This window comes from Adiantum capillus-veneris, chromosome 20 (genome assembly GCF_014529385.1).
Source record: "Adiantum capillus-veneris isolate H3 chromosome 20, ASM1452938v2, whole genome shotgun sequence".
Lineage (NCBI taxonomy): Eukaryota > Viridiplantae > Streptophyta > Polypodiopsida > Polypodiales > Pteridaceae > Adiantum > Adiantum capillus-veneris.
In genome coordinates, this window is record NC_140950.1 from 142363961 (window position 1) to 142436049 (window position 72089).

Here is a 72089-nt window from a genome sequence, read left to right on the forward strand (position 1 = left end):
CATCAAACTTGTGTCAAGCTGCGCCATCAGTGCAAACGGTGTGTTGTCTTGTTGTTGTTGAATGATCTTTCTCACACTATCTTGACTTAGTATGCAGAGGCCAAGCTTCTTATTCGGCCGTTCAACCATCGACATGTACTTCTGTAGTACGAATTTGTTCTCGAGATTGAATGCAAGTATGCCTGCCACTTGTGATGTAGCTAGATCTTGCTTTGTGAAGGTTGTTCTATGCTCTTTACTCTATGATAGCAGAGGGTTATCCAATATTGAACGTTTGTCTAGTGTACCTCGTGCAATTGTTGTCACTGTTGAAATGGAATTGACAGATATGTCAATGACGCTCAGTAGTTGTATGTGAAGCTGATTTCCGTTCAACATTCTTCTTGTGTATTTTGGAAGTAAGGGCACACAATATCTGCGACGTGCACTTTAGTTTTCACAAGTGGAGCCCATTGCGTTTGTATTTGTGTAGCCTCTAAGCTGGATACCAATAGACTGCTAGCAAACATTGCAATCGATGTCTCGTCTGGAGCTCGAGTACAATCAAAAGAGGCACTTCTTTGGATGAAAACTACACCACAAACAAAGCATATGCTTACAGGTCTAAATATCGCTGCAAAGTCTAAACTCCATCGGTAGACTATATCGATGATATCAATCCATGATTGTGAGCACGGTAGAAATCTAGCCTTCTTCTTGATTGAAGTGAGATATCTCGCTTTTTGATCCGCTGAGGTGTATCCTACGCTTTTGGTGATGGTCCATTCAAGGCTTAAGTCGGACTCAATCTAAATGATTCAATGCGATCAGAACCTTGTGATATTTACTTACTAGTCACGTCTAAGCAATGAACAATGCAAGCGTTTGAAACAACCATGCACACGGTGCTGGATTGTGCTGTTGTGGGCTTTCAAGCTGGGAAGAGGCAAGAGATATCTAATTTTCCCGATGTCCCTTGGAAAGAATAAGTATGAAGCATTAGAAAAGTAATAGCATAATGTTGAAGGTTCTGAGAGTAATCTCATTATTTGTATGTGTTCTTTCATTCTTATGTTATAGAAAAAAAAAAAACGTGCTAGTGTCCTTGCACAGGGGAGTTTGCACAGTCCTCCCAATTCTTGCGGTGCCACAAGCAAGAGCCTGAATGGTGGATGGGGTGTTGTATCGAAGCACATGCCTCATCGTATCTTCGTCGGTTGATGTACGATTGGCGCTCTTGTAGTTGTCAATGTCAATTTGCAACAAGCTCATGTGTATATTGTTAGCCAACATAAGTGCCTGCTTTAGTTGGTACATTATGAGCTGGTATGGCTTATACAGGGTGTAAATGGAAAACAAGTCGATGCACGTATCTTTACATATATATTGAAGTTGAATTTACCATCATACTGACCTTTCCCAAAAGGAAACGGAAATGGAAACGTTGTTGTCTCTATTGTGATGTCGTTTGCAGAGCTTGATGGGGCAGGCAGGCCGTTGGGCTTAAAAGTAACTATTCTCTCAAGCAACTGTTGATGGCCACAGAGTTGCAGAGAAGCAAATTCGTAAGTATCGCTAGCGGTGAATGCTCTTCTTTTGGCTGGTTCAACGATCTTTTCGATGATACCAAACATCAAACTTGTGTCAAGCTGCGCCATCAGTGCAAACGGTGTGTTGTCTTGTTGTTGTTGAATGATCTTTCTCACACTATCTTGACTTAGTATGCAGAGGCCAAGCTTCTTATTCGGCCGTTCAACCATCGACATGTACTTCTGTAGTACGAATTTGTTCTCGAGATTGAATGCAAGTATGCCTGCCACTTGTGATGTAGCTAGATCTTGCTTTGTGAAGGTTGTTTTATGCTCTTTACTCTATGATAGCAGAGGGTTATCCAATATTGACCGTTTGTCTAGTGTACCTCGTGCAATTGTTGTCACTATTGAAATGGAATTGACAGATATGTCAATGACGCTCAGTAGTTGTATGTGAAGCTGATTTCCGTTCAATATTCTTCTTGTGTATTTTGGAAGTAAGGGCACACAATATCTGCGACGTGCACTTTAGTTTTCACAAGTGGAGCCCATTGCGTTTGTATTTGTGTAGCCTCTAAGCTGGATACCAATAGACTGCTAGCAAACATTGCATTCGATGTCTCGTCTGGAGCTCGAGTACAATCAAAAGAGGCACTTCTTTGGATGAAAACTACACCACAAACAAAGCATATGCTTAAAGGTCTAAATATCGCTGCAACGTCTAAACTCCATCGGTAGACTATATCGATGATATCAATCCATGATTGTGAGCACGGTAGAAATCTAGCCTTCTTCCTGATTGAAGTGAGATATCTCGCTTTTTGATCCGCTGAGGTGTATCCTACGCTTTTGGTGATGGTCCATTCAAGGCTTAAGTCGGACTCAATCTAAATGATTCAATGCGATCAGAACCTTGTGATATTTACTTACTAGTCACGTCTAAGCAATGAACAATGCAAGCGTTTGAAACAACCATGCACATGGTGCTGGATTGTGCTGTTGTGGGCTTTCAAGCTGGGAAGAGGCAAGAGATAGCTGATTTTCCCGATGTCCCTTGGAAAGAATAAATATGAAGCATTAGAAAATTAATAGCATAATGTTGAAGGTTCTGAGAGTAATCTCATTATTTGTATGTGTTCTTTCATTCTTATGTTATAGAAAAAAAAAACGTGCTAGTGTCCTTGCACGGGGGAGTTTGCACAGTCCTCCCAATTTTTATAATACGAGGGAACGTGCCATTCTCAAGACAGCATGCAATTTTTGGTATGTTCTTTTTACTGTGTTCTCAATTCTTACTCACCGCACGCTAGAATATGTCGTTGTTGCAAATGTAGAGGAGATGTGTCCAAGATTCTCTTGATATGTTTGCAATGAAACATGATAGAGTTAGGGTTGTCAGAGGTTTCAATGGGATGCATGAAGAACAGTGGAATAAAAAGCTGAATTACAATCTTTAGTGGACTCCAAGAGTCGAAATTTCAGGAAGAAGCTCCTCAAGCAGTTTTTTTTCTTTCTCAAGCGGACCACATTTGGTATACATATCGACCAAAGAACTGCCAAGCACAATATCTCCTCTCAGTAGCCCCTGCCTGAAAATCTCATCGCATTCCAAGCGATGGCATGCAATGAACTACTGCAAGTTGTGACGCTCTACTGCAATGATGGGAGGATTTGCAGATCATGGAAAACTCTAATGAACAGGTATAAGGTGCCAGTACAACAACTAACTGGGCATTGCCACTTCCAACACCATAGATGGGTGTTGCCACTCCCAGCACCATAGATCAGAGAATGAGTCGAAGGCAGTAGGGTCCGCGTTTGATGGTTCCATTAAGACTCTGCGTGAACAAGTACTTCTAACTTTTGTCTCCATTGCTTTCTCTTATATGACTTCATATGTGAGTAGAAGCTGCTAATTAACCTCCTAATAAGTTGCTTAAGTATAGGGTAAATGCGAGCTATTTTGGAGCACAGAAGAAAAGCATGGAAAGAGAAGGGTAATCTGTAGACCCACATCCAACAATGCTTGTTACTTCCTGCAGTACTAGCTAGAAAGAAGTCGCAGCCTCGTGTAGCAATTACTCCTGTGAGTATGTGTGTGCGAAAATTATAACTTGTTGCGATGATGGCTTTGGTTGAAAGGAGGAGCGTCAAAAGATGCTACAACCTTCACAGCCTTCTCTCTCTCTCTCTCTCTCTCTCTCTCTCTCTCTCTCTCTCTCTCTCAAATAGTGGCAAGAGACAAACCTGTAGACAAAGCTCGAAGCTGCTTCTGGCAACCTGTGAACTGCTTGTGGTTGCAACTTGCGAACTGCTTGTGGCTGCTTCTGGGAACCTGCGAACTGCTTGTGGAGAAGATCGAATTGTTGTGGCTGCAACTTGCGAACTGCTTACTTCTGGGAACCTGGGAACTGCTTGTGGAGAAGATCGAATTGCTCCTGAGAGCAATGCAGAATGCTTTTTTTATTTTATTCACTTGGTAGCTTTTGACGGCGTAGTTCTTTTTAGAGCTTTTCAACGCTGTTTTTTTTTTTTCAAAGAGGAGCCACGTTGGCGAACGACAGGCCAGGGATTTCAAATTGCCCACTACACTAACGAAGTAATCAATAAGTCATTTGTAGCATCTGCAACAAAAAAACCTTCGCTCTACTCAAAAATATACAAGGTTCTTTTTTACATTGTAAGCTTCGATATATACAGTAAAAACGTCGGCGCTTATAATGAAGACAATACAGATGGTGTGAGGTCGGTGCTAATATTGATGTTTATACCAATGATGTGGAAAATCTATAAAGAATTTTAAAGTGTCGATATGAGCAACTTTCTCAAGGCGGTCTCTTATAGTGACACTTCTACAACACAATGTTGCTAAAAATAATAACTTCTTCCTAAGCAAATAATTGACATTCCCATTGACAGCAATGCAGGTGACAGTCCAGCATTCCAATCTTCAAAGAACGACACAAAATGCCTTGAGTTGCAAGATAACGCCAAGGCAATGATTATAGAGAATATTGAATTTTTTTATTGGGAATGCAAATGGGTAGCTTGCACCATGACCAACTATGAGAATTCACAGGATCCAAGGCTACAAGCCAGTGTTAGAAAAGAACCGGGGTATAGTGTATTTTAACCATCTAAAATCATAAAATTCCGGTTAGATTTTGAGCTTGCCTTGAAGAAAACCGGCAAATTTACACAAGTTTTAGTGTAAATACCGGCAAAAGCTTCAAACTTTGACCTAAAAACCGACAGAATTTCAAGTTTGCCCTTATTTTCTTCGGTTAGGAAAAATGTATTTTTCGAGCCCTGCTACAAGCTATAATTGTTCAAATTGCATCCACAAGTGCAACCATCACACAAACATCAACGCTTAACTTCTCTCTTAACGATTATTGGTACTATAAATCAATGTTTCCTTTGGTCCTTACCTTCGCTATCAATAGATATAAGTCCCAAAGGAGCAACAGTATCATTTAAAGCACTCCTCATCTTCAAAAATGTATTTGAGTTGGGCTAAATCTATGTTATGCTATTTAGAGTGATAGTGCGATCCATAATCAGCATTCTTGGTAGTGCAACGCTAGAAATGTTTGATCCTATACCATCCTCTCTTCACCCATTTCTTTTAGTTGACATCCCGCTCGTATATAATATAAGATCTATGTTCTTAAAATAAATCAAAATATAAATATTTACATTCATTCATTGCTTCAAATGTTTCTCAAAACTTTATTTTCATCTCTCTTTGTTACTACAACATGGGAAAGTCGATTCCATGTGAATTCTTTCGACGATGCTCACAATTTGCGAATGCTATGTACATGCTACAATACTACTTGTCACCCGAGCTGCAAGAGAAGATAACCAGATACTTCATTCAAAATTGTGCAAAATTGATTCCTTGGCTTATTCAGTGCCCCACTACCTGAATGACACCAATATATATTCTGGAATTCATTCACTCAAGTCTTAATCATAGATGTCCCAGCACTAGCCACATGCCACAAAAAAACATTAATATGCATCACAAAAATGAGGCAATGCATAACTCTAAAATTCTTTAATTTCCATCGCTGCCGTCTACACTTGTCTACACATTTCATAAGTCATTATTTCCAACCAGACACTAGAGCGAAATTGCAAACCATTTTTCCATTATTTCCTTCAAAATTTGAACCACGTGCAGATCGATAGATAGTCATTTCAAATTCAACTTCAATCTAATCTTTTAATTGTTTTGTGCATGAGTGTCAAAAAAAAAAATTCTTAATAGCAAGCCAACTGTCCTTTTTAAGCGTCGATTTAACAAATCGCAGTCATGTAAATACTTCTTTCTTTGCAAATAACTACAAGTCATTCTCATGCTATTAACTTTCTTTTTGTTTGGTTCTTTCAAGCCATGTTTACATCTTCAAGTTAAAAATCGGCATACATTAGTTTACTGCCAAAAAAATTCATACCGATACAAATTCATGTTGGTTGCACAACCGATGAAAACATGTGGTTATTGAGTCGTCTTCAGTTTGGCCTACAATGTGGAGTTTGAAGAAAGCATCTCTTTGAACCATAAAGCAGACTTCCTTGGATGCCTGTCGTATTTGTCGTCCACATAAAAAATCCCAGCTCTTATCTGAAGCCCTAGGTTGAATTCGAATCCATCCAGTAAAGACCATGCATACACACCCTTCACATTGGCACCCTCCCTGAAACGTACCTCCACAAGTTATTAGATGGGGTCGTGTGTGTGTGTGTGTGTGTGTGTGTGTGTGTGTGTGTGTGTGAGAGAGAGAGAGAGAGAGAGAGAGAGAGAGAACAAGTTATTAGATGGGGTCGTGTGTGCGTGTGTGTGTGTGTGTGTGTGTGTGTGTGTGTGTGTGTGAGAGAGAGAGAGAGAGAGATTGAAACTCCTATTTGTTCTCTTCTCGCACAAGAAGATTTAGAAATTTTCTCATGTGAGTCTTTCTCAGTGTTTTTCATACAATGCATAACATCATGAGCTTCTGCTCGAGAGGCACCGCATACCTAGCTAGGTACCACCGGGCCAGCAGTCCCCTGCCCCAATCGTACCTAGCTAGGTATGCGGCGCCTCCCTCACAGAAGCTCATGATGTTGAGGTAAGTCACAATATTGTGGGAAATATTGTGAGAATTTGTCCAAAACTTCTTGTGTCGTGAAACAAGAGAGCTCACCTAATAGCTTTAATAAGCTCCATGTAGTAAGTCTCAAAGTATTTCACCCTTGAATCATCATCCAAAGTGTCTTCAAATTTAATGTACTCAACTCCCCATCCTGCACATTATATGTACAAATTACCCTCAAACTCATCCGACACTCGGAGCTGGCCATTAGTTCATGAATCCCATACTTGAAAGAAATGGCTTCAGCAAATCCCCATTACCTGTTTGTGTGATGAACATGGGAAAATTGCTGTAGCGATCCTTTATGTATTCGACGGTTTTTCTTATACACCATGGAACAGCATAGTCATGGTTTCCCTGGTAGTGCAAACCATCAACCAAACCAACAAGATTGAGATTAGCAGCATGACCAGTAGCATACCCAAAAAGTTCACTACCTTAGCAAGTTCACAAACGGTATGTCCGTGCATTTGTGCACTTGTGCCTGGTATCCATGGGCATGTGGGGTCTGAGTGAGTATGAGAGAGAGAGAGAGAGAGAGAGAGAGAGAGAGAGAGTGACTTTTGTTAAATGTGCATTTGAGCTACTAAATCTTTACCTCTCCAATAAGTACTCCATCCCGATATCCTGACAAAGAAACGGCCGCCAGTGACAGCAGTTTAATCAGTATCTTTAAATAAATCTACCCAGTTACAATAGGCAACACTACATAACATCTTTTTCGAGGATCCCAATGATCCTATGCTTTAATTTTTCGGCTGGGATGTTCAAATTCCAAATTCATCAACTACAACTTGACTACTTTTAACAAGCACCTCAGGTTCATTGATGCTGCATACCGGTAACATTGGCCTGCCAATCCAAGTAATAGCAAGTCTCATTCTGAGTGAGGTAAAAGTTTGTATCGTAGACATAGAAGGCTGTCTGGATGTTTATGCCTATAAAGTCAAGGGACCCATTGATCTTCTCTAACTGCTCAGCTGTAAAGTTGGGGAGACGAGTGCCAACCAACTCTCGCATGGAGTCAGGGTAATCCCCAAAAAAGATAGGATCCAAGAACCTGGACTCACAAATGCCAACACCGATTTATATCAGTGCCATTAATTCTTAGCAAATGCACCAATTATCCTACTAGTGCTCGTCTATCCATACACACATTATTTCATATTTGACATTAATAAGTGTCCCAATTCATTCTAAATGGAAAAAGTGTCCAAACAATGAGAAGAACGAAAATTGAGAAAGGAAATGAAGGGCTTAACAAAATTTTGAACATCGGATGAAAAACCTCAACCTGATTAGTATATGAGACGAGTACTCACATTCTGTTTTTGAGGAGTCTCTGAGATATGCACAAGCCAAATGCTAATCTTTTGAATGACATGATTCAACACAAACATGCATTACATGCCATTCTAGCTCATTGTAACGCTTGAAGTCTTTTAATAAACGCGCAAACCACAATCTTTTGAAAGTCATGATTTGATGCAAACTATGTTATATGCTTAGATCAAACTCATAACTGATTGCATCATGCAAACAAAGTGGAACGGTGCTTACCATCCAACTAGAAAATCAGTGGCCCTCTGGGCAGCCCTGATGTCTTCAGCAGATTCTGTCAAAGGCTCTGACCATCTGAACCATATTGCAAATCCAATAGAGCCATTTTGGGTAGGCTGCACGATGATAACATAACACCAAACAACTGCGTCAGAGGTTGCATGCTGCTATCCTCGCCATCTGAGAATCAACTACTTTAAAGGAATGTCAACGATCACCTGGTACTTTGTCCTATAGACATCTACAGCCTCTGCATGAGCAAGAAGCAGATGGTGACCAACAATGTATGGTTCCGTTCCGGAGTTGCCTTGAGCACATTCGCCGTAATTTATGTTCGATTGTCCTATAATGTTTGAGGTGCATCTTCCAGGTGGATTTTGCATAGTCGAGTAGCTAAGCCCTGCCCAATCATTTGGCTCATCAAAAGTAATCCAATATTTCACTCTGTCCCCAAAAGCTTCGAAACAAGTTTCCGCATACTTCACAAAATCAGATCTGCAAATTGATCAGGAAACAATAATAGAGAGATCAAATTCCAGAACATCAGTGGACAAGACATATGCTCATGCAAATGGAACACTCATCTACTACACTTCTGCAAAATTACGAAGACCTTCACAAGGAAAAATCATGACCACAGCCACAGCACAATAACATACATATTTATTTTGCTTCTTTTCACTAGCGAAAAGAGATATGGGGTATCTTTATAAGGCCTGCAAAGCTTTCAGTTGCCTCTGCTCAGTGCAAATCAGTGATCAGATGCTAGAATGGAAACTCACATGAATTGTTCATTTAAAGCTCCTCCATAGTGGTCCTCCAGTATTTGAGGATGGTCTTGAGTCCACAGGGTGACCATGGGCACCAAACCTGAGAACTCACATTCAGTAATGATTTACCCATTGACTTTATCGGCTAATCAGAACAGAAAAGAGAGTGAACACTCTTACCCTGGCTAAGAACATCATCGAGCACGTCATTGTAGTGAGCTATGGCCACTTCATTCACATCCCCACTTCCATCTGTGCAAGAAAATCATGCCATGGAGGATGATCTAAGTGAGAAGTAAACTAAGCAAACAGGAAAACTTGGAGTAGTTATAAGTATTAGGCAACTCGCTTGGGTAAATTCTTGACCAGGCTATGGAAAACCTGTAAGAATTCATTCCAATATCTGTCACGAGCCTGTGGTCTATCTGGTCAGAGAACAAAGAATCGTATTACAAAACTAGGATGTAAACCAGCTTAAAGTGATATGTTCTAGTGATGGATGAGAGGAAAATATGATATTGTAGTTTTTAAGGCAGAGCTTCATATATGTATTTGTTTAATTTTTTGTTGATAGGGTGTATGTACTTGTAGGTATATGCATGTATTAACTTCCGTCGCCGGCGTATAAATGCAATCACAGGGTCATAGTAATATGAATGCAGATGATGAATATTGCAGTACATACACCCCATCCCACATTAAGACGTAGAAGAAACAGGATTGAAGTCCAAAGACCCACTTTGTAGAATTCAAAAGAGGGCGAGGGACATTTTGGCAATGACGAGCTGGGTAGTTTACTCTGATCTGCAATCTCCTTGTTAATTAGCATGCTTATCTTTCTGTTCAATAACAACATGTGCACCTTGGCAGTAAAAAGGTCTAATTTCTTTGCTAACATATGGTAAGGCAGTAAAACCAGCATCTCCTTGGAATGATGGTGAAACATAGGCATCATAGCCTCTTACAGCAGGAGCTCTTTTGCAATATAGGAGCACTGCAGATCTTACCACCCAACTGTAAAAGTCCCAGACATATAATCTGGACTTGAGCAGACTCCAAGCATATACAAGTCAGTGATATGCCAGAGGCTACAAGCTGTCCTAGGCCCAAATGGCCTACTAGACCATCATTGGACTTCACCCCCAAGCTATGTGCACCAGCGGAGTGCATACAATCGTAGATGCTCTGCACGCTCTATCTGCACATGCCATTTGTGCTCCTTGGTCCCACTGCTATGGGTTATGTTCCAGACAGTGCCCAGGACATCAATGTAAAACCGCATGAATGCAACATTGTAGGACATGAACGCAGACACTCAATTCAGGCATTAGCAAAAAAATTGCCAAGCAGCCTCAAGAATTTCTAGCAATGCTCTTAGCATTGGTTGCAGCAACTAGAAAACATTTAACAGCCAAAAGACTTGCAGTTTCCGAAGCATGGAGTCCACATGTAATGCAGTTAAAATTGAATTTAAGTGAAAGAGACCTGGTAGAGATCATAGTTGTTTCCACACTCGCCAGGAAGCATCTGCACAATTTGCAATAAAACAGGCTGAAAATACTCACTAATGATCTAATACAATAGTGACAGTGAGAATTGGCAGCTATCAGAAGTTTTATACCATCTCTGCGAGCATAAACATCCCATATGTTCTCGGTCTTGTAATCTCTGTATTCTGCACCTTCATGCTGGCCATGGGGATACAATATAATGAGTCAAAAAGCTGCAAGAAAACTAGTGTGCGGGCTAATATAAAACTATGTGTGTGTGTGTGTGTGTGTGTGTGTGTGTGTGTGTGTGTGTGAGAGAGAGAGAGAGTGAGAGAGAGAGAAGAAGAAGAAGAAGAGAATTTTAACGTCGTAGGAAACTATCCCGAGCGCGCGCGCGCGAGAGAGAGAGAGAGAGAGAGAGAGAGAGAGGTATGAAACATCAAATGCATCTCTGCCTTTGCCCCCGAAAGGAAGATGTATGAGAAAGAGAGCAAGAATCAACGAGGAAGTACAACCTTCATAGACGACGTGATGGCGCCGAAAAGGAAGTCCTCCGGGAATTCTGCACGGGTGACGCCCGTGCCGTTGGGAAAGAGTGAGGAATTTGCAGGGAGCTGGAATATGGACTGTGCAGCAAGGCAAGAAGCAATGGATGCTGCCATGGCAGCTGCAAACAGCAGCATTGCAAAGCTGGCTACACCCATATTCCGCTCCTTCCGCTGTCTAGCCACTCTCGACGTCAAACGAGCACCTCGATGACGCAGCTGCAGGTGCTGCCCTCTCGCGCTTCTCGTGCTCCAGAGTCCAGATGAGCCATATGAAGTTGGAGACTCCGACTCCGACTCCGACAGTCGACTCCATGGGACTCGGGAGAGCCCAAAAATATTGTCCGGAATGCAGCCTTACAGAAAATTATTTTTGCAGCCGTACACATTTCCTAAGAGGTCTCCCATTCGAGTCCAAAAAAAAACAGAAAAATGTTGCAAAAGCATCAACATTCATAAGACTCGAAATTTGGGTGGGAGGGGGGAGTGGGCTGTATGGGTGAAAAATGTTGCTAACCTTGGTGATGGTGCAGATTTCCTAAAGAAGGAGAGGTTCATAGCTGGTTCCTTTCTCACTCTCAAGATAAAAGTTGAGGCGGAGCACCTGCTACCTTTGATGCAGCTGAAACTAAGACTGTTGAGAAGTATAGAAAACTCAAGTAACTAAGGGGAGAGGTTCCAATAGAGGGTCCTAAACCTAAGGGAAAATTGCAAGCATCAACATCTAAAGAGATTCCTGAGGTAACAGCGGAGGTAATTGAAAAGTTAAATGAATCTTTAAGTAGATTTTCAATCCACCTTGCACAAGCTGTAAGTCCAAAGGGACAAAAAAAGAACTCTGGAGCGCAAGATCCACGACCTAAGAGAGTCTTGAAATGTTGGAATTGTGGACAGTCTGGTCATGGGATGTATAATAGTCAATGGCCCCGTGGGGAACCAGGGAGACCTAACTTGAATTACCCAGTGATGCACACAGGTGAAGGACACGGCTTCTACAAAGGCCAAATGGAGCAAGACCACCTCCACGAGAAGTGGAAGGAGTTCCACCTTTGCCAGACCCAATTGTGCATGTGGTAGAGGTGACAAATTCCAATGAGTATAAAAGCTACAAAAAGACCTCTAAAGGTCGGTCCCTCTTCGTCAACACCTCTCTTCTTTGCTAAGCCTCTCCGTAGCTAGTGCTTCTCTCGTGCTTTCCTACGACCCTCTTCTACTATGTTTGTAGCACAAGCTTCTTTGTAGCCCTCACCTCTCCATAGCCATTGTGCCATCACCCTTTGCAAGTTGTTGGTTCTCTTTCATAGCTTTGCCATTGTATAAGTTATCCTCGATTCTCTTTCATAGCCTACTAGGAACCACCTTTGGCCGCTACAATAGCCTCTTTCTTAGTTTGGCATTGTCCCTTGCTCAGACGGTCGTCTTCCCAAAAGCGCAGACACCATTTGGGTTGGTTTCAACTATCCTTCTATGTTGAAATTCTAGTAGGAGTTGCAGCTTCTACCATACTCCTTGGTGGCTCTCATCGTCTCTCTCTCTCTCTCTCTCTCTCTCTCTCTCTCTCTCTCAATGGATGGGACCAACTTTCTTGAGGAGGAATCGTGAGAGATTCCTCATGATAAGTTCAAACAATTGCTAGTATGTGCCAACGATTTACAAAAAAAAAAGAAAAAAAGGGGTGAATCAACAGGGATTCGGTAATGAAAGAGAACAAAGACGAAGGGAAAGGCGGGAGGGAGGGTCACAAGAGTAGGAGACGCGAGAGCAAAAAGTAATTTTTTATAAAGTTAATGTTCGGTTGTGTATGCAAGTCACCGTGGCAACTCTTGTGGTTTGTAGGCAGATCTCCACTGCGCTCAGGCTCGAATCCATCATGTCTTTTGGCTGAAATGGAGGGAACCTACTTTCCCGAGGAGGAATCGTGAGAGATTCCTCATAATAAGTTGAAAGAGATGTCTTATGTACCAATGATATTCTAAAAACAATCTATCTGTGGGTATCTACACCAAATGTCAGGACAAGGGTCCTATGGGGCAAGGCCCAACCTAGGGGGTCAGGGACTTAGGCCAAGATCCTGGACTAGACCAGTGTGGACTAAGGATCCGCTCAAGGCAAGAGCTAGGAGCTAGGCTTATATAAAGAACGGTAGGAAGGACGATCCTATGTCTCAGTTCCCTACGTCTTATATTGGTATCAGAGCTCAGGGGAGGGAGGAGCTATGGAGGAGGGGGAAGCTTTGCATGTCTATTGCATGAAGCTGCACTCTCTCTCTCTCTCTCTCTCTCTCTCTCTCTCTCTCTCTCTCTCGCGACGTGGGAAAGCCATCATGCAAGGCATGGCCATGGGCAAGACCACTTGACAGGCGGAGAGGTGAAGACCTCTTGAGAGGCAGGGAGGTGAATATCAAGAAGGTTAAGAAGAACCGTGTGCAGGGCACCATGTGTAGGCGCATAGGCAAGGGATGATGAACCTGCCTGTGTGCCAGCCACCCTTATGCGAGGAGCGAGGAGCGAGGAGGAGGTCGACTGGAGAGAAATTGCATGTGGCTGGGCTTGTTAGGGTCGCGAGGCAGCGCTGGTGACTTTTTGACACAGGGCCGAGCCCCGGTTTGCAGGAGAACCTCAGCTCGCTCACCTTCTCGCCTAGCGCAGACTGCGGCCTCCATCGCTGGTGCTTGATAAAATCTGGTTTTTTTTTTCAATTTTCCAGCCGTGGGCGCCCTCACTTGGGCACCCTCCCCACCCAAGGGATGTGCCCCATGGCCAGGCTCTGCATGGTTGGCAGGTTTCGATCTACAACTTTGGGGATTTGCCATATCATTGGTGGCATGCACAGCTTGAGTCGCCAGATTCCGCAAGGGTTGTCAATTCCGGCCTAGTTTCAATATGAGGACATCATAGACGTTTGCAAAGCAAGGCGGCAAGGTCCGCATGCACGAAAGGCACCGTATGCAACACAACTTTGGCAAGTAAGCTCAGGCCGCCTTGTTGAAGAGACCCAAAGGGGAGTAGTCCCAAGATACAGTCTCACAAAACTGGCAAGGGCCGTTTCAATGATTGCTTCACAATAGTCTTTATGAGGACACGGTCCTCTGAAGGGGAATTTTTCAAAGCTTTAACTGCTATCCATAGAATATCGACAGTGCCATCACCTTAGTGTTTGGCAAGGCTATAAGCCAATATGGTGATAGATCCACAGGTTATGCACCAGAATCACGGCTTTTATCATACTTGACATCAAGCAAGACGCATTGACAACACATGATCTTAAGGTTTGAGATCCATGTCTTTTTATGCATTTTTTTAAGCTATATACGTGCTTTTCTCTTGTAGGAAATAGGTACCCTCCAGGATGATCTTAGATACTTTGCACTGTTGGCACGCCAAGGCCAATTGCTCGTTTTGAACAAGAGTATACAGATGCTCGGCATGGCCGAGCACTGGTTACAGATTGCGATGCCGATTATTTCGCCTTTTCGATTTGAATTTTTGGGTAGGGACATGGTTCCTAGGAAAGTTTGATCGTGTTTGACTCGCTCACAACAAACCTAAGCGGTCAAGGACAACAATAATCATGCAGCGCGTCAGATGTTTCTAACACGGCCATCCAGAATTCGACAACATGGTTCCACCGCTCGAAGAGGAAATTTTGCTCAGACATGGTTCCGCCGGCAATGTTAGATCCTAAGGTTCAAGCAAGGCTTGTGAACTGTTGGTACAGGCAAGGCCTGTGAATGTGATCCAACGCGTTCTCTAAAGTAATTGGCAATGACTACATGCCAAGCGCAGGGTGCAACTCACGGTTACTTTTCCTTTACTTGTCTCACGTAGCACAACGTTGGACCTCGGTATGAATTACGACTGGCCAAAGTAGGCCAACATCATCACATGATTGCGACACACAGCTTTGAATACAATAACAGAAACAAGATACCCTCTTTCAATTTTGTTTTAATCAAGTTGATTACCCTCATGATTTATGCAGGGCGGCAACGTTGCCTAGCAGTAATGGTCAATAAGCCTATGACTCCCCCGGGGGATTCACCACTTATAATAAGGACATGTCACCTGCGTGCACCAAATTCCCCTTTTTAACCCCTATATACGGGACCATCCTTTGTAAAATGCACCTTTTCTCCGCTTTATAACCCCCCTACTGTACACTCACGTGATACCATACGGTAAAACTTAGTGAATCCCCCGGGATGACTCCTATTGCCATTAGCAACTCCGTGCAAGGGTGCTCATGAGCACGGCCGGTGTAGTCCAATGTTGGTTTACTGCTTTCGTACTATTTGCAGTTTCCCCTCGGTAACACGTTCAATTTTCGGTTAGACAAGATTGGTCGGCAGGAGTGCTTAATGAGGTACGCAGTTGATTTTGGGTTTATTGTCATCTACATAACGGGTTACAACATTCTGGTCGTATCTCTACATAAGGTAATATATGCGAATGGCGTCATGCACTTACCATACATCTTTTCATCATCGACCACGAATTGATGTAACAACAGCAGGGCTGTCAATTGCTTATGAAGCATTTGACCTAGATAGAACATGCATCATCTCTATTGCATATATCTAACATGCATCAAAGGAGACATGCATGGCCTCTTACTGGACTTGAAAAAGGAACCAAGTTCCTTGGCATGGCCGACTCTTTGTCACAGTTTTTACACGCTGACAGAGGATGCTTATACAGCACTGGTTTCAGCACAAAGATATTTATGTGAAGCAAGGCTTCAATGTACGACTCTTAAATTGAGATTTTTCCCGTTTGGGGTATGCTATGAGCACACACTTTTGGGGAATTTCTCCATATGCCTGCAGGATATTTTAGGCAAACTTTCTCTCGCGCAACGAAGATGAAGATCTACATTTGAGCAAGTTTTTCTTCCCACATCTCAAGACAACTGGTTACAACAGGATGACTAGGTTAGACCATGTTCATTATTGTTTATTTTTAGTAGTGGCACACAAGATTGACAAAGTGGCAAAATAGGGAATACCACCTCACAAAATCCCTACCAGTTTAAACTATGCAAGGCACTAATGGTTTTGGCTCTCACATTTGAGACCATCACTCTCGCCAAGGGCTTCATAATCTGTATGCACGGCATGCTAACTAGGTGGCATAAATTCCACCGCTTCAAAGATTACGCTTCCGCTATCACACCAGGCACTCTGTCACAGACATACTACGTTCGGGATAGTTTAAATTTATGGTTTATTTCAACGCACCCTACCACTAAATGGAACCTAAATCTACGACATATTTCACATGCAAAGTGCCAGCTTAAGTCATTTTTCTAAAGTCATGACCCCATACATGGTAAGAAGGTCAAGCTGTGGCTTATTTTTTCTGTTCCCTCTCTCGATGAGAGTGGTATACAGGCAGACTAGAAATAGGTCAAGATGCCATTCACATTAGTTTTCATCGGTTTATCGATTGAACACTAACTATCATAAGAGCTAGGAGCCACATACAGGCTGGCTAAGAGTCATTGACAGATCTTGGGTAAGATCCAACTACTGCCATTCCTTGGGTTATTGTTCTTAGGATCGAACATATTTTCCCAGTGGAGTACACATCGAACATCTTGACATTAATGGACGAGCAAGAGTCTTGTCATTTTGGAGGATTTCTTGCTCTCTCTATAGCACTACGAGTGTCTATGGCATCACAGTTTTGGGGTATGACCCAGCGGGTGCTTACTAAATCACCCCGTACCCTTTGAGGATCACAATTTGATCTTTTATACTTTCAAGGAAAGAACTCCAAAATCTACCACGCGTTCTACAAAGGGTTTTACCAAGGCGTTTGATTACGTAGCTTCTACCCAACGGGTTTGGATTGCGAAGGCAACACCCAGGGTTTCTAGTGCAATATTGCTTGTTTTTTCACATGTGGACGCCGTGTTCCTCTATATTTGACTATGGGTAAGTGAACATTCAGTTCAATCTCCAGGTACGCATCTATTGATTTGGTGTTATTCCAGTTTTAAGTATGCATTGCTTGGTTTTTTCAAGTCTTTTAAATATGCTTGAATATTTCAGGGCCATGCCAAGGGCAGGTCAAAACAAGTATTTTGGGCCGTAGTATCCAAAGTACATTATGTTGTTACGAATCCACTTGTAGGATTCGCTTTGGCACATGTTGTCACATGGGATACAACATGGTCTAGGGATTCAGGGAGTTCGGTTTAGCCAGTGTGGAGCAATGAATAAGGGTCTTTCTCACTTTTGTCGCAGAGTGCTTAGAGTTATCTCCACATACAAGTACATCTTGTACTTGACGAATGTTCTTTTTTACACATCCTCACATGAGACATATTCCACATGTGGAGAATATGAGTCTCTGGACTGACACTGGCGCCACTATTTCCAATGTGTGTCACGACAAAGTCCCTATGTGCTGGTCAAATCTGTATTCTAGACCATTTTTAGCACGACGTATCAGGAGCAATTTCAGTGGCCAAAAATTGTCGAATACTTAGAATGACTTGTTCAACTACAAGTATTGCTAAACAACATTACAGATGGTTGTTTATACATATAGCAAGGCTCTAAGTTTTTAATGAAAAAGTTTCATTGTTTGTACGTAGAAGTGATCATTGTTTCACTTTGTCTTTACTGTGTGCTACGCACATCACATTTGCCATAAGTATTGGCAAGGATAATCAGGGATATACATGTTCGGATCTGTTTTTTGCTAAATGCACGCACACTAGGTGTTATGGGCCCTAGTGTTTAGCAAAGTCTGATTTGGAACAGCATGCATATTCCTCAAGTTGTTGCTTACGAAGCATTTTGCACTCTAAGTGCAATATCTCTATAAGATTACTTTTTAGGTCTACCAATCACCAATAGAGGTCATGGCTCGGTTTGGATGCTTGTAGATTTTTCAAGTTAACCACAAGGGTTATTCATTCCATTGTTGATTCTTCAGCAATGTGGTACGATATTATTATCCCGTTTACCAGCCATTTGGAAAGTCTGGCTATAAACCGTGGGGAAAACGCACCTCAGTACTGTCACTTATCCAAGGAGATATGCAGATTACAAAGTGTAATCTTGTGCTAAAGGATATGCAATTGCATACGTTAGCACCACGGATCCAATTAGTAAGCATTTACTGCTCTTCTTGGAGTTTACTTACTATCAATTAATGCATGTTGTGACTCGGTAGTCTCTTCATGTATAAGTCAGGTTCTCAACCTTGACGCTCGTTAGGGTGGGGTTGTTTACTGAGGAAATTTGAGAACAAGTCAAGGACTTACACTTGACTGATGATTTAGGTCAGCAAGTTACTTTCACAGAAAGTGAAAACCGGTACTCTTTCTGATATATCTTTGTCGTGATAACTTGTTTACCATGCTCATGTGCGTTCTAAATGGAGTCTACACACTAGATGGTTGCACATGGACAACAATGTGGAAAATCGAGATGTTACTCTTGGTTTCATTGAACCTCCTGCGGAACCGTGTTCCGGTCAATAACAGCTGGATCCATGAAGGATGCCACTTGAAAAAACAATGGTGTTCTTAAGAAGAACCTTCCCACTTTTGTGTTCGAGGACGAAAACTCTCCTTAAGGGGGAGTAATGTCAGGACAAGGGTCCTACGGGGCAAGGCCCAACCTAGGGGGTCAGGGACCTAGGCCAAGGGCCTGGACTAGACCAGTGTGGACTGGGGATTCGCTTAAAGCAAGAGCTAGGTGCTAGGCCTATGTAAAGGGCGGTAGGGAGGAGGATCCTATGTCTCAGTTCCCTAGGTCTTATACCAAATAGCATTTCTGATTGACGAGCTTTAAGAAGTCTAACAGGCAGCATGTGAATCTCTCGGGGTGGGATGAGAAGTAGATTGCTCAACAAGGAGAGCAAGTACGCCCCGATAGTGAAAAAATAAAAATTGAGAAGAATCTTGGAGAGATGTCAATTGGAGGCTGAACACGGGGAGCCGCTTCTCTCTCTCTCTCTCTCTCTCTCTCTCTCTCTCTCTCTCTCTCTCTCTCTCTCTCTCTCTCATCGATCAATTGGAACCAATGGTACTTGACTTTATGCAAGAAGAAGGCATCGAAGAAGTCACTATTTGCAATGCGGGAATCATGCTTTTATTGTATGCGGATGATGTAGTGCTTCTAACACACACTTTAGAAGTTGCACAAAAGCTTATGGTTGTCCTTGAGAACTTTAGCTTGCATAGTGGGCTGATTGTGAATGAATCCAAAACAAAGGTTATGCTTGTGAAAACCAACCATAAGGAGAAGCCATGTATTGTGTACAACCATGAGACACTTGAAGTTGTTGAGAGCTTTAAGTACCTTGGCCTTGAGGTTCCATCCAATCACAAGTGGAATGAATGTGCTATGCGTAGTTTGGAAGCGGGAAAGAGAACATATTATGGCATTTGAGAATATGTGTAATACGGGAAACATCAAGTGTTGGATTCTCAAGAAGTACCTTTTTGATGCATTGGCTACACCGGTTCTTCTTAATGGAGTTGAAGTGTGGGACGGGAGCATCTCAAGTCTACTTGGAAAGAGTTTGAGAATGTCCAAAAGCCTTTTCTTACAAACTTTGTCAAAGTTAAGACACAAACACCATATATGCTCCTACTTCTTGAGTCCGGATCTCTTCCAATTGAGGTTATGGGCATGGAAAGGGTTGTGGAGTACATGATAAAGATGCATCAAAACCCCTCACATCGACTTCCTACAATTGCATGGGAAGCAAACAAAAAAGTTCAAAAGACGCATAAAAGCAAGTCCTTGAGCACGGGATGGATGCAAGACATAAAGAAGTGGTTTGGGAGATGGGATGCATTGCACTTGCTACATAATGCTTCAATTGACTCCCAAGTGAATGAAGCTTTTCTACAACGCCAATATGACTTGGGAGAAATCTAGTGGGTCACGCTTCATACATTACACCACCCATATTGCCCCCAACTACAAAACCATGTTCTTTGTTGAAAGAGAAAACCGTACTCACACTTACATTCTTGAGCCTATCCCCTTGTCGGCGTCCGCGATATGCACTATCGCAGACATTCGGCTTAGCTCCCATTTCCTTCGATGCGAGAAAGGGCGTTGGAGCAATGGAGAAGAGTCAAATCGGCTGTGCACATTATGCTCACTACAAGTTCGAGAGTCTAAGTATCACACACTACCAGAGTGCTCAGCTTTTGGTCACATCCAAACTTGCTTTTCTCACATTTCAGCCATGACTTAGACCTACACACTTTCCTCTCCCAATCGTAATGTGGGCTCTCCATTGCGACTCTCATCACCACAATTTTGGAGCATCAAGAGTCACTCACCAGCATACATATACTACATCACATGTAACTTTGGTACCATAGGTCATATTTGATATTCGAGGACAATAATAAAATCTCTCTCTCTCTCTCTCTCTCTCTCTCTCTCTCTCTCTCTCTCTCTCTCTCTCTCTCTCTCTCTCCCCACCCCCCACCCCCCCGCACGAGCAGCTATGGCACAGGCGATAGTGAAGGCAAGTCAATGGGCAATGTGTGAGAGGGCATGGAAACATCACCGCTCTCTCTTATTTGTGTCACGGGGGGAGGGCGAGCAAAGGGCAATTAGTAGAGGGGGCCACGTGGCTTTTCTTAGGTGGGGGGAGGGGGGGAATCTGATCAATGTGTGAATTCAACTAAGTGTCAGTTAGTATGTTCTACGAGCCAGATAGTAGAAGGGGCAAGCACTCAAAAATGGAAATTTGAATGAATCTTTCATGATATGCACACATTTTTATGTTTTCCCATTGAAGTGAGACTATGAGAGGAGCTTGCGAATTTGCACTACAAGTCTGGTCATCGTCTCGGGACAAAGGTTGCCAGGTGTTGTGTGAGGCAACACAGGTCTGCTAGAAGGGGTGGAGGAGGAGAAGTGTAGATGATGGCAGAGTTGACCCGCAACTGTTTTTTTAAAGCTTGCAAGAAAGATCACGTGTATGCTCGGGTTGTTAGTCTAAGGCAATGACTCTAATTTGTGAAGCTTATTGGGGGTGGAGTTCAAAACCGCACTCGATGCTTTTATAATGAGTGTTGGATAGCCTCACATGGAGCATCAAGCTAGTAGGTGGGAAGAGGAATCAGCGGGATGAATGAATAAACATGAAGCTAGTGGGTGGTACCCATATCTAAAGATAAAATAAGAAAGAATATTTTAAGATGCTCAAGGAGACATGAGCAGGATTTCATGGTTTAGCAAAAGTAGCGGACTTTGCTTCACCTTGTGTGTGTAGGGTGAAGGGGCAAAGGAAGGGCGCAAAGAAGGCAGAGGCACTATTGCGCATGTGTCGTGCAAGAGCAGGGTAGCAAAGACGTACCTTTTTTTATATATGATGTTCAAGTTGCTGACCAGATTCGTGTCGCAGTCAAGTGGTGTACATCAGCACTCACAAAATAGGAATGTTGTAGACACGGATTCGAATATGATGTCCTTGTTTTGTTGAAATGGAGAGAGCCTTGCATGATTGGTTCTACCATATACATGTGGTACTGATGTGTGAACACACTTAGGACTGCCGGGGCATTTTTCCCCTCAATAGGAGGTTTCTCCCCCCCCCCCCCCCCTCGGTGCATTATATATACATCCATTATTCTAGGGCTATCTATCTTTCCATTTCACGCTAAGTAATACACTCTCTATTGTGTGCCTTGAGCTTCCTTTGCCTTCTCCAAGCTGTGTGTGTTTTCCTACAACCCTAATTCCAAAATTGGTATTAGAGCAGGTTGCGTCCTCCTGGGCTGTTAGCAGCAAGCTAACTCGAATACCATTTTTGGAGCTCTCATTGTAAAAACACTTATTATTTTTTATAAATCGGGAATATTGTAACTCCTATTTTGCGTATAAACTTTGTAATAGATGAGCAGGGGTTACAAGCTTCCAGATTGTATCAACCTGTCATTATCCATCTTTAGTTAGAGCTCCCAAATTATTAGTTTTGACCACCAAAAACCTTCGCTAAGGTATAAAAGCCAATTTTTGTAAGTTATTATTAAGTTTTGGATAATGAAATACACAGCGTGAGCTAATGGCGCTCACTTCTCTCCTTCTCGCGCTTCCTACTCTCTCTTCGGTTGTCACATTGCAACCGCATGTAAGAGCTCTACGCATTGATGTAAACACTTCACGATATTTCGTAACTTTTGGCGTCACCGAGCCGCGGCCTAATTCCATCATAAGTAGGAATTTATACTTCAAAACCAAAAACTAAGCATAGGCGGGGTACTGGGGCATCATTGCTAAGCATTTAGGTGCATTCTGGGGTCGAAAACGACTAGGTCAAAAATTCACTACTGTTAATAATTGCGATTTTGGCACCTGACTTGAAGTGGGATTTGAGGCATGTGTGCTTAGGTCTTATATACATGTCCTAGAAGTTTTGTTACGTTTGGATGCCATTTAATGCTGTAACGGATGTGATTTGTTTGTCGATGAGCGATTGGCTTTTGGCGATTTCATCACTTGAGTGTAGCTTGAGTTAGATGCGAGTTGTTTGTTGTTTTTCGAGAGATTGACAACCTCTTGTAGCCTCTATGCACTAGTCGAGACAGCTTCATCCCATGGGTTGACAATTTAATCGTGGTTCTCGCTAAATCTGCAATAAGATAGGAGTGAGGTTAGACACCCGTCCCACATTTGGTGCCGCTGGCGTGGATCGAAGAGATCTAAACTAGGGAAAACACAAGCGTCTTGTGAAGTTATCCTTTAACTTCCTCTAGGATCACCTAGAGTAGAAACTTTCTTTTAGAAATCGCATAGCTTAAGATTGTCGTCTTTTGCTGTGTAGAGGTAGATTGGAAGTAATCGTACTTGTCAAGTGCCTTTAGGATCGTAGGATAGTAGAACTAGATTAGGATTTTGAGAATGATTGATAGACAAAACAAGTCTTAATATCAAGGCTCAGAAAACCATAAAAAACAAGAAAACGAGTGTTTGTGGACACTTTCCACAACCCCATTGCATAAGAACCTAGGAGTAGGGTAAGTAGGATCCGAGGTGGATTTCAGAACATTGCTCTCTCTGAAAGAATCATTGTGAGTTGTTATTTGAAGTTACAGAATTTCAGGTCTACGGCTAAAAATAGCACGAAAAGACTCCAAACCACTCAATCCGACTGGAGAGTATGCTTAAAAGTTGTATGAACCAATGGGTAAGTTCAAGGACACATTGAGGTAAAATTTTCAAGAGTTTGCAAAAACTCAGATTATTTACTTTTTCTTGACATTTTAAGCCAAATTAAGTTTTGACTTGATTCATAGGTTTAAAATAGCTCTTGAAAAGATTGTCCGTTGAAAAAGTGCAAACAAATGTTCATTTTGGACATAAAGTAAATAATCACGATTATTTTCTTTCAACTCAAATTTGACCTAGGTTGATACCGGTGACTCATTGCATGTGTACAAACAACTTTTTAAAGGCACATTGGATTTAATTCACCAAACTGGGAAAAAACTAAAGTTTGTACACTTTCTGAAACTTGAGTGTAAATTGGAGAAAAAATTATCCAAACTTGATGAAAAATGATTCATAGGCTTATATTGATGTGATAGACATGTGTACATGCTCACTTGACCAAAAAGATGCAAAATTTTTCCAACTGTAAATAATCGCGATTATTTACATCTGTCTCATTTTTTAAACTTTTTTGACTAAGTTAGCATACCACTAGTTTTACCATGTTGTAATAAGCCCACAAACCAAATTTGGTAAGATTTGGATCATTGAATTGAAAATTGTGACCAAATTTGCAAAGTCAGTCTGCGGATAGAAAACTGATGACCATTCGACCAAAAATTGTCCAAATTTGATGAAACTTGGCTAGAGACCTTAAGTTGAAGTGTTTAAAAAATCTGTGTCAAGGTTGGAACAAAATCTTGTAAAACATTAGCCAGAGTAAATAATTGCAATTATTTACATCTGCATTGACAATCTTGCATATTTGAGCATACCACAAGGTCAAGCATATCAAGTAGACCACACAAATGTTTTTTGATAAAATTTGGATCACAAAAGTGAGACTTAATCTAAATTCTTGAAATCAGAGTTTGCGGACACGAAACAGTTGATAAACTTGAGCAGATTTTGTCCAAACTTGTTGAAACTTGTCCAAGGACCTTAACAGGTTGTATACTTGGCAATTCAAGCCAAAAAGTACAAAAAACTAACAAAAGTAAATAATCACAATTTGGCTTTTAAACTTGTACAGTGTTAGACTAGCATAATACAAGGCCACCAGGAAATTTTGGGTTCAATCGGATCCAAATTGGTACATGTTCATTCAGTTTTTGAGTTGCAGATTAATCTTTTGATTTCTGCCAAAGTCCAGTTTGATTTTTGATTTTGATCTCAACTGCTGACTAAGTTAGCTCGATTTGTAGTGATACACATAGACCAATCACAATAGCTAGCAAAAATTACACAGTTTTTGTGAAAGAATAGCTAACTTGATCAAAATTGATACAGGAATCAGGTTGCAGACAAGGAATCAACAGCTTGACAGAAGTGTAATCAAGTCAAGTTTTTTGGAAGAAATTGACGATAAGTTAATCCAAAGGTAAGTACTCTATCCAGGGCTTCATAAGTCTTTATGAACCTTAAATCTGGTCCTGTACTAGGAAATTAGGTCATACTTGGAGAAAAACCTCCAATAGAGTATCCATTGAAGAAAGCGTGAATCAAGGCAATTCCTTGCACACTATTCTTGAAGAAGTCTCAGACATCCAGGAGAAGAGCATAGGCCTGCCTACATTGCAAATGACCTAACAAAGGAAGAAGAAGAACTTTTGTTAAGCTTACTGAAAGAATACCGAGATATCTTTGCTTGGTCTTGCAAAGATCTCAAGGGTGTTGATCCAGAAATCTGTCAACATACTATACCCATGAGAGATGATGCAAAACCAAGTAGACAAAGGCCATACACATATGATGAAACATTTGCCAAGAAGATCAAAGAAGAGATTGAAAAACTCAAGGAAGCCGAATTCATTTATGAAATTGAACACCGCTCTCTTCTAGCTCAAGACCTAGTGAAATAGGTCTAGAAGCACATGTCTCTATTCTAACTCTTGTTCCCGTTTATTCTCCCACATTAAATGATCAGTTTAATATGAGAAAGTCATTTAGGTTATCTAGATATTAGATTTTATGACAATAACTGTGATCTTACATCCTCTTATTTCCGAACATGTGTGCCCTTATCCTTGATCCTCAGTCAACGGGTAGTAATGTGGCACATGATAGAAGCCTTGCTTCGCAAACAAGCTTGTCATAGCACTTTCCTTTGCACAACTGAGAAATATTTTTCAAATGAAATGTTAAAGACAAAAAAAAAGTAGAACTTGAAATTCGCTAACCTTGTCTCCTCTCAGAGAGCAGTTACCTTCACTTGAATGTGGCTCGGAGTCATATATGTTGAGAAAGGTAATGTTGGCAGATATACTTAGTATGCCCTTGTGGCTTAGTTCATATCAACGTCCAATAAAAAATAGGTAGATGTGTTGCCAAGTTTCCTCAAGCTCATATGCTAATAGCATATTCCAAAATTTGGAAGCTTCTAGGAAATATTCCCTATAGTAAAGTGTTGCTTCGTATAAGTTCATCTAGGAGATTAGAAGAACGGAACCTGAGTACTCTTAGTTAACAGGTTCTCTGAGAGACACACAAATGTCAAAGCGAAAGAGAATTGACATTTTCAATCTTTCACAGAGGAACGGCCTTGCCGAATCATTAGGAAGAGAACAGGGTGTAGAAGGGCCTCTTTATTTTCCATGAGCTTATAGAGGTGATTAACATTTTGACAAATAGGTGTACGCCATGTGTGCAAGAATGGTGGGTTTGTAAGAGATGTGTAAGAGTGGTCAAAGGATGCACTTTTTCCCCCGAAAAGAAGGTGGAAAATTTTATGATTCTTGGCCTCCCATAAGTCCCACATACGATCTCCGATTTGAGCGGAGATCATAGATCTGCAATTTATGCATCGATCACTTTCCGTAGATATGCTAGATGATATGGTTTTATCCGCTAGATTTTAATTCCATTTTGGGGGAAAACTTTGAATTCAAATAAACTAGCTATTTTGCCTATTTGAATTCAAAACCTGTCTTTTGTTTACTTTATTAATACTAAAGTTTTGACTTCTTTAAACTGCCAAATAGAAAGGCCCTCCTAGAGCCCATTCTCTTCATAATGCATGCAGCTTATTGAGAATCATAAGATTCCCAATATTAAAAGAGATAGCTCCTAAAGCTTAGCTATCAAAGGTCATCAAACTGCCAAATGCTACTTGACCGAAGCAACGTTTACTAAAGTTTTGACTTCTTTAAACTGCCAAATAGAAAGGCCCTCCTAGAGCCCATTCTCTTCATAATGCATGCAGCTTATTGAGAATCATAAGATTCCCAATATCAAAAGAGATAGCTCCTAAAGCTTAGCTATCAAAGGTCATCAAACTGCCAAATGCTACTTGACCGAAGCAACGTTTGCTTGTCAAGTTGGCATTGTAGAAAATCCTACAAAATGGAATAAGTTCAAAAGTGAATAAATTTAAGATTCTTACCATTTTTTTGTAACCACTGCCCCTTGCATAAGAAGTCGGAGCATTCTATTGCATGATTTATGCCTTCAATGTACTTCATGTACTTATTTTGCATGCACTCTCACAAGCTGTAATTATTGTGTAATGATTATGCATCGAATGCATATACATAGATATGGAGTCGTGCTCCTAGAAGCCTTGCTTTATGATAAGTATTTCACGAAAGTAAGTATTGTGCTCGTAGCTATGTGTTGTGTTACAAATGTTCAAATGTCATGCAATTGGTAGGAGAAATTGTACATGGTTAAAAGGGTCATGCCTGCAAAAGAATAGATATATCATAGGTTATTGGTTTACCTAAATGCGAATGACATAAGGAGAAGCACCATATGTATGTAGCACTCAAGCTTTTTGAGAATCAAAGCAGAAAGCAAAAAAAATTGCAACTTCTAGATACATAGGCTATATCTATCCGTCTATTGTATCTTATACAAAGAGATAAGCAAATAGATACCTACTTAATGACATATAAAAATATTTGATAGCTTATTGATGACATTCATTAAGGTGCTATGAGTTTGCTGCATGGGAACAATGTTTTCTCTGAAGTTGTCCCATGCAATTAAAGCATAACTTTTGCAAATTTTCTTTCTTAAACTCTGTAACTGAAGGTATCCTCTTCCCCATGAGTAATGAATATATCTTGCGAGATGTATGAGGTGATCAACTTCGTAGGCTGCTCCACCTGAGAGTAGCAAGAAGTTGAACTTGAACGACCAATTTGAGAAGTCGATCATCAAACTTTTGGAGGTCATGGTGCATGATGTAATCCTTTGCTTTAGGTGAATTGATGGTATCCTCTAAAATTTTGAGGAAACTCTGGGGAGGATAAGTCGATTCCCTTGAGGAAAGTTCAAAATCAAAAAGAGGATTCTCAAGTAGCCCCATGTCCAGAGAGTCAAACACAAGGTCCATGAGGGATAGTTTTCTAAATCAAAATCAATAAATACCTTGAAGAAGCCTCCTTGAAAAATCTTCGCCAATTGAGAATAGTTTCAAATTGCCAAAGAATCACTATAATCGCAATTAATTAGCCTTGCTAATTTATTTGGTAAATCCAAGATAACTAATGATATTGAAGTTGTACATCATTGTTACAACTACCAGCTTTTGTGATTTTTTCCGCTTGTCAAAAAAGATGGTGTCTTGTTTGATCCAATCACAAAAAGCTAGAATTGCATTGCTTTACTACCATGGTGCAAAGAATCATGGTCACAAACTGAGCTTGTTGACTTTCTATGCTTGTTGAATCCACATGGTTGTCAAAACCGTTAACTCAAACTTAAGCAAGCTTTGAACAACTATCGATTGCGTAAATTTTTAGGTACATTCTAAAGTTGTTGCAGGTGCTACTGTCATGAATTGCTTACTTCATGTAACTGTGAGAAATCGGCTTGCTTGGCTAGGCAAGAACTTGAGATAGGTGTGTCGGTGTATATTCGGGTGTGCACGTCCCCTAAAGCTCTAAAGAGTGGCCACCCTTATGTCTGTGGGTGGCCACTTAAGTGGGAAAAAAATAACTTGGAGATAACGAACGATGGTGGGTGGCAGAGTCTGCTTGAGGGGAGAAAATGAAGAAGGTGAGCGTTCTGCTATTATACGGGGCTCAACCCTATGTTGAGAACCACTAGTGCTGCCTTGCAACCCTAACAAACCCAACTCTGCCCTATTTTGTGATGGACAACTCTTGACCCTTCCCGCTCCAAGGGTGCTTGCACTGCCTCCACTCCCCTTCCTCGATTGCTTCTCCTTCTTCCCTCCACAGCTAAAGCACATGCCAAAGGTATGCAACGATAGAGAGACCATGCCCTCTTTCCCAGAAATCTCTGAGCTATGATACCAACGTGAGAATCTAAGAAACTACCTTCAGGATTCTCCACCCTACCACTATAGGCCCTTGGACGTCCATTATCTAGAATCCCCTCTCCACATCTAGCAGTCGGCCCTTGGCTTGGGTCCATGACCCCCTTGGGTTTTCCCTTGGCCTTACACATCGAGTGCCAAACTCTACCAATAGGCAGTTCCCCCCCCCCCCCCCCCCCCCCCATTGTGGTGCCATGACTTACAAAGAAGGGGCTACCATTGGCAAGGCAGTTCCATCTCCATAGAAGAGCTTAAAGATCATCAACTATTAAAGGATTATTTTTCTCCCCTCTTGCACAAAACAATTGCATTGTATATATATCTTGTGTTGGCATCATTGTATGCTTGTTATGAGAGCACTAAACAATTGCATTGTATGCTTATATATCTTGTGATGACATCATTTGTATGCTTGTTATAAGAGCAGTAAAAAATATCCTCATGATGATGGTGGAAAGACTTTCCTTATTGGCATTTTCATTGAGCACCACTTATGATATGTATGACATGACACCCATGAAAAATTTAAGGGGATGAAATAAGGAGCAACACTATCCTTTCCAAGTGCTAGTAAGCAACTTTTACGGGCACCACTAAAATTGATGATTGTGCCATCCTTGATCAATGACACAACAACGAATGACCTTGAAACTTTTCAATGGTAGGGAAATTATGCTAATCCTTAGCCCTGCAAAGTTTCATGGTCATCGCAATCGATCTCGACGGTCAAGGATGTCACACTCGCCAATTTTTTGTCGTTCGATCCTTGTCAAAAGCCCAATGAAAAAAGTTGGCAATTGTGCCGCGCATGACTTATGAGATAGCAAATGGTGGCCATGAAACTTTGTAGGGGCAAGGGAAGCATACTTCTACCCACCCCTACAAAGTTGCATGGCCATTGCAATCTATCCCCACGATAGAAGTTGGCACAATCGTCAATTTTTTGGCGGTGGACCCTTGGCAAGCCCAACATAAAAAATTTGGTGATTGTGCCATCCTTGATCGACGATACAACAAAAAAAATTCATCTCCATCCCAATTTGTCTTGATGATCAAGGGTGGCACAGGCAGTGATGGGGATTATTGTACTTCCCCTATCTCAACAAAAATTTGGCGATTGTGCCATCCTTGATTGACGATACGCCACAATTTCCAAGTACACTAATCACCAACTCCGTAGGATGGGGATTGGTGTACTTCCCTTGTCTCAACAAAAATTTGGCGATTGTGCCATCCTGGAAGAAAAAAGAAAAAAACTCTTCGTTCATGGAGTCTAGACTAGAAGGAGGATGGCAGTTGTTCGGCCTTGACTGCATTGACAATAACATACACCAATGCAGATGGTCCAACTTGCATGTTGATACTTAATAGTGACGTCGGATAGCAAAAATTGATTGAGTACAGGATGATAGAATGACTGCTCTTAATCGCTAGACAAAGCTAGTCAAACCATAGTTTGTGAGGGAGTAGCAAGGCACTGAAACTTGATAGCTCAAATTTCCTCCTTGAGCAAGAGAGCATGTAGTGGGTTCCTTGGAGATAAGTGTACTTGACTGCATAAGTACCTCGGAGAGGAATATTACAAAGAGTACTTACAAATTAGTGATGGAGATTCTTCAATCCTCACGATCACTTTTTCTTGAAGTAGTCTCCACATTAGGGGTCTTGCTATCACTTGCAGCAGTTGCATCTAATTGTTCTTTGACTTCGGAGACAAAAACATAGAGCTCAAGAGAGCCATAGAGAAGTTGAAGAAAACAAAGACATCCAATTACTCTCCTTCAAAACGTAAGGCTCAATATATTAATGCTTTTCTTTTAGGTAGCCGGATCAAGGTGTGACCTTGCATAGACCCAATCACAAGGGGACACATCCACCAATAAGAATACTTTTAGATATGGAACATGCCTTGAATATCTCATTACACCCAATGTGAACATGATCAGTCAAATCTGATCATGAGCCGCCACACTAGACAAAGATTACTTGAGTCTACACTTTGGAGTTCGTGCTACTCTTCCCTCTTCACCTTAGAAGGCTATCCCAAACATATGCCACTCTCTTTCTAACACTTTAGAACAAGATTATTTCACATTTTATGATATTATATTCTTTTATCATGTGTTTCTTTCCAAGATGTCTTCTAGGCAATAAAACCCATTATTGTATTATACTATAGTGACTCTATTTCTAGTAGTTATGGTCATTTATTACACCCTTGAAATTCACCGGCTAAGTACGTAAATGATTGCGGAATTTTTTTAAAAAAATTAATCCTAAAATTTCATAATTATGGAATAAAGTTTCATGCAGATGGAGCACTTATCCATCTTAGCTAAGCTCATTAGAAAAAATATGAACCCCAAATGGGTGTTGTAAGGATCCATAATTTTAATGGATTAAAGCTAAAAATGTGTGTGGCGACAAGGCCATTGAATGAGGGGATTCTCATAGGATTTTTTCTAGCCTGACATAGGCTTTTTGTAGGCTTAAGTAGAGGCTAGAGAGGGAGGATAGGTACATTCGCTCTCTACCCAAAAGAGTGGAGGCCCTTATGACAATAACTACCCTCCTCCCTCTTTCTTTTGCCACATCATCAAGGGCATCCATAACCCCAGCCCAAAAAAACACTTTTTCAACAACAATTCAAATAGACCTCAATTTTACTCAAAATTTCTCCCCAACCTATATGTATAGCCCAAAACCATTTTTTTCTCTCAAAATCTGACTGCTATACCTACAAAATGTCAAACTTTCTGCCTTTTTTTATTTCCCTCCAAAATCACTCCCATGTCTCTCACTCCTCTCTGTCTTTCTTCTCTCTCCTACTTTTCAGCACACACTCTTTCTCCTTCCATGTCCTTGTTGCAAGTCTACTCCATAGCTTTGTTGCAGCTCTCTCCCCCATAACTTTCCACTCCATAGTGCTCCTCTCCACTCCATAGCTCTGTTGCAACTCTCCATCCCATAGCTCTCCACTCCATAGCTCTCCTCTCCACTCCGTAGCTCTGTTACAGTTCTCCATCCCATAGATCTCCACTCCATAGCTCTCCTCTTCACTCCGTAGCTCTGTTACAGTTCTCCATCCCATAGATCTCCACTCCATAGCTCACCTCTCCACTCCGAAGCTCTCCTGCAACTCTCCATCCCATAGCTCTCAATTCCATAAATCTCTTGCTTAAGGCCAGCTTTATTCCCCTCTCCATGGAGCTAAATGAAATTACAAACCTCCCATCCACAACAAGATTTCCAAGTTCAAAAGCGGTGTCTCTACATGTTTGACTGCCAAAGGACTTTGCACCCTCAAAGTGTCATTACTTGCAAACTACACAACAATGTCGTGGTGCAGGTCATACCAATGTGGACCTTTGGGTGCATGGTTGCCTCTACCCTAATGATCCAGCCATCATTGTTTATTCAACATTTACTAGCCTTGCTTGAATCTTACAATATGTAGGTAGAGGGGAGCAAGGTCTTATTGGATATTGCAAGGTAGATGGGAGCAAGGTCTTACAATATGTAGGTAGAGGGGAGCAAGGTCTTATTGGATATTGCAAGTGATTTTTGACTATTGGAGCTAATAGTGCACAATGGTCTTTGCATCAATGCCACCTTCTTTCCCATACCACTAGTGGATTGCGCAAAAGGATCGTTCATGTAGAGGAGGAAGTAGAAACTCTTAATACTAGTTTGGTAACTAGACACTAAAATGTTGTGTGGACATTATGATGTCCTAAGGTCGTTTCTATGCTCCAAACAATGTCAAATCAATTTTTCTAGGTAAGCTACCAATACAGAGAAAACTTAAATATGCAAGAAAAGCCACTTTTGATTTATAAAATTTTTTGACAATTTAAATGGACACATCCGTGTTTTGCTTGTTTTTGTCCCCACTCATATTGAATGATTTTTTTCCTAGGTCAAATGAATTTTGTTTATCACAATAATTTGTGTGCCACTCTATACACTTACAAACACTACATATCCATGTAGTTTAGAGGCAATGGATTTTTTAAATATGATTTATGCACCACATACTAGAATCCACGCACAGTTTTGTAGACATGGTATTAAGAACCTTTTTTTTAGTTAAATAGTGATTCTCAAAAAAAAATTATAGTGTTTTTCTTTTGTAGTATACCCATGGGGCAAGTCATACACTATGTAAGTTGGTAGGAAATCATTATGGTTTTGCCTTGGTATTTTCTACTACAAAACAAGTGTTAAGCTATAAGTGGAAGAGAAGGATGCTAAGATTGTGAAGCTTGAAGATAAGATTATGCATCTTAAAAAGACACCCTTAGGTGCAAGGGAATGTAAGAGGAGCTTCTCAGCCATAGAGACTTTAGCCCTCGAAGGTGGTGCTAAAAAAAGAAGGGTTACAGCTACAAGATGCATTTTGCTATGCTCCAATCTGTGCTTTAAGTTGCTTTTGTGGTAATGTTTTTGTCCCTTCTTGTAGGAATTTTATCTAAGAGTTGTGTGGTGACTACAACCATTTGTTGAGTTTGTGCCTCAAGAAATTGGATGTTGTAGCCCTTCTACGAGCACCAAATGTAGAACATTTAAACAATGCAGTTACAAAGGAGGTGATACAAAAGTTTTCAAAAATTATAAGCGATATTGATGTACAGAAGGCTTGTGATGAAGTGGGAATTAGTATTAAGTGCTATATTGCCTTATATGATCTCCTTAAGAATGCTTTAAGGGAAAGAGAAATTACTGAGATTGTTTTTCCTATGTCACTTAAAATCAATCTTGCTAAGAAGGCTTCGAACGAGGATGTGTACTTTTGAATAGGGGGCTATTTGCACATAGAGGAGATAATGCCTTCATCCATCTTTATGAAGCGGTCAAAAGGAGTAAGGAAACAGACCAATGCAAGCGTAGGTGCAAAGAAAATGGACAAGGAATTTTCTTACTTAATGTCCAATAGTGTTTTGTGTACCACCTAATGGTGAGGCTAAAGTAATGTTTAGTTTTTTTTTCAAATTATGGTTTTTCATATGTTATTTTGGACATTTTGCAGTGCTAGGATCAAAGTTGGTGTTTGTGTTGCTCAAGCTAGACTAGTGTCAAATCGTGAAGAAACGAAGACTAGATAGGCTGAGTATCACTCTCATGAACGAGGCATTATCTCATGCAAAATGTACATCTATGAATGATGATTGTGAACCATCTTTCAATGTCCAACCAAAGAAAGAAATATAGTGGCTTGGTGCCATGTGACCAACACCTCCACTGTTGCACAGAAGAACAATGCAAGTGCTCAGGAAGTGGTCCAACCAATGTCAATGAGTGGATTAAAGGCAAGGCACTTTTTGAAGAGGGTTTCGACTAAGTATATTAGTGCACATGCCGGATCATCAACAACTGAAGGTGGATGGGAATTGTGGAAGGATCTTTGCAAGTATACAACAAAAAATGATAGCAATGCAAGTGTTGTGCTTAGCCGACATCATGTTTGGGTGGTATCGGACAAGATGATGAAGATACTATGGCTTGCAAGCACAACCAATGAGCAGCAACAAAAAATTCCAAAATTTCGTGGTGAAGTTCACAAAGACAATCGTCACAGCATGGGGTGAAACAAACATTACACACTATATGGTGAGTGCTTGCTATTCTACCTTGGTTTGTTCTATGTGTTGTGACTTAATGAGAATCACATCCTCTATGCACATGGTGCATACTTTATGAACATGTATGGTTCATTGGATATTTGGAGCATGCAAGGTATGGAGAAGTCACACTATCGTGCCATGACAAGACATGGAGGGGGTCACAGTGCACTCATGCTACGTTCAAGAAATGTTCAACTAGTTTTAACGTACCACTGTTTTAACGTACCACTTTTGGACGCAAAGTGTCAATTGAACGTGCAAGGTGGAAAGTAGCAGTACTTCCTATAGCAGCAACATGACCTGTGAGATCATGCAAATAAGATGATATTCGGCAAGTAGAGCCGTTCGTTGTACCTATAGCCAGGTTAATGTTCTCTATAATCATACATCTAGCTCTTATTCCAATATTGTCCATCTCACGGAAAGCCTTGTCTTAGAGCCATTGCTACAGCACTGGCTTGTCAAGAGCGTTGGTCTTGAATGCAATAGCAATTATATTGGAAGGCGAGAAAGACTTTTGTAGAATCAAGTTATTATACTTATAGAAATCCTCCCTATGTGTGCATATTAGCATAGTTGAGTTGTCAATTGTTCTTAGGAGTTTAGGCTCATCAATGACACATTGGGATAGCGTCTTTGCTATATACTACTCTATCAACTGCCTGGCACGGATTGTGTCCAAGAACCAAATATGCATAGGGCCTATGACATGGAAAACTGAGAAGGTCATGTTGTGGGTGGTGGCTACAGTGATATATGCCAAGTTTTTCATGTTGCATACATGGCATAACGGTCCTTGATGGTGACACACTAGATGTAGATGCACCAAGTCCCCAAAAAGTAGAATGAGCTTTTGATAGAACGGGTCAAGTAGTGTTTTCTTACTGATGCTAACTAGCTAGTGAAGATTCATGTTGAAGATTATACTCATTACCATCGATATCTCATCTATGATAATGATGTTGGCACCATGTATGGTGACAAATCTTTCGTTTGTGGGATGTATTGCTTGTAAAAAATGCTATTTAGATGATGGAATCTTGAAATAATAGTGAACTATTGTTGCCAAGGTGGTGAGGTGAGCAGATGCTACTCCAGTGGATGCAAAGAGGATAATGCTCTTATTATCTCTTATGAACCTTGAGTTGAAGAATTTGATGAGGGATGTCTTTCCACACCCTAGCACAACTATAATGACATGCAGGTCATTGCTTATGCCTGAAATCCGATCAAATATTCTTTGCCATTGTGAGGTCAGAACTACATTTTTGGTCTCATAAAATAGTAGTGTCAGCATTCTAGTACGACTTTGGGATACTCTTGGATCGATGGGTTGATCCATTGTACAGTGAGTGGATTTTCACGAGTGAGGATGATTTTTTCTTTTGAGTTTTAAAGTGTGTCTTGTATTTTCAGAGACCAGCATGTTGCATTGGGTGTGCTCATTTATATACATCTCCAAGTCTTTGTCATTGAAATCATCCCACGGAAGAAAGTATGAAGAGGATGTGCTGTTTGGGGAAAGTAGCTTTATCTAATTCCTAAAGGGAAGTTTTTGCAATAGTACATTGAAGAATAATCCCTCTATTTGATGGCTTGGATCTTATTTTGTGAACTTGATGAGGCAATGTTTCTCGGTGATGGAATTGTTGTATGCATCACAGAAGCTCTCTATAGTAGCATGTTTCTGTGGTTGAAGGATTTTTTAATTTTTTTGGGTACTCATAGAATGTGATACTTTCAAGATTCAATGGCCTTTCACCATATAGATCAATTGGCTATAGGTACAATGAGATACTCAAGACTATAGGTACCTGGATATAGGTACAACAAGACTATAATCCGGCTACGAGATAGCAACCTTTATCAAAGCGATAATGGAGAGGAGTCGACGTACTCAACTTGCTTACTCCTTGTGGAGTGTGTTTTTTTTTGCGAGCTTCTAATTTCGAGCTTGTGCAATGAAAACCATTTTTGCAAGCTTTTTGACTTTAAATACGGACCCTTTTGTAATGACACAAAAAAGCTAACTAAAAAATTAGCCATCACCACCTCAATGAGTTTGAAATTTAGAAGGGAAACCATTCCACATCCACACCAACAAATAGGATTGTCTTTCAATAAATAACATGAGAGCTTCTTCAACACAATGAATCATACACATATGTACCAGGGTGGCGACCATGCCTACCATAGACACTACCGACCAAATAATGTTGGATGTTCGTGTGATACAAAAAAGTAACCCCAAGGGCTGTATGAGAAGAAACAGTAGCCTCATTGTCACATTGCTCAAGTGGTGAAAATATTTTTCATATAGAGTAGCTACTAGAGGCACATGAGAAGAAGCACTAAGTAGCCTTGTTGCCACACCTGCTCCATAGCCATCAAAGGGTAGCCTTATTGTGCACTTTCTTATGCACAACTTAAAACCCGTTGCACTGCAAAACAAGTGTTGTATGAGTGATCAAGAGAAACTTGGGCCTTTTCAAATCAAGAACCAAGCAAAGTAAAAAACTTAAAGTTCCTACAGTCAAATGAAGCCTCTTTTGAAAGCATAGCATTTTCTTTGTGAAGCGCTAACAAAACACAGACGTTTTGAGAATAGCTAATTAGCGAAGCCCATACTTTAATAAAAAACGTACTTGAATCCAATCAGACTAAACATGAATGTTCTTATGCCCAAAAAAGGACTACTTGCATCAGGGATATTGCCTTTATGGCACTAGGTGTAGATGCCATCCATTGTTTGCAGAGACAAATAGAAAGGTCTGCATGGTGAATTGTTTGTGTTATACATTCAAAGATTGGCATGGTAAAAGACTCGGGGGGTCACTTAGACTATCACATGAGTGCAACAGAAGGGATCAATTATTTTCATTTCTTCTCAAATGTTTACAGAAGGGTACTGTGAAATGAAATTGGGAAAAAAAGTTATAGGTTGAATAGGAAATGTTTGAGCAATGTTGTATACATTTGTAATTTGGAAATGTCTGCTAGGTTAATGAGGGGTATTTTGGAGAGATTGAAGGAATTTTTGGAGAAAACTGAATGGCATTTTGGGAAATTTGGTCAAATATGAGGGCTATGTTGGAAATGTTTAAAACTTGAGAGGTATTCTAGGAATTTCCATAAATTTCATGAATATTTTGGTATCTTAAGAACAAGGTTGAGGAAAAAAACTTTATTGAGCAATGTTGTATGTTGTGAAACTATTGCTATATGTACTCACTCTATTATAAATTTAACATTATAGGAATCTCAATCAATTTCCTATTGCTTTCATAACTACTTAACTTCCTTAGTCTAGAGCATTTTAACAACCCCTCCCCTAAAAGATTCTCACTTGTCATATTTTCTTTTCATTGAAGGGTAGTATGGCTCTTTTGAAACTAATATCAATGAATTCAAAGGTTCTCTCTCTCTCTCTCTCTCTCTCTCTCTCTCTCTCTCTCTCTCTCTCTCTCTCTCTCTCTCTCTCTCTCTCTCTCTCTCTCTCTCTCTCTCTCTCTCTCTCTCTCTCTCTCTCTCTCTCTCTCTCTCTCTCTCTCTCTCTCTCTCTTCCCCTCACCCTTGTCGCCTTCTATTGCCATCTCCCTCCAATAAAAACCAAAGCACCACCAAAGCATGACACCTTTCTCCAACATGGCCTAAATAACAATCTCCTTGTGAAATCCCTCACCAATGTCATTGTCTTGCTGAAGGCCATAGGCCTTTAAGGTGAAAGCATAGATTATTGCATCTAGAGAAAGGCATTCCCTTTACATCTGTTTAGCCCCAAAAACTAGCTAGAGAGAGAGAGAGAGAGAGAGAGAGAGAGAGAAGAAGAAGAAGAAGAAGAGAATTTTAGCGTCATATAAAACAATCCCAAGAGACCTTAAAGATCTATCCAACTAGGAGAGTTGAACTCAAGACCTATTATTCAAGAGGGAAAGCAAGCCTTCACTGAACAAGGAGGCCACATACTACATGCCATAGGCCTTCATCCAATGCTCACCCCACAGAGGCCTTCATAGTCAACATGCCATTGGCTTTGTAATGAATCCTTTGGGACCTCCCAGTTTAGTGTCTCTTTGCATGCGTAAATTTCTAGCTCCTTCTCTCTTTGGGGCCTGCTAGTTCCGTCACTCTTCACATTGGTAAACATTCTAAACCTTATAGGGAATCTTGGAATCCTACCTATTAAAATACTGGTATACTACGTATTTAAAACTTGTCTAAGAAGTTCAGAATGTGGACATCTACACTAGATATTGAAGTGCATACTTGCACTCAAGACCAACGGGTTGTAAGACTTAAGACGTGCAAGAGTAGCTTGATCGTCCGTGCAAATGCGGACGACTAGCAAGCTCCACTCGGGTTATTTCAGAAAGGTGCATGGAGCTCCACACTGGGTTATTTGAGATGACATGCTACTGGCTTCTTGCACGAAATGTCCACCTGGAATGTGTTGATTGTAGGGCGTACCGAACATGGCTGTGGAAAGGAATCCCTATATTGTTTCACCGAAGGACTGGCACCTTGAAAGGCTTGTGACCTCATGCAAGATGTTGGCTCAGTGGTCCTTCGGACATTATATTGGCTCAACGGTCCTTTGGACAGTGTGGTTCCCTACAAGTATCCTCTTTATGATGTTGTTTCATTGATTTTCAACATGGCTCTGGCAAGGAAGCTCAAGGCACCAAAAACTAGATGCGGAGGGAAGGCCTTTCTCCAAATGCGAAGGGAGTGCACGCAGACAAGCAGCAAAAGACTTGTCAACATGTGCTTCAAAGCAACCTGATCGTCCGCGTGTGCACGGACGAACAGTGAGCTCCACAATAGTGAGTTACTTAAGAAAGATGCATATTTATGGAGTACATTGTTGAGCGTGTATATATCAAATCTGGTAACCTCATGAAGGCGGCTTACTGCCCAAAATGTCATCACTTGATTTTTGCATCATCCAAGGGCAGCTACCATAATACTTGCGCTCAAGAGTAGCATGGTTAAGACATGCAAGAGCAGCTGGATGACTGGTGAGCTCCACATAATGGATTATTTTAGAAAGACGTATGTAAATGTGGTACCCTCATGATTGCAGGGTATACCCAACATGGTTGGATACCCTCATGATTGCAGGGTATACCCAACATGGTTGGATTTTGTCGGATGTGAAAGGTGGCCTTATGCAAGATGTCGGCTCATCAATACAATATGTATGCCAAATGTGGTGCCCTACTTGATGCATGAACAATCTTGATGGGCATTCTCTCCAAGATGTTGTCTTGTTGATTGAAGGGTATGCCCAACATGGCTCTAGCACGGTATCTCAAGGCATCCTAAACTAGATGCAAAGGGAAGGCCTTTCTCCAAATGTGAAGGGAGTGCATGCAAACAATCATAAGACTTGTCAACATGTGCTTAAAAGTAGTGTGATTATTCGCGCACACCCAGACGACCAGTCAGCTCCACAAAAGTGGGCTACCTAAGCAAGATGCACATTTAGGGAGTATGTTGCTGAGTATGAATGTGGTACCCTCATGAAAGCGGCTTTCTTCCCGGAGTGTCATCACTTGGAATGTGTTAGTTGTAAGGTACACCCAACATGGCTCTGGCAAGGAAGCCCTGTGCTGTTTTCACTGGATTTGAAAGGAGGGCTTGCACCTTGAAGGCTTGTGGCCTTGTGCAAGATATCCGGTCAGTGGTGCTTTGGTCAATATGTATGCCGAATGTGGTGCCCTACCGGATGGATGAATAGTTCTTGATGGGCATCCTCTCTGAGATGTTTTCTCATTGATTGTAGCATATGCCAAACATGGCTTTCGCAAGGAAGCTCAAGGCACCCTAAACTAGATGTGAAGTGAAGGCCTTTCTCCAAATGTGAGGGAGTGCACGAAAATGATCAGCGAAAGACTTGTCAACGTGTGCTCAAAAGCATCTTGATCATCCATGCGTGCAGATGACCAGTGAGCTCCACAATAATAGATTACTTCAAAAAGATGCATATTTAGAAAGTACAGTGGATTACTTCAGTTTGATGCATATTTAGGGGTTACATTGTTGAGTTTGTATGTGGTACCCTCATGAAAGTGGCTTCTTGCCCGGAATGTCATCACTTGGAAAGCGATGATTGTTGGGTATACCCAACATGGCTGTGGAAAGGAAGCCTTGTATTGTTTTCACCAAATGTGAAAGGAGAGCTTGCACATTGAAGGCTTGTGGCCTTATGCAAGATGTTGGCTCAACAATGCTTTGGTCAATATGTATGCCAAATGTGGTGCCCTACCAAAACCATGAACAATTCTTGATGGGCATCCTTTGCGTCTCATTGATTGTAGGATATGCCCAACTTTAGGACATTTCAGCCAGATGTAAAGGGAAGGCCTTTCCCCAAATGTTTTCACCGGTGAGAGACTTTACAATGAGATTGCTAATACGTGTTTTTTGAAAAAATATGCCATACTCTATGTGTTTATTGGAGAAAGATGTCATATTCTGTGATGCTTGCAAAAGCACAAAAAGTTCTTGATGGATATCCAATCTAGGATGCCATCTCTCTTGGAGCACGTTTATTGCAGAATATGCCCAGCATAGTTGTGCACAGGTGAGAGAATTCACATTGAGATTTCTAGTTAGGGGCTATTGCAGAGACATGTTGTGCTTGGTAATGCTTTGGTTGCTATGTATATTAAATGTAGTGCCCTTACAAAAGCTCATAAAGTTCATGAATGAGCTTTCTATCCAAAATCTTGTCTCTTGGACCACGTTGATGAATAGATATGCCCAAAATGGCTAAGGTAAGGAAGCTTTGGGCTATATAAGCCAGATGCAAAGGAAGGCCTTACTCCATATGCAATCACCAATGCTAGCACCTATTGAGGGACTGTTGGAGAAGCACATTGGGCTTGGCAATGTTTATGTCAACATGTATGCAAAGAGGTGGCCTTTCTAAAAAAATCAACCATGTATACACGTATCATAAAGACATATTCCCTTGCGTACGGAACAATGTCCTTATTTTGTTGGTTGCAAGAGACAACATATGGAAGAGTTCTATGAAATGATCAACATGGTTGTGGCAATGAAGCTATTTTAATCAAGTGTCAAGTGATGAAATTATCCAAACACAAACACCTATGCTTGTATCTTGAAAGAATGTGCTTGTATGCAAGACCTTTACATGAGTAACTTGGCAAGGAAGCTATTTAAACCAAATGTCAAGTGACCGCATTCTCCAAACACAAACACATATGCTTGCATCTTGAAAGCATGTGGTTGTATGAAAGACCTTTACATGGGTAACTTGGCAAGGAAGCTAGTTTAACCAAATGTCAAGTGAAGGCATTCTCCAAACACAAACACCTATGCTTGCATCTTGAAAGCATGTGGTTGTATGCAAGACCTTTACATGGGTGAAGAATTCATGGTGAGATCGTTAGTCAGAGGCTATTCAAGAAACATGTTCTTGATCTTGTTTTGGTCGATATGTTTGTCGAATGTGGTGCCCTTGTTAAAGCACAAGAAGTCCTTCATGGGCTTTCACTGTGAAATTTTGCCTCTTGGAGTCCATTGAGTGCAAGGTATACTCAGCATGGCTATGGCAAGAAAGTAGTGGATTGTTTTTACCAGACAAAGTGAGGGTTTCTCAATAGACAAAGTCTCTTGAAGTCCTCTTATGGGAGGATATGCCCAACAAGGGAATGTAGCAAGGGTTTATCGAGAAAGCCCTGAATGTTTTTCTGTTGGATGCAACAATAGAGAACCTCCCCAATTGTGATCACTTTCCTTGGTGTGCTCAATGCATGTAGGTACTAAGGTTTGCTGGAGGGCCAAACACTTTTTGATAGCATGAGGGAAAAATTTGGAATTATATCAGACAAAAAGCAGTATGTTTGCATGGTTGACCTTTTTGGGTGGCAAAAGAATTTGGACAAAGCTATGAGAGATCAAGATGATAACATCATTTAAATATCTTCTAGTTTGCTATTATTTGAAGCTTTTTCAATGTGCATAATGACATTATACATGGTTTCCATGTGACTTGATTATGTAATTGAATTTATGCCCCTGTTACCATACCATAATGCTCTTTGGATTCTTCTTTGGTTTTGTGGTTGCTTGAGTTTATCAGCTTGGTTACTTTGCAACCATGGCAAGTTTGCATTTTTTTCTATTCTACATGGTGTGATTGTCTCTTCTGTACTTGATTAGAAATAGCTCTTCTTTTAACATTATTGCTCATGTTTATAGGAGGTATGGATGATTTTACATTGCCACAAGGAAGGATGTATGCATGCTTTAGCTGATTGTTAAGCGAATATAGAAATGCAAACATACATGTAGAATTTTTTCATGTCACACTAGTATTGTAGAGATTATATTTTTCTAATATGAGAGTGAAAAAAATCAAAAAAATGGATTCAATTGCAAAATTTTGAAACTAAAAGCCCACAAAAATAAATCCCCCCCCTTGTGATGCTTGGTATCATAAGATATTTGACTATTGCCTCTGTTGTAGAGATTGGATTCAATAATACAGAGGCTCAATCAGCCAAAACTTGACCTCGTCAAAGTCGTGAAGTCCTAGCCTTGCTACATCATTTGTGGAGAGGTTGAGCTTCCCAAGGGCTTCTAGTTTCATTGCATAATTCAAAAGGTAATGTGATATAGATGAATTTGTGACTCTTTGAATATTCATGTGTGCATTCCATAGGAGCAAGACAATGGGATGGTATGGGACAACATTTTGGTGTTCGTACCCAGGACGGTAGTACAACCATCGAGCGGTGCAGGCATCAATAATTGGAGTTGTGTTGTATTGTAGTTCAAACAAAAAGCCATATTTGCACACTTTCCCTAATCCCATGACTTTGCAAGAGTCTCTGCATCTGTGTGTTAGCTTTGTTAGCTTTGTTACAACGAGGTTCCACAGCTCGATGGCTAAGTTGTCTTGTGATTATACTATTATGTATGCAACAATCTCGTTCATCGCTCGAGACAAATCGTCATTGGAGATCCACAATATGACCCGCGCATGCAATGAGCCCTGGTTGTGCACCTCGTAGAGCACCATGTGATGCTCTACATGTTCGAGTATGTTGGTTACACCAATGATGTGTCTGTTCAAGAAATTGTGCAAGCAGTGGTGAAGTTGCAACGTGCACTCAACAAGACAATCATTCCACTGAAAGTTTAGATTGTAGCCTTTATCAAGTTTCTCAATTGTGATGACCTCTTGCCATCTTGTTGGGAAACCTCTTCATCAATAATGTCAAGAAAAAATGTGGTAGTCCCCCATGTGTCCACCATTGTTATGAGTTCTCTCAAGTTCAAGCAATGCCACAAAGGAGTACTTGGAATTGTGTATGGGAGATTGGATCAAATATTATGTGTATTTGTTTGTATCTATCAATATCCCTTTGTAAGAATGTACTACTTGTGGAGTTTGCAATCATGATACCTTGTTTCAATTGGTATATCATGAGTAAATATGGCTTGTATAATGTGTACACATGAAAGAAACTTTGTGCTCTCATTCTAATGTATTCATTGAAGTCCATTTCACCTTGTTAGTTTCCTTTTCCTGCAGGAAAGAGGAAAGGGAATATCCTTGATTTTAATGTGATATCATGCACCTTTGAGTCACGGCCTGACAGTCCATTGTATTGCACTCAAATGAGCGGTATCACATATTTATATGGAATCAAACTCATGTTTGTCTTTTGTACTAAATGCAATTCTCTTTGCTGTGGTGAATAAATTTTACAAAATGTTGATTTCACATTGTGTCTCTGCTTGCTGCATTAGCTCAAATGGATCCTTCTTGCAGTGGTCCCTTACGATATTCTGTACAGCCGATGCCGACAAAACACAAATAGATGTCCTCTTGTTTGGCTTCTCAATGATGCACCCATACTTCCTGAGAATCGGGTTGTTGTTTATGTTGTATGCTAGCACTACTGCTAATGGCATGTTTACAATGAGTGAAGCTGAGTGACACATGTTTGACTTTGCCGACCAACAAATCAGTGGATTGTCAAATAACGACCTTCTATCAAGAAGACCTTTTGCAATCACTGTTCTCGTGACGCTAGCCGTGACATCGATGACGCTAAGGAGATACACACTTAATTGATCTGTATTTAGGATAACTTGTATGTAGTCGGGGGCTGCAAGATGACAATGTTGCTTTTTCTTGGACTTTTTAGGAAAGTGGGACATCAAATCCAATTCACTGTGACATTATGCATTATTACTATTTGTAATAGGGTTGTGTTTGCCACCTTCACACGTGTGTTGTCAAAGCTATTGTATTGGATATTTTTCTTTGGTAGATTGCAAACACCACAACTTTTGTAAATAGAAATATTGTGTGTTGTGACATTTCATTCCTCTTACCAAGCTTGACAAATACAATGCATGTTGAACCATGAAGAGGCAATAGGAAAAAGCAGTTGCTTTTGCCTATTCATGGCCTAAAAAGCGGTGTGTTCTCACCGTCTTTTGTTGTTGACATGAAGCATAGTTGCAATTGACATTGAGAAGGTATGCCGCCCTAAATACAACTATGAATACAACATATACAAATTAGTTTCATTGAAATTAGAAGGGACAAATATTGTGAAATTGGGGGACAAAAAAAATGTTCAACACACTACTGCAAACCATACTGAAACCTCTAGCTAATACTCAAGAAGGGTATGCCAATTTTGGAGACAAGTTGGAACAAAAGCACAAAATCTCTACAAATGAAAAGAGCTCGAAACTTATATTGACTTATGTAGACATGGTGGAAGAAAGAAACACACATTTCGGAGAGGGGACATAGGCAGTTTTCGGGATGCATGTCTATATGTTCCAAGTCTTGATCTAATTTTCTGAGCATCTTCCTTTTAGACAGATTGTCTCGTAGGTAGTCTTTGTTGAATATGTTTTGTATGGCTTGGATTTTGACAGCACCCTGTTTTCATAAAGTAAAGCTTATAGTAGGCACATAATTGTTTGCAAAAAATGCCGAGCTGATTGATGACCCATGCAAGTGCATACCCATCAATTGATTTTCTCCAAGGATTCGTTTGGGCATGTGGATCTGGTATTCAAGAGTTCAATTTCTTGCCATGGCTTGATGGCATGCTATTTCGGCTTGTGAATATTGGTTGGTCTTCTCTCATGTGGTGGTCAAAGGGCAAGACCCCAATTTATAATGCTTATTCGTGGCATTCCCTCTCTGGTGAAGTCAAGCATGATGTTCCAAGGGTGAAGCTCATTGCAAATAACACGGTGGTCATGTGCAAATTCCAAAGCGTGTACTAGTGCATGGATCAAGGACCAAGCATAATTGATGATGTGTCTGTATTGCCGTAACTCTAGTTCAATTGGGTTTTTGTGACTTTCATCACCCATGACAAGTATAATTTCACTAATGATTCCAAAATGTGCAGCTACACACTCCATCAAATTGACAAGGGAAAGTCCATTGAAGTAACGGAATATAAGTACCCATGGTGATTGACAAGTATGTGCAAGGGCACACATGATACCTCGGCGATTGAGGTCAACACTGCTCTTGATTTGCGAACAACTCAAAATGTCCCTTTGCTTGACCTTTGAATTCTTTATAGCAGTACATGTTGGTAGACGAAAGGAAAGAAACCCTTCAATTGTGCATTCATAAGTGTCTCCATATGAGCTAGACCCTAGTTTCCTTCCTTGCTTTATAGCCTCAAATGGAATGCCCAACGTGATAGAGCAAAATGAGTTCAACACATTTTTTTGAATATGCAAACTGAACATGGAAGCTCTGCTATCTCCAAGGGTCTCTTTCCATAACTTCTTGGTGAAGGTGTTCTATGTGTCAATGTTCCTTGTCTGGGTGGATTTTTCCTTCTCAATCTTCCAACAATTATACCAATGTTGTAATTTCTCCATTTGTATGTCCTCTGGCAAGTCACCTCTTAGGTCCGCGACACATTTTGGCATGTCTACAACAATTCTAAGGAGAAGGTGTTGCACATTGCCAATATCGGCACCCTCCAACTTTGAGACTATTGAGAAAACCACTTTAGAGAGCAAGGCTTGCAGGCTTTGCTCATCTTGCAAGGTTGATTTTATTTTGTCCAACATGAGGGTGTCCACTACCCGCACTAATTGTGTGCAACCGCTTCTTTAATTGCAATCCTTTCTTGGGAGGAATTCTACCTACAAGCAGTGAAATGATGTTATGCTGTGTTGGCAAAAGCAGTTATCACTTCAGAGTTCAAACGTGAAGCTAGATTTTTTGCAACAATGAAAAATATTGTATTGATAGGGAGAAGGGAATGAAAATCAAGAAACTAGTATCTATAATCACATTTTCCCAATGAAATCAAACATCTCATAAACTAATGCAGTATGTTGCATCTAGATCCATGATCATTGTCTTATAGAGGGCCTCTACATATGAGCTATTAGGAAGCGCACTTGTTTTACATGGGATAGCACGACAAGTGTAGCAAATGATGAGAATCGTGCTCCTACAAGACTGCATAACAGAAATTGGTTCGATGGAGTGCAATGACATGGGAAACCAAATTGATGGCCAACGTTGACTATATGAGCTGATCTTTGGAGTGGACAAGTTACACCATGGAATTGTGTATGGCGTTTGCATTCACAAATGAGAAGATGATCAAAGTTTATATGTATGGGAGTCCACGACATTTCAATCAAAAAGATGATTGATGTCAATGCAATAGTTTTTTGGAGAGTCATAGAGCCCTTTGAGTATACACTACAATAGAAATAAAGTCAACTGTACAATTCACGACGGGAGCATTTTGAAACAATAAAAAGGCTAAAGTGTATGTGAATGGAAGACCTCGACATTTCCAATCAAAAAGATGATTGAAGACAATGCAATTAGGTTCTGGGAGAGTCATACATGCCTCTACGTCTACTCTACAATAGAAATAAATTAAATTTTATAGTTTAGGACAAGTGCATTTACAAATGAGACGATGACCAACTGTATGTGAATGGGAGACCACGGCATTTCCAATTAAAAAGATGATCGATGTCAAAGTAATTAGTTTTTTGGAGAGTCATACAGGCCTTCATATCTACTCCACAACAAAAGTAAATTTTAATTTTCAACTCAACAGCAACGTGCACGCCCATTAACTGATATACATACATGAGTGACCACTAATCTTGCAGCGACAAATTCACAGTATGGAAGAATAGACAAGTAATCTACCACCAAATAATGGCAGAGCTTGAAGTAAATATACCCAGTTCAAAAAAGAAAACCAAACGTTATGAGTTCATTGAAAATAGGGCATTTTTTGTTAACATATACATTGTAGCCAGCAGGACAACGCATGTGGAAAATGCTAGTGTTTTCTATAAGAACATTGTGCACAGAATTCTTGTGTACTGTGGAAAAGAAAAAGAAAAATCATACATAAGTATGGTGTGGAGTTGGCACTGTTCTCCACATTGTTTATAATACCATAGGGAATGTGTCATTCCCCTGCCGCTTTTATCCCCTTCAGTGTTGAAGGGGGATGTATACTTTTCCTCTGGTGTTAGAGGGACTAGTTTTATATTGTTAAATCAAGAAAATGATGATAACTTGTTAGCTTTGCTTTGTTCCATGTGATACAAGGAGCACTAGAAGTTGACATGAGTCCAACATTTAGATTCTTTATGCGCGGAGCAGGTACGGGTGTCTATTGTCGATTTGTAGCATAGCTAGATTCGAGGTTGCATTTTTGTTCCATAACTTCCAATAGAAACATCAAGGGAATGGTTTGCTTTGTGGGCATCAAGGGGCTCAAAGTAAGGCGATGACGACACATATGGCCAACGTTATGAACAATGTCAAATTGTCTATGGCTCCTTCTTTGCAAGAATCTTACAACTGAGCTACTTTAGTTGTTTCCTTTCAACATTAATAGTCACTTTCTCAGTCGGTGCACATCACCACGATTTTGGGTGTTACTTCTCCATCAGTCTTGCCTCTATACTTGCTCGATCGACTGCACATAGCCATGATTGGGAATGTTATTCCTTTGTAGTTAGACATGTAGTTCTGTTGTATTGTTGTGGACAATCAAAGTCGACTTGCTCATGGCCTCAGACATTAATTGCATATTAGACCAATGTAATACACAGGTAAAAGCTATGTCTTTGAGGTCCGCTGCCCTGCTACTTGCTCGATCCACTACACAGAGCCATGATTGGAAATGTTATTCCTCTTCCCCTTGCAACAATGATGGAAAACATCATGAGGCTTAGCCCTGATGATAGGAAGATTTGCTAGAGGAAGCTTTGCTAGTTTTCTCTCTCTCTCTCTCTCTCTCTCTCTCTCTCTCTCTCTCTCTCTCTCTCTCTCTCTCTCTCTCTCTCTCTCTCTCTCTCTCTCTCTCTCTCTCTCTCTCTCTCTCTCCCTCTCTCTCTCTCTCTCTCTCTCTCTCTCTCTCTGTGATGAGAATTGGTTCCTCTATTAATTCAATTTATTTGGAAATCTTTATTTTGTTATTAATTATTAACACAATAACTTGAAGATTTGTGATTGGCTGTAGCAAATAGTGCAAAGCTTCGTGCTCCATCGCAGGGCTTTAAAACAATAGGGAGCTTCATGCTCCAGTGCAAGGCTTCATGCTCTGAGGAACAATGCAAATCCCAGTGCACATGGAATAGCACAGAGCCCAACACACATATTTATGCTCAATTGACCAACACATATGGATTCTTGGCTCTTTCTCTCTCACACACACATACACACACACAAAATATTGCTACAATTTACCTTATAGCACTCCAAACCCTTTGCTACATGAAAGGTTGTACTCCAAACCCTCTATTGCATGAAAGCTTGTGCGCCGATACCTTCTCTTTCTCTCTCTCTCTCTCTCTCTCTCTCTCTCTCTCTCTCTCTCTCTCTCTCTCTCTCTCTCTCTCTCTCTCTCTCTCTCTCTCTCTCTCTCTCTCTCTCTCTCTCTCTCTCTCTCTCTCTCTCTCTCTCACTCACTCACTCACTCACTCACTCACTCACACACACATAGTATGGCTATCTCTTTGTGCAATTGACAACATATTGGGTTTGTTATATGTTTTACTATAGCAAATTCGGTCCACTGCTTTCAGACGCTTTCTTTTCAAGCCAGTGCTTTGACACGTTGTTTTTTACACCATCGCTTTTTCCACACTCTCTGCCAATGAAGGGAAGCCAAGTGGAGTGCCTCTCCTTGCAATTTCTCTAAAAAGAATATTAGACAATCAAGGTAGAGAGAGAGAGAGAGAGAGAGAGAGAGAGAGGAGAGTCAGAAGGACCCACAAAGAATATCATAGGGGGAATGTTTGAACATTTTCGGAAACAAGGTGAAGATTCAGATTGGCCTCCGTAAAGATGCGGGGTTGTGGAATGGCCATGTTACTATTGGTGAGAAGGAAGCCTGGTGTATATTGTGAAATGATCTGACTATTACATGAAGTTTGTGCTTGTTTTGTAGTTGCACATTGTGGAGCTAGTCCAGATGTGATCCAAGGATGATCTTGTTGGAATTAGGGTTGCAGAGAAACACACACAGCTTGGAGAAGACGAAGGAAGCTCAAGGCACACAATAGAGAGTGTGTTACTTAGTGTGCAATGGAAAGATAGATAGCCCTAGAGTGATGGGCGTATATACAATGCACGGGGGGAAAAAACTCCTAAAGAGGGAAAAAATGCCCCGACGGTCCTAGTGTGTTTATACACATCACTACCACATGTATATGGTAACAAATCCCCCTTGGGAACTGAACCATCCTTTGGAAACTTAGAACACTGCATCTTACCCAAAATACAGCCTTCACAAACATGTTTGACAGGTGCTTCAAGAGGTGGCAAGGAAGCAACCATATCAGATTTCTTCAAAGGTAGCAAACTGGCAAAATTCAGATGACCAAAACGTGCATGCCAAAGTTTTGCAGCCCTTGAACCTGCAACAGCATTTGCAAAATTTTGTCCACACTTGTCATACAAAGTGAGCTTATACAGTCCATGGCACAAAAGCCCAAATGCAACAATTTCATCACCAAAACTGAGATCATGAACTGTACATCTGTCATCCACAAATTTGACTACAAGTCCAAGTGTAGCAAGTGCGGATACAGACAAGAGATTCTTCTTGATCCCAGGTACATAAAGTGCATCAACAAGTGTGAAGGAACTGCCATTTGCAGCAGTAAGCACAATCTTTCCAACTCCCTGAACTGGATAAGAGGCATTGTTGGCACAAGTGACTGAATTCCCATCAGGGACAGACTTGAGAGAGGTAAATTATTCACGATGCGAGGTAATGTGCTTTGTAGCACCACTGTCAAAATACCACACATGTGAATCTGCAGCAACTGACAAGCATGCATCATCGACAACAAGATTGTAAGTGCACTCTGCGCTAAAATCCCATTCTCCATCAACATCAGCATTACAGTCTCCTTTCACAGACTCAACAATGGCTGCATTTGTAGTGGAACCAGCATTTGCAGTGGAACCACCCTCTTTCTTCTTAGCCTCTTTGGCCTTCAAGTTAGGACACGACTTGATCAAGTGATCATTAGCTTTACAATAATGGCAACGCATCTTCTTTTTGCCCTTATCACCAGAATGTCCAGACGAATTGCTGCCAGCAGAAGCATTAGGAATAGAATTTTTGCCACTCGCAGCAGAACCATAAGAAGTGGTTGCGTTACTGTTATCACCCTTTCTCTGAGAAGCAATAAAAGCCTATTCAACTGCACCCTGTATAGTCCTGTTTTTTCTGGAAAGTGACTCTTGCAACAACAATGTGCATAATGCATCAAACTTGACAACTTATGGATTTCTTTGGGTCATAAGTCTCCAGGTACTAGCAAAATCTGGTAAGTATCTGGTAAGGCATCAAGAGCAGTCTGCACAAGGGAACTATCTAAAACGACTTCTCCTACAGAAATAAGTTGCCCATTGATATCCTTGACACTAGCAAGGAAAGTGTCCATATCATCTTCCTCATGCATAATCTTTGACTCCAGCTCTTTGCGTAGCAAAGCAATTTTAGCCTCATTGTGGCTTCCATAAAGACCTGCTAGAATATCCCAAGCCTGTTTTACAGATTTTGTTGAACGGATGTGAGGAACAATGGTGCGCTTCACAGACAACGCAATCAATGCATGAGCCTGCACATCCTTAACATCCCAACGAGCTTGTTCTGTCGTAGGCAAAACAACTCTAACAACTGCAATCCTTGTAGCAAGACCTGTAACATCCTCAACATCGCCTACATCCTCAGATATAGGACGTACATCAATGCCTTGCACAATATTCCAGACGCCCTTTGACACAAGAACGTGTTGCATCATATAAGCCCACATAGGGTAATTGTCCCCATTCAACATGTCCTCAACAGCAAACATCTTGAACACATCTGTGTTGTTGTTGTCAGCCATGGTAAATGCTGCACCTGATGTGAAAACTGCCCGAAAATAGGAGAAACGGAGCGGATACAACACGTGCTATATAGCACAAACCGTAGAATACTATAAGGCACTTGTTATGCAGAAAACAACACTGACAAAAATTCTGCACAAAATGATGAAATAGCCTGTGCAGTACTGCTTGTAGTGGAAACAAAGGCCAAAATGAGCCTGAATCAAAAATCTGAGCAGACCAAGCTCTATGAGCTTGCCTGAAGTATTTGTTGACCTACGAACGCTTGCGAAAGCTCGCTGAAATCGAAGAAAGTGAGCAGGCGTGTGCTGGAGCAGTTGGCAACTAAGCCCGGGAGGACAGGACCTGCTCTGATACGAATTGTTGGAATTAGGGTTGCAGAGAAACACACATAGCTTGGAGAAGATGAAGGAAGCTCAAGGCACACAATAGAGAGTGTGTTACTTAGTGTGCAATGGAAAGATAGATAGCCCTAGAGTGATGGGTGTATATACAATGCACGGGGGGAAAAAACCTCCTAAAGAGGGAAAAAATGCCCCAGCGGTCCTAGTGTGTTCACACACATCACTACCACATGTATATGGTAACAGATCTGAGGATGGTTGTAACATCTATCATTAATTTCATGATGCTAAGTTTGGCTAGGGAAGAAGAAAGGTGATTGTAGACAGGGTTGTTTAGAATGCTAATGGAAATGTTGAAGTCACATTGAGGGTCACCCAAGATCATCACTTGATTTTCCATGTGTTTTTGAAGAAAGATTGTCATCGTGTTGATTAAGTTTGTTAGGGGCGGGGAACTATAAAGGGAGACCACTTTGATGGTTCTAGTGTTCATGATCTTAGTGGTTGCATGCAATATCTCCACCTCTAGACAAGCATACCTGTAGTGGGAAAGCTCTTTTTGTGTGTAGAATCAAAACTTTTATTTTGGCATTAAATTGGTGATGCAAGAAGCCTGGCATGGCATGTGGCAAATTCTTTGTTGGTTTTCTCACTTGCAAAAGCAGAGCACATGTGATGCCATCAATGTTGAATTTGTTGTTATCTTTATTATGTGTTTATTGAAGGAGATGTTCAATGATTGAGTGATGATATGTGTGAAAGATTATAATGACCTTTAGGTGGATATCCATTTGGATTGTGCTTGCAAATGGTGTAATTCTTCTTGCATGTTTTGGTCAACTTTGATGTGGAAAGGTTGTATTCTTTTGAGTAGGTACAAGTTAGTTGGGTCTCAAATACAAGATAGTGCTATGTCTGCAAGGGCATATGTTCTTATGTTTTTGGGGCCATAGGCTACTATTTGCAATGTAAGTCCTTACAAACAGTGTATTGTTCATGTACTAACTGATTGTAAGGAGCATTGTCACCTTGAAATCGTGTTCAAATAGTTTTTTCCAACCTGTAATTCATGAATCACATGTTCTATTGAAGTCCATTCTCTACCAATGGTTAGTGAGTACATTGTTTCATTTTTGCAGTGTTTTTTCTTTCCAATGGTAGGCTTTGCAGAGTAAACCCAGAGTTTCTTATGTTCATTGTTTTTGGGGAATTCTTCTACTCGCCTTTTGCATCGTTAACCAATATATATATTCAAAATATACAAGTTTCATGTGTGCAACTCAACAGCAATGCCTCTTTTAGGCTAAGTTTAGTATGTATTCCTCCAGTTAGTTTGGAAATTGGTGGAACGTTAATTGATTTGCCGCATTAGTTGTGTCTTTTATCAATAGATAGGACAATGTGGGGTGTTCACTATTTTGTTGAAACATTGAGGTTATGGTTGTTTTTGTCTTTGTTTGATTAGAATAAGTAGGAAGTTTGCAAACTATTTGGAACAAGCCTATAGTAATTGGTGTTAAATAATTCACATCCTCAATGTTGTGCTAGCCAACTTGAAGTCTACCTATGAATATTAGGTTTATTTGTCGGATTGTCATTGTGAGTTCATATCACTTTGGATATGTGTGCCAATATGAAGGGGATAATGCTTATAACAGTGCATGCTTTTTCACGAGGATCCACATGTCCTTGCCGGAGCTTGCCTGACATAAATCGCCTCATAGAATACCATCCAATCTATTGAATGGTTTGTTGTGGACTCGTATGATCATCGGGTCAAAGTCTTCACATAATCTCTGAGTTCATGCAAAAATGATAAGTCACTTCCACTGTGACAATGTCTAGGAGCTTAAATGGTTACCTCCGCAGAGAAATCCTCTTCCTTATTAAAAAAATAAGACAAGTGACAAAATCACAAGGCTTGTCCTTGAAAGACAATGTTAAGGTAAACACCAAAGGAGCAAATAAGAAATTGAAAATTTGAATACCAATTGGCGAGAAGAGCACATAAAGCTTAGGGGAAAAAATACTATTGATCTATTACTAGAAATCCCACAAGGAAAGTACCTCATATTACTTTTGATGTTTTTATTTGCATGGTGAAGAGCGCAGAAACAAGCAAAAAAGATGCCTTGAGAGAGAATGTTTAGATCATTTTTAACTTTGTTAAAAGTGAAAAATCTATCAAGAACTCTAGAGCTATCAAGATAATTGAGTTTGCTTAAGCTTATAATCCAAAGCAACTAAAAGATACGACCACATCAGGTCCACCAAGAATGCAAAAAGTTCAATATAGAGGCTCAACCTGGACAGAGATGGAAATATACTAGCTTTGAAAGTCTCCAAAACTTGTACCAGCCTCCAATTTGGCCCTACAATGTGCAAGTCATACTTGAGCAATGACAACATAACACCTGAGCTCTACGTTTACAAATGATGGGATTGTGTTAGCAAATATTCACCAACTTGTAAGTTAGTGCAATTGCATCACTTTACCATCACCGCCAAGTGAGAACTTGAACCAAGGCAAATAATTAATCTTCTCTTGATGTGTGCGATTGGTGATAACTAAGGTAGCATGAATTTTCTTTTTTTGAGAGGGAAACTGGTATATAGTCACACAAAATATACATATACGTCTCTATATACATCTCTCTCTCTCTCTCTCTCTCTCTCTCTCTCTCTCTCTCTCTCTCTCTCTCTCTCTCTCTCTCTCTCTCTCTCTCTCTCTGTCGTTAACCAGGCAGTTGCAAGAGCCACCTTCAGAAAAAAGGCTACATGCATGGTTTCTGAGTGGGCTTTGTAGTAAGAAGCTGAGAGAACAAGAGGTACCTGCACCAATGAAGAAGATTAATGACTTGGTGCAGAGAGCTCTGAAGCTTGAACATCAAGCTAAGAAGGAGAGAAGCCACAAGAAGCGGAGGTCTAGTAGTAGCAGTTCTTCTATTGAGAATTCCAATTCTAGTGAGACCTCCAGTAGCTCTGACAGCAACTCAAATGAAAGAGCAAGGACAGGGCTAAGAAAGGGTCTTGGTCCAGGAAACTTGATGAAATGGCCAGGCAAATTGTTAAAATCAGCTAGACCAAACAACCAATTAGGAGAACAAAAATATGGTGTTCCAAATGCAAATTTAAAGATCATTTTTCCAATGAATGCCCACAATGTACCTACTACAAAGCATATGTCCATTTATGGAACAACTATGGTATTCAAATTCATCATTTCAAAAAGGGAAAGGATCTGTCTCTAGTGGCATTTACCAATGCTGAACCAGCTAAGGTAGAGACGACCAACGTACCTCGAGAGGAAAATTCAAGTACTAGTGGGATTGGTATTGGGCACGACAGATACCAAGTGGGGACTGGCCAAGGCCAAGGTCGTGGTAATTTTCAAAACAGAAGTCTTAACTGCTATACTTGTGGAAAATATGGACACTTTGCGGCTCAGTGTCCAGAAGCACCCAATAGTACTGCTATTGAGGCGAAAGCCCCGGAACCAGTTCTAGTGCGGGTAGTCACTCGCAATAAAGGAGTGGTTATTAAAAAAATCCACCACTTGATTCAAGATGAGCATGTGAAACCAGTCAATCCTGAAACTAGCAAATGGACTCAACAGAGAGAAGTCTGGAAGGCTAAGGGCAAGGAGAAGGTAGTCGATGAATGGAAAGAGCAATGAGAACTGGCAGCTAAGATCACAAAAGATCTAGCTAAGAAGCTACTAGAGTAGCTTGAGAGTTCTGATGCTCAAGTCATTCCGACAAATATTTCAGGAGAGCTCCTAGAGATCGGTCTGCTCACATTTTTTATTTGGGCTCATTTTGGCCTCCGTTTCCACTACAGGCAGTGTTGCACATGCTATTTCGTCATTATGTGCAATATTTTTGTCAGTGTCGTTTTCTGCATAACAGGTGCCTTATACTCTTCTACGGTTTGTGCTATATAGCACGTGTTGTTCTCACTCCGTTTCTCCTATTTTCAGGCAGTTTTCACATCAAGTGCAACATTTACCATGGCTGACAACAACAACAGAGATGTGTTCAAGATGTTTGCTGCTGAGGACAGGTTGGATGGGGACAATTACCCTATGTGGGCTTATATGATGCAACACGTTCTTGTGTCAAAGGACGTATGGAATATTGTGCAGGGCATTGATGTACGTCCTGGTTCTGAGGATGTAGGCGATGTTGAGGATGTTGCAGGTCTTTCTGCAAGGATTGCTACTGTTAGAGTTGTTTTGCCTACGACAAAACAAGCTCGTTGGGATGTTAAGGATGCGTAGGCTCATGCATTGTGTGCATTGTCTGTGAAGCGCACCATTGTTCCTCACATCCGTTCAGCGAAATCTGCAAAACAGGCTTGGGATGTTTTGGCTGGTCTCTATGCAAGTCGCAATGAGGCTAAAATTGCTTTGCTGCGTAAAGAGCTGGAGTCGAAGATTATGCATGAGGAAGATGATGTGGACACTTTCCTTGCTAGTGTCAAGGATATCAATGAGAAACTTATTTCTGCAGGTGAAGTCATTTTAGACAGTTCCCTTGTGCAGACTGTTCTTGATGCCTTACGAGATTCTTACAAAACTTTTGCTAGTACTTGGAGACTTATGACCCAAGGAAATCCTGAAGTTGTCAAGTTTGATGCATTATGCACATTTCTGTTGCAAGAGTCACTTTCCAGAAAAAACAGGACTAGGCAGCATGCAGTTGAACAGGCTTTTATTGCTTCTCAAAGAAAGGGTGGTAACTGTAATGCAGCCACTTCTTATGTTTCTGCTGCGAGCGGCAAAAATATTGTACCTAATGCTTCTGTTGGCAGCACTTCGTCTGGCAATTCTTGTGATAAGGGCAAAAAGAAGATGCGTTGCCATTATTGTAAAGCTAATGATCACTTGATCAAGCAGTGTCCTAAGTTGAAGGCAAAAGAGGCTAAGAAGAAAGAGGGTGGTTCCATTGCAAATGCTGGTTCCACTACAAATGCAGCCATTGTTGAGTCTTCTGTGAAAGGAGACTGTAATGCTGATGTTGATGCAGAATCGGCTTTTAGCGCAGAGTGCACATACAATCCTGCTGTCCATGATGCATGCTTGTCGCAGATTCATATGTGTGGTATTTCGACAGGGTGCTACAAAGCACATTACCTCACATCGTGAATTGTTTACCTCTCTCGAGTCTGTCCCTCATGGGAATTCTCTCACTTGTACCGATAATGCCTCTTATCCAGTTCAGGGAGTTGGAAAGATTGTTCTCACTGCTGCTAATGGCAGTTCCTTCACACTTGTTGATGCACTTTATGTACGTGGGATCAAGAAGAATCTCTTGTCTGTATCCGCACTTGCTAGACTTGGACTCGTACTCAAATTTGTGGATGACAAATGTACAGTTCATGATCTCAGTTTTGGTGATGAAATTGTTGCATCTGGCCTTTTGTGCCGTGGGCTGTATAAGCTCACTTTACAAGTGTGGAAAAATTTTTGCAAATGCTATTGCAGATTCAAGGGCTATTTCAGATGCAAGACTTTGGCATGCACGTTTTGGTCATCTAAATTTTGCCAGTTTGTTGCGTTTGCAGAAATCTGATATGGTTGCTTCTTTGCCGCCTCTTGAAGCACCTGTCAAACATGTTTGTGAAGGCTGTATTCTGGGTAAAATGCATCTTTCTAAGTTTCCAAAGGATGGTTCAGTTACGGCCACATGCAGGTTGCAGCTTGTGCATAGTGATGTTTGTGGGCCCATGCAAGCTTCGTCCTTGGGCAATTACCTGTACTTTGTGACTTTCATTAATGATTACTCCAGGCATGCATGGGTATTTCCGCTTAAAGCGAAGTCCAAAGTTTTTATGTGCTTCAAACAATTTCTAGCTATGGCTGAAAATGTCTCGAAATGTACTATGGGCACCCTCCATTCCGATCGAGGGGGGGACTATATGTCTCAAGAATTTAATGCATTTCTGCCTAGTCGTGGGATAAAACACCAATGTACAGTGCCTTATACACCTCATCAAAATGATTTTGCTGAGAGGAAAAATAGGTCACTTACGGAAATGGCACGATGTATGGTCAAAAGTCAAGCTTTGCCGCATTCTTTTTGGCTTGAGGCCATCATGTGTGCCACTTATGTACTTAACAGGTGTCCTACGAAATCTTTGCAGTCTATTACTCCATATGAAGCATGGCATGATAGAAAGCCTTGTATTGAGCACATGCGTGTTTTTGGCTCTTTGGCATATGCTTTGGTGCCACAAACATAGCGCAGAAAATTGGATGATAAGGTTGTCAAATGTATTTTTGTTGGTTATAGTGCTGAAAGCAAAGGTTACAGGTTGTATCATATGCAAACAAAACGTATTCTGGTTTCTCGGGATGTAGTGTTTGTGGAAGATTCCATTCAGCCCTTGTTGTCATGTACTAGAGACAATAATGTAAGCTCACAAGACATTTATGACACTTTGTTGCCTCTTTTCAGTGGTGTAAATACGAATGTAATTTCCAATGAGTCAAATGTACACCCTATGGGGGTTTTTGAAAATGTTTTAGATTAGCCTATTACTGATGCAGATGTACATGATGTACTTGATGAGGAAAGGGCTGAAAATGAGCAGGCTAGAGGTATGCCAAAATGGCTGGTGCACACTTTGTGTGACAGCAAATTGGATGCACCTTTGTCTAGTCGTACTTGTTTAGGCTCTTGCCATGCATCATATTTTTATGCTTTGGCTATGTCTAGCTTACATGATGTTGAGGAGCCTCTGTCTTTTGATGAAGCACAGAATTCAGAAAATTGGATAACTGCCATGCAATCAGAATATGATGCACTCATAGAAAATGACACATGGACTTTATGTGATTTGCCTCCTGGCAAAAAGGCCATTGGTACGAAGTGGGTTTAAAAGTTGAAACGCAAGCCGGATGGTGAGATTGATCGCCATAAGGCTCGACTTGTTGCAAAGGGTTATGCACAGCACAAAGGCATATATTATGAAGAGACTTTTTCTCCCACTTGTCGTATGACTACTGTGCGTTTTCTATGTGCATTGGCAGCTCATTTTGGTTGGGATGTACATCAATCAGACATTGTTACTGCCTTCTTGAATGGTGACATATTTGGGGAAGTTTATGTAACACAGCCTCGCGGTTTTGTCATAAAAGGACAAGAGGACAAAGTGTGCAAATGTAACAAGGCTTTGTATGGGTTAAAGCAATCTCCTCGTGCTTGGTATGAGAAAGTTGACACTCATTTGGTCAAACGAGGCTTTCGTAACAATCCAACAGAAAGCACATTGTATGTAAAGCGTGAGGGTGATGTACTTCTCATTGTGGTTCTTTATGTCGATGATTTGCTGATCACTAGACCAAATGAGAGACATATTGCTGAATTTAAGGCTAATTTGAATGCTACTTTCAAGATGAAAGATTTGGGGCTGCTGCATCATTACTTGGGTATATGTAATGTACCCAACAATTATCCATATAAATCATTTCAGATATTTTGCAAAGTAATTGAGATTCTCGATTTTGTGAGTCATCGTGAGTTCATCAAAGCAATCGGATTGAAAATCGGGTTCCGAATTCATTTATTTATGATCTTTCTTTAGGTGGAACTATAGGTTTATGTGGGAACCTAATCTATGTGTGAAGAAAAAGCTTAGAGATAGTATTTTTAGGAAATAAAGAGAGGTGAGTCAAAATTAGGACACTTCTTTCTTTCTCTCTTTCAAAATATAATGGGAACTTGTAAGTATAGAGCTTTTTAGAATCGCGTATAGAATTCGCGTACCAAAAATAAATAAATTATATAGAGCCGCGATGACGCGCGAGCTTTTTTCTTCTCCTATTCTTAAAACCTCTCAGTATTCTTAGCACCCCCCTAGGGCCTATATAAAGGACCCTTCTCCTCTCACTTTTAACACACACATCTACAGAAGCGGAAGCTCTCTTGCAACGACGCGCCGGAGGAAGCCTCTCTCCCTTAACCTCTCATCTTCAAGCCATCTCCATCTCCAATCTTCGACGTGCCTTCACCCGATTTGTTAACACACTCTCTCTCTCCATCAACGCGCTTTTCTTTCTCCATTCCAAAGCTATGGCTCCGAAGTGTGTAACACGAAGTTCTAAGGACGCCCATGCCATTGCACCACCAAGGAAGGTGGGAAGGAAGGTGTCTACTCCAAACGTAGCTCATGCGGAAGCATCAATCGAAGAAGAAGTCGAAGCCGTCCAATCACTAGTACAGGAGTTAGCCGCACGCGCTCTAAGTCCGGTAAGACAATTTATAATTCTGCATCGCTATTCATGTTGACTTGGGAAGCTAAGCATAGGGAACCCTTAAACCGTCCAAGAAATGTGATTCTATCACATGAAACAAGCATATGTTTTCATAGACTAGTGAAAGGACTGTTTGATAAATTGTTACTATTTGTTAGATTATTATTGTTTTTTATGGTTTGATAAGCGGTTTCTGATTGATATGAAGAATTGGTTGATCATGTTTAATGAATCATTAATGAGATGAATTGTTGAAAGAATATATTTTGTTCTCGTGGGTAGCGAGATGATTCTGCGGGTAGCGGACATTAAGCTGGGGTTATCTGCTCTCTTTTATTCCTCGCGGTTAGCGAGATGCCTCGCGGGTAGCGGGATGCCTGGCGGATAGCGGGATTCCTGGCGGTTAGCGAGATGCCTCGCAGTTAGCGAGATGCCTCGCGGGTAGCGGGATGCCTGGCAGTTAGCGAGACGCCTCGCGGTTAGCGAGATGCCTGGCGGTTAGCAAGATGCCTCGCGGGTAGCGGGATGCCTCACGGTAAGCGAGATGGGAAGGTTGCGCAATTCGCGGTTAGCGAATAAATCCTTTGCAAAGGATCTATTGGTTAGACAGAGAAAGTCCGCGGGTAGCGGCAAAATGATGAGAAATTGGAAAAGTTGTTTTGTTGAATAATAGGGTTGCCATCATTAGCGTTGTTTGAATTGTTTTGGTATTGTTTGAAGGGCTGTGTAAAAGAACCTGTGTTTGGAATTAATTAAGGAACACTGTTTGTATATGTAAAACAGTGTGGAAAAAAGTGTGCGTGTGGGGTGGAAAGTGGGGACTGGCTCAGACTGCCAGTCAAGGATGGGTGGACTCGATTAGTCGAGTACTTTTCACTTTGTCTCAGTTAGTTAGAGATTTATCCCATATCATATTTTGGATTTAAGGATGGCGGCCGTGCCTCTTAAACGCGAGGAAAAAGGCGTTGTTTTTGGATCCTTAATATGTGAAAGGGATTTCTTCTCTTATAATGTAAGATCTAGAGTCCATAGAACCTTTAACCTCATCGACCTGGCTTGTGGCATAGGGTCTTGCAACTACAAACACAATAGGTGGAAGTCTTCTTCTCTTTCGTTGCTCGTATCCTTGCTTCGCATTATCGGAGTAGGGTGTCGTCAACGGATTTAGAGGATAGAGAAGGCTATCTTCCCTGTCGCCCCGATCTTTTAGGGTGGGGACCTTACAGTATACAGTTTAAGCAGTGTGATGGTGGTATTGCCTTGTGTCAGAAACGTTACATAGAGACATTCCTATGTAAGTTTTGACTTGAGGATTGCAAACCTATTGCCACTCCCATGGAAACAGGTTTGAAGTTGAGTCTACATGATGCTGGCGATCCTGCTAATGTCACTCTTTACCAAACTGTTGTTGGCTACCTCATTTATGTATGCAACACAAGGCCAGATATTCAGTTTGTAGTCTCACAGGTCAGCAGATTTATGCATAGCCCAGGGTCTAAGCATTGGCAGGCTGTCAAGAGGATTTTCAGCTACCTTAGTGGCACTTACATGCTTTTTCGGACTCAGATTGGGCTGGTTGTTTTGACACGCAAGTGTCCACAAGTGGTTTTTGTTTCATGCTTGGTAGTTCATGTATATCACGGTTGAGCAAGAAGCAACCTACTGTGGCCACTTCCAGTTGTGAGGCTGAGTACATGGCAGTCTTCACAGCTACGGTTGAGTGTGTATGGCTCAGACGCCTTATGGCTGATTTGGGTGTTGGACAGGACACTGCCAAAACTATCTACACTGACAGTCAGAGCGCACTGGCAGTTGCGAGGAACCCAGTTTTTCATGCTCGCACAAAGCACATTGAGGTGCATTACCACTATGTCAGGGAGAGGCTCTCAGTAGGAGAGATCAGCTTGGCTTATGTGCCAACATAGGACAACCTTGCAGATCTTTTCACAAAGGTATTGTCTCGTGAGAAGCTTGAAGCTTTCCGCAAAGCTTTGGGCTTATTCCCCTTTGTGGACTGATCATGTCCTCAGGGCATGGCACTTCCCTTTACTCATGTGCCAGCTCTCGTTCACGGCATCACTCCAAGGGGGATTTGTTACCATATACATGTGGTAGTGATGTGTGTGAACACACTAGGACCGCCGGGGCATTTTTTCCCTCTTTAGGAGTTTTTTTCCCCCGAGCATTGTATATACGCCCATCACTCTAGGGCTATCTATGTTTCCATTGCACACTAAGTTATACACTCTCTATTGTGTGCCTTGAGCTTCCTTCGTCTTCTCCAAGCTGTGTGCGACTCTCTGCAACCCTAATTCCAACAATGATTGTTGAGGGAGATGATGTAGACACAAAGTTTTACATTATTGCTCATGCGAAGGGTAATCATGCATGTTTTGTATCTTCACTTGAGTCCTTTTCAAAGGATCTATATGAGGGTGAATGGATACTCATAGGTCGCTACTTGAGTACCTTGCAAAAATAGGAGGATTCGATTGAGCAAGAATTAAGAGGATAAAAAGAAAATTATATGGATAATTTTTTAAGGATGGCTACTTATGGAAGCAACCTAAACAAATAGATGAAACACCACTATTGGTAGTATGTGATAAGGCTACTTAACAAGATATTATCAAGGAGTTTCATTAAAGTTTATGGGCATGACATTAGGTGAATAGGAATATTCTCCAAAGTAAAGAAAGGTATCGGTTGAGAGGAAGGTATAAGGATGTGGCTAAGTTGGTGGAGTCTTGTGTGACATACCAAATCTATACAAATGTACATCATTGTGACATACTACATCCTACTTATCCATTGGCCATACATTATAAATGGGATATGCACTTGGTCACAATGCCGTTAGGACTTTGGCAAGAGAAGATTTGTTTCAATCAAGATGAAGGAATTGTGTTGAGGACAAATAATTCACAAGCTATATGTAGTTTTTTTCTTGAAGATGTGATTTGTCACTATGGATGTGTGGGAAAGATACCTGCAGATCGATGGGAATTGGATGTTGAAGAAGCAAGGGAATTCTTCTTTAGGATGGGCATCAAACTAGCTTCACATTGTGCTTATAACTCAAAGGGAAATGGCATGAGAAAGAGGGCATCCTCTAATAATTAAAGATTTGGCAAAGGCTTGTGAAGGTAAGCTTGGAGAGTGGCCAAGTCTACTACCATTTGAATTATGGGTTGACCGTATGACACATAGTTTATTCATTGGTAAGCTTGGAGAGTGGCCAAGTCTACTACCATTTGAATTATGGGTTGACCGTATGACACATAGTTTATTCATTGGCCGTTGAATTGATGGATAGTCAAAAACCTGTGATGCCAATTGAAGATGTAGCTCTTACATGGAATGTATTGCAATGGGAAGATGGAATGAATGTTGAAGATGATGAAACAGGAAACAGAAGGAAGACAGCAACTCAGAATAGGAAGAAGATGGAGAAGGAGAAGACACAGAGCTGGTGATTGGGTGATTGGTGTATGATAGTATGATAGTAGCCCTGAAAAAAAGCATTCTACAATAAGGAAGCTTGCAAAGACATGGTTTGGTCTTTATGTTGTTAAGGATGTGCATGTAAATGCAACTTATACCTTGCGTGAGCTGGATGGGATAGAAATGAAGATTCCTGTTGCAAGAAAAGGCTTCTATTGTTCAAAAGGGGAGGGGATACTAATCCATTTGATGCACAACCAAGTGAAGAGGATGATGGATCCAACTATATGCATATTGAGGATGAAAGTGAAGATACAGTGTTTGACCATGAGTTTTGATGCTTAACAAATACTATCGTGGTACATACCGAAGGATGTGCAAGTTTAGAGGGGGTGGATGTCATTGGTGTACCTAAAGTTGGTCGATGATATGAAGAGTGAAATGCAAGATTCTAGGCTCTCAAGGGCATGCAAGAGTGGTTGAGCAGTTATGAAGGTCAAGAGTAGGCAAGGAGCAATGGGTATGTATGCTTTATGTGGTTTTCATGACCAAAATGCTCTGCCATGGTTCCTATCAGAGGAGTATGTATGAAGTGTGTGAAGTGAAAAAATGAGAGTGCCAAAGGTGTCCCTTAGTGTGGTTTACAAGCCGGCCCAGACGGTTCCTCAAACAGAGCTACAAAGTGAAAGTTATAGCAATTTGAAGTTCAAAGCAGTTTGCATATCCGTGCCGGATTGGACAGTTGCAGATGATGGGTCAGATCTGAAGTGAGTGCATGGGCTTGAAGTGCTCGTCTTACGTGCATGTTGATCTTCTTCGATCGGCAATTGGAGTTCAAATGGTCAAGATATGGACAATTGAAGTTTCACTAGGGCCAATTATGTGTCAGTTTGACTACCTCTATATTTGTGCCATCTTGAGTTTTTGCAACCTCACTAGGGTTTTTATGAGAGCTATGTGATATATGAAGGCCATAGGAATTAATGGCACATCAATCGCAGGTTGGAGCGTCAAGTTATTGAAGGTCGAAGTTTGGGTCAATTGTCGGTGGAGCAGTGCCATATGCTTTTTGCCAAATTTGAAACGTGAAGTTCGAGGCCACCAAGGTGAAGAAGGGCGGCAGGGATGTTGTGGTTCAAAGCTGTTGGGGTGACCTACCAGTGGGTTTTTATAGTGGCTTCAGTGGACGTGTGAGCAGGGAGCGGGAGCCAATGCAAAGTGGCCTCAAAAAGTGTTTTGTTCATTTGAGTTCAAGAGGGTTTTTGAGGTTTTTGGAAAGAGAGCAACCTGGAGCCGCCATGTGTCATTCCCATAATCCCACATGGGGACACACATTGCAATTGATTGGGCTATATAATGTGGAATGTGACCATTATGGGGTTGCAAGTTGAGATAGAGCTCTCTTAGATCTCTTGGCCATGCCATGCTTGCCCGGCGTTGTGCGCTCGCGGCCCATGGGCAGTCTAGAAGTGTTTTTGGCACTGTGGTGGCGGGATGGTGTTGGACGGCACTGCAAAGAGAATGATGATGTGGCAATGGCCACTGGGCTTGTTCTCACAGGGTCCCAAGTGGACCCCATCTTTTAATTGAGGTCCTAATCCCACAGAGGTTTTCCATGGCCTAATCCCTCCCAAGGGGTAGGCTCACACATGATGGGCATGCAAATCAAAGTCGAGTCAAAGTTGTTGTTCCCAAATGAGAGGCCCAACTCCTATCAATTTCCTTTGTATAAGGTGGTAGGGTAGAGAAGGATTTTGAATCAATGGGCTTTAATGAAGCATCATTAATGGACGTTGCATACTTGAATAACAAAGAAAATTAACTCTAAATAGGATTAAATCCGAAGGCTTTAACAATGAAGCAACAACTACGTGTCTTATGAGATCTAAGCTATTGAGATTGAATGAAGGCCAAACAAAGGCCAAAATACTAACCCTCTTGATGGGACATAGATCTATGATGGACTGTTGCCTATGAAAAAAAGACTAGCATCTAATTCTGGCTGGGTCAATGATGTGACGACCCAGACTTGGGCTCAAGGAAATATAAACAAATGTGAAAATATTGGACATGCGGCCTCAATTCTATCGTATCAGGTCGCAAGGCATAGCGTGATCTTTCTCCTTTGCATTTCAAAATTTAGTTGTAGGTGCTTGCTGTTATGCTAGCTAAAAAGCATACCATAATTTTGAAGAGGCTTGTACAAGTCACAGGTGCAAACCCAATCCTTATCCAAGTAACTTTCTTTGCAAAGCAACCTTTGTTGCTTTCATGGGTTTGGGCTAGGAAGATCTCATTATACTTGTGTACTAAGAAAAGTATACTTGTCTACTAAGAAGAGTATGAAGAGATCTCCATGGTACCGTTTAGTGTATGAGAAAAGGTAAATGCGAGAGCCTCAATCGTAGAAAGCTAGGCCTTCTTCCTTAGACAGGATCTTGAAAGTAGCTTACAGCCGTTTGTAAAAGGAAGTGTGCAAATGAGACCTAAACAAAAAGTTGAAGGTATGTAGGATGTGCATACCTATATGGGGAGTCTATTGGAATTAGGGTTACAGGGATGCACACACAGCATGGAGAAGGTGAAGAAGCTCAAGGCACACAACAGAGAGTGTACTGCTTAGTGCATAATAGAAAGATAAGATAGCCCTAGAATGATGGGCGTATATACAATGCATGGGACGAAACCCTCCTGGTGGAGGAGAAAATGCCTTGACGGTCCTAAGTGTGTTCATACACATTACTACCAATGTGTTCATACACATTACTACCAATGTGTTCATACACATTACTACCAATGATCAATCCACAAAGGGAAGCAAGCTCAAAGCTTTGCAGAAAGCTTCAAACTTCTCACGAGGCAATGCCTTTGTGAGCAGATCTGCAAGGTTGTCATGTGTTGTCACATAAGCCAAGCTGATCTCTCCCGCTAAGAGTCTCTCCCTGACATACTGATTATGCACCTCAATGTGCTTTGTACGAGCATGAAAAACTACGTTCCTTGCAACTGCCATTGAGCTCTGACTGTCAGTGTAGATGATGTTGGCAATGTTCTATCACCCAAATCATCCGTAAGTCTTTTGAGCCATACACACTCAATCGTAGCTATGAAGACTTCCATGTACTCAAATTCACAACTGGAAGTGGCCACAGTAGGTTTCTTCTTGCTCAACCATGATATACATGAACTGTTGAGCATGAAAATTAAACCACTTATGGACACTTGCTTATCATAAAAACCAACCCAATTGGAGTCCAAGAAAGCATGTAAATCTGGTGGCAATGATGCCCCCTTGGGATAAAACAACCCAAGATGTAAAGTGCCACTCAAGTAGCAAAAAATCCTCTTGACATTTTGCCAATGCTTAGATCCTGGGCTATGCATAAGTGTGTCAATCTGTGAGATTGCAACCTGAATATTTAGCCTTGTGTTTGCATACATAAATAAGGCATCCAACAACAGTTTGGTGAAGAGTGACATCGGCAAGATCACCAACATCATGAAGACTCAATTTCAAACCTTTTTCCATTGGAGTAGCAAGAGGTGTGTAGTCCTCAAGTCCAAACATACATAGTAATGTCTTTATGTAGCTTGCTTGACACAAGGCAATACCCCCATCACACTACTTAAATTGTATGCCCAAGTACTGATGCAAAAGCCCCAAGTCTTATATCTTGAAAGTAGAATTCAAATCAATCTTGAATTCAACAATGGGTGTCACATTCAGACCAGTAATTAGCAAAGCATCTACATATAGAACAACGATGAGAAGTACATCACCCTCATGATTGACATACAAAGTGCTTTTTGTTGGACTATTATAAAAGCCTTGTTTAACCAAATGAGTGTTAGCTTTCTTATACCAAGCACGAGGAGATTGCTTCAACCCATAAAAAGCTTTCTTACATTTGCATACTTTATTTTCTCATTCTTTCTTGACAAAACTGCGAGGCTACATTATATAAACTTCCTCAAATATATCACCATTCAAGAAAGCTATAACAATGTCTAATTAATGTACATTCCATCCAAAATGAGTCCCCAATGTACATAGAAAACAAACAATAGTCATATGACAAGTGGGAGAAAATGTCTCTTCATGATCAATTCCTTTATGTTGTGCATAACCTTTTGCAACAAGTCTAGTCTTATAGCAATCTCACCATCCGACTTACGTTTCAATTTGTAAAGCCACTTTTTACCAATGGTCTATTTTCTAGGAGGCAAATCATATAAAGTCCATGTGTCATTTTCTATAAGTGCATTGTTTTTTGATTGCATGGTAGCCATCCGATTTTTTGAATTTTGTGCATCATCAAAAGATCAAAGTTATGGTGTTCAACACCACAACACAGTGGGTCAGGCGATCTGCACCAATATTCACATATTTGCACAGCAAACGTTGAGTATAAAGATGCATACACACCTTTTTTTTTTTTTAATGACTTAGTGATTCATAAAGGTTTTTACATGGGTGGAAAACTTGAGCAGGAGCTAAGAAGAGCACAAGGCTAGAATAGAATAAAGATGCTTACATCAAAAGAGTGGTAGTAATCAAGAATGGGCAAGATGATGGGACATGGGGATCTAAGGATTTCATCAAGCATCACTGCTTCGAATAGGAAAACAATCTTTTGCTAGTAGAATATTTACATATCAATGTACACGTTTACATGCATGTGTTGCAAGAAACGAACAGGAAAAACTTTTGGCCTATTGTTATTATCCATGTGTTGGGGTAAAAAGCCCAATGTGGTCGCCCAGGTAAATGGGCGGGCCGCCAGGTATGTACACATGTTCTTTTGTAAAAACCTAATAAGAACTCACTATGCTCTACACATTACAGTAGAGCGAGTTCACCATATCGTCGTGCTCTTCTTCTCGCACTCTCTCTCACGTCGCACTTCCGCTCGTACTCCTTCAACTGGTATCAAAGCTCAGATCGAGGCTCGGGGCAGCACTACAGGAGGCTAGAGTCACCAGCTCAGATTGGAGTGAAATTCGACAGGCGAAGACACGGCCCCAAATCTTGTTGGCAAGTCCGAAGGGCTCGGTGTTCTCAGAATTTCATTCTGAGGTCATCTCGGCCACCGTTCGGCTTCGACAAAGGTCTGCGCAGGCCATTTTCGACTACGTGGTCTTGGCGGGTGTAGATCCGACTCTACAAATTTGGGGTTTTCGGCCTACGACTGCAGGTGCTGAGGATATCGACACTCCCAGAGTGTTGATTTGTGGCTGTCTACACATCGAAGGACGGCTCACAGTTCTTGGAGGCGTGTCACATACGACACGGGCGCATCTACACACAGACTGTAGGCGACATCCACTAGTTCATCAGGTAGCTTGTGTTTGCTGCTTGATTTCCAGATTTCATCCTGACATTGTAGGTACTTCCACATGGGATGTATTGTCAGAGATGATGTATGTTTGTTGAGGGTTTGCTGGCTGTGAGTCACACAGCAAACAACCGCCGCAGCGGTTATAGCATACAGTGGGAAATTTGTGGATGTATGACTTTGTGGGAAGTCTATGTACTGTCAAATTTACTGTAGCCTTTGTTGAGGGTCGAGTGAGGTTTTATTGAGCTGGGGGATTTCGAATGTTGAGATCCTTTCGGTGATACAGGTCTTGGAGCGATCCCTCGAGCACCCTTAGATAGGCAGCTAGGATGTATTGACTGTGAGTTAGACAGTTGGGATTGCATCTTTGCTTTACTTCCGTTGAGGCATTGTCGCAGTCTATGCTTACAGGACAGTGACAGGACAGTCAGAGGTAGTACAGGTGCAGGACAGGTTTACCCGCAGCTTACAGTGTCAAAGAGACAGTGTTTTTTTAGCTATTTTTTGGTCTATTTTTTGAGTACACCAGAGCCATTTTACAAAGGACACTCTGCCGAAATTTATGCAGAATCTGAAGCTTTCTTGGTTCATTTGACAGGTTGATATTGGTTCAGAGGTCAATTTACAGGGGAAACTCTGCTAAATTTTTCCCAGGAAAGTAAACCACTGTGAAGCGTAGCTATGGCTGGATCACAGGACACTGCTCTTTACAATATCAAGAAGCTGGATGGAACCAATTTCCCATTGTGGAAGAAGCAGATTTCGCACGTGTTGGTACAAAAGAAGCAGATAAAACCTATAAAGCTCAAGGGGATAAAACCAGAAGATATGGACGAAGATGAATGGAGAGAAATGGATGAATTGGCACTTTCTACCATTATGCTGACTTTGGCAAAATAGTAGACGAGATGTCGGCTTATCAAGCATGGTTAAAGCTGAGTGATCTTTATGAGAAGCAGAGTGCAGCTTCACAGGTATACTGGCTTAAGAAGCTTGTTGATTTGAAGATGAAAGAAGGGACACCTATGTCCAATCATCTGAATGAATTCAACACAATCTACAGTCAGTTGTCAGCTCAAGGTGTCAAGTTTGATGAACCTGTTAGAGCTATGTTCCTATTGATCACATTGCCGGAAATTTGGGACACTTTTCGCACAGCTTTGAGTAATTATCCACCTCAAGATGGTTTGAACATAGCAGGTGTAGAAGGAAGTCTGCTTACTGAAGAAACCAATAGAAAGACAATGGACAAAGGCAAAGGAACAGCCTTAGTTGTCAGGGGAAGGACCAAAGAAAAGTACAAAGGTGGAAAGAGGAATCAGTCTCATAGCAAGTCTCGCAGTGCTAAAGGCAAGAGTGACATAGAATGCTACCATTGTGGCAAGAAGGGTCACATGAAAAGAGGCTGCAGAGAATGGAAAGCAAAAAAAGGCAAAGAGAAAGCTGAAGACCATGGTAAAAAGAACAAGTCCTCAGTGAAGATTCAAAAAATAAATGTGACAAACACTGTTGCAGAGGATGACAGTCTAGTGTCAGGAGACATCTACTTCTTGAAGAATACAATGGACTCAGCTCTTCTTACAGCATCTGATGGAAATGCACTGAGTGACTGGATTATAGACTCAGGGGCATCACTTCATGTGTCTCCAAACAAGGAGTGGTTTACCTCTTATGTGAACACTAAAGATCATGTTCGGCTAGGCAATGGGCAGACATGTGAGATCTTAGGTGTTGGAGATGTTCAATTGAAGTTTCAGAATGGCTCTTCTTTCACGCTGAAGAATGTGAGACATGTTCCCGCAATTAAAAAGAGCTTGATCAGCACAGGTTTACTTGATGATGCTGGCTACGTCACCACTTTTGGACAGAACATGTGGAAGATATCCAAGGGTTCTATGACAGTAGCACATGGAGTAAAGTCTGGAGGACTTTACATGATTTATGTATCAAATGTCTCTAAAAATGTAATCAATGTAACTGAGCAGCCGAACGTTTCTTTGTGGCATAGCCGGTTAGAACATATGTCCAAGAAGGGAATGGAAATCTTGTCTCGTTCTGGTTATTTTCCTGGCTTTTCATTTAATGAGTTTGAATTCTGTGAACATTGTCTGTATGGTAAGCAAACACAGCAGCCACATAAGCTTAGAAGCAGTAGAAGAGATACACATTTGGCACTTGTTCATAGTGATTTGTGTGGACCTATGCCTAACCTATCTCTAGGGGGAGCTTCTTACTTTATGACATTTATAGATGATTACTCGAGAAAAGTATGGGTTTACTTTCTCAAGCACAAGGATGAAGCGTTTAGTGTTTTCAAAACGTTTGTGACACTTGTGGAGAATCAGAGTGGCAAGAAGCTTAAATGCTTACGCACTGACAATGGTGGAGAGTATGTTTCAAAGGCCTTTCAGGACTTTTGTGAGTCAAAAGTTATAAAACGTGAACTTACTGCTCCTTACAATCCTCCTCAAAATGGTGTTGCTGAGAGGATGAATAGGACCATACAAGAGAAGGTCAGAAGTATGTTGTCTAATGCACAGCTTCCAAATGGGTTTTGGGCTGAAGTTGTATCAACAGCTGTTCATCTTGTAAATAGATCTCCTTGCAAGGTTTTGCAGAAAGATTCAGTGCCAGAGATGGTATGCTCAGGCAAAATGCCCTCATACAAGCATCTCAGAGTCTTTGGTTGTGAGGCATATACTCACGTTCCAAAAGAATTTAGGAACAAACTTGAGCCAAAGAGTAGAAAGTGCATCTTTCTAGGCTATGGTAATTCTAGTGAGATGGGGTACAGACTTTGTGATCCCGAATCCAGAAAGGTTGTCCGCAGCAATGATGTTCACTTTAATGAATCCAAATATCATTCTAAACCAGAGAGGGTTGAGGAGATTAGAAGAGTTGTCTTCCAAGAAGATGGACCTGCACGTGCAAGACAAAATGTCAGGGCTCAAGAGGAGCAAGGACAAGATAGAGTGGAACCACAGGTTGTGGCTGAGCCTGAGCCACCTATTGTGCGTAGATCTGGACGTGTCATGCGACCTCCTGATAGGTTTGTTCCATCTATGAATTATGTCATGTTGACTGATTGTAATGAGCCTTCATGTTACAAGGAAGCAGTGCAAATGAAGGACTCCGGGAATTGGCAATTGGCCA

At 41.1% G+C, this 72089-nt stretch overlaps 1 protein-coding gene across 4 annotated transcripts; it reads right to left on the reverse strand.

The window, feature by feature from the left end:
* Positions 1-5857: 5857 nt before the first annotated feature.
* Positions 5858-11125, reverse strand: LOC147433332 (beta-glucosidase 34-like). 4 transcript variants are annotated; one of them, XM_086492934.1, is made up of 13 exons: positions 10988-11125; positions 10604-10670; positions 10468-10509; positions 9332-9407; positions 9163-9234; positions 8995-9082; positions 8431-8707; positions 8213-8328; positions 7492-7712; positions 7251-7279; positions 6913-7009; positions 6704-6803; positions 5858-6217 (listed from the first exon to the last, which is right to left on the reverse strand). In XM_086492934.1, exons 2-13 carry the CDS (start codon positions 10667-10669, stop codon positions 6043-6045), a joined length of 1359 nt encoding a protein of 452 aa, XP_086349060.1. In that variant the 5' UTR covers position 10670; positions 10988-11125; the 3' UTR covers positions 5858-6042. The 4 variants fall into 4 exon arrangements, with proteins under 4 accessions (XP_086349060.1, XP_086349058.1, XP_086349059.1 ...); XM_086492932.1 differs by having other exon boundaries at positions 10468-10533; XM_086492933.1 differs by lacking the exon at positions 10988-11125 and having other exon boundaries at positions 10604-10900.
* Between the last annotated feature and the right edge of the window lie 60964 nt (positions 11126-72089).

What these genes read in the sequence shown, in the direction of transcription:
- LOC147433332 (XM_086492931.1), bottom strand. Translation starts at nt 10,678, where the DNA reads ATGGCCAGCATGAAGGTGCAGAATACAGAGATTACAAGACCGAGAACA. An exon ending in TGTTTATGCTCGCAGAGATG is followed by an intron (nt 10,534 to 10,603) that starts GTATAAAACTTC and finishes GAGTATTTTCAG; the next exon opens with CCTGTTTTATTGCAAATTGT. An exon ending in ACTGATTTTCTAGTTGGATG is followed by an intron (nt 7,713 to 8,212) that starts GTAAGCACCGTT and finishes TTGTGAGTCCAG; the next exon opens with GTTCTTGGATCCTATCTTTT.